This window comes from Bacillus rossius, chromosome 12, assembly GCF_032445375.1.
Source record: "Bacillus rossius redtenbacheri isolate Brsri chromosome 12, Brsri_v3, whole genome shotgun sequence".
NCBI classification, from domain to species: Eukaryota; Metazoa; Arthropoda; class Insecta; order Phasmatodea; family Bacillidae; genus Bacillus; species Bacillus rossius.
This window is the reverse complement of record NC_086339.1, coordinates 38,426,208-38,487,155: the sequence shown is the minus strand read 5'-3', so window position 1 is coordinate 38,487,155 and position 60,948 is coordinate 38,426,208. Positions and strand designations below refer to the sequence as shown.

At 39.2% G+C, this 60,948-nt stretch overlaps 1 protein-coding gene across 1 annotated transcript; it reads right to left on the bottom strand.

Moving 5' to 3' along the window:
- Positions 1–1,297: 1,297 nt before the first annotated feature.
- LOC134537960 (uncharacterized) lies at positions 1,298–43,311 on the bottom strand. The gene is made up of 5 exons (XM_063378979.1): positions 43,289–43,311; positions 42,306–42,506; positions 14,757–14,900; positions 1,878–1,953; positions 1,298–1,568 (listed from the first exon to the last, which is right to left on the bottom strand). Exons 1-5 carry the CDS (start codon positions 43,309–43,311, stop codon positions 1,545–1,547), a joined length of 468 nt encoding a protein of 155 aa, XP_063235049.1. The 3' UTR covers positions 1,298–1,544.
- Between the last annotated feature and the right edge of the window lie 17,637 nt (positions 43,312–60,948).

Here is a 60,948-nt window from a genome sequence, read left to right as displayed (position 1 = left end):
CATGCAACGTACAACTGATGTACCCGTACTTTGCTACGGCAGTCTACAGGCAGATCACTCTTGCGCCGCTCATTATACATGCCCCTCCTTGTGGGTACATCACTGCCGCGCTATGCCCGTTGCCATGGAGACGCAGAAGGCATGAACAATACAAAATCCTGTTCTCATGCAGACAAAGTACCCACTGTTTCCTGGTTTTAACCACCCATGGGATCTAATTTTCGGAAAATGTCATCCTGCGTAACATAAGGAACATTACTGTGAAGTTTCAAGTCTGTAAAATATATATCTATACTTGAAAAAAAGGGCAATTTTTGATATTTAAAGTACCCGCAAAATTTCAACGGTGATGAGGACTGCACTTACAATGAAATAGTCGTTGCCATAGAGACGAATGAAGCAACAATCGTTGCCATGGTGATTTCCTACCAAAAACTGGAAATTTTGATATATTACGCCCCCGAAACTCCCCTTGGGATCGGATTTCCGCAGAATCCTTTCTTAGCGGATGCCTACGTCATAAATTCTACCTGCATGCCAAATTTCAGCCCGATCCGTCCAGTGGTTTGGGCTGTGCGTTGATAGATCACTATGTCAGTCAGTCACCTTTGAGTTATATATATTCAGATATGATTTGTTTAATGTAAGTATGAAGTTCTCTTTCCATGAAAATTGATTGTATTAGGTGACGAAAAACAAAATTAAGTTAAAATTAATTACTATTATTACTATTCTTATTACTTTCTCTAGGTACTCCCGTTTTCCCCGTTCTGTCATTTCGTCAACGCTTCATATTCATCATTTTTCCACAATAGGCTATCAAGAACTTACTTGTTAATAGCCGCCCAACTCACACACACCCTAAATGCCCAAATATTTTACTCCACTATACACTACGTAACAGTAACGTAGTAAAGATATATTTCCATTGTTTATTAAATACTTAAAATATCTGTTTTTTCCTGGCGTAGTCTGTGGGTCATGTGGTTGTTCTTTGCTGACTTTACGAATCCTGACTATGGACCGACCGTTCACTCACACCCGTGTACTTCGCTGCTCTCGCCATCTGTCTCTGTAAAGGCTCGAGCAGACATTTATTTTTCGCTTCTTCATCACAAAACTGCATCATGGTTTTTATTATTTCCCGCTCTCCGCTATGTATCACTTTACCGCGCCTCTGTGAGCTGCCACCTTCGCCTTCCATTTTCGGGTATACACTGAAGGGCGATATTTTCCTAACAGCCACTACACGGCTCTCGGCTACGTGTCGCCTGCTTCCCCCCTCCACTTTCTCCGGTCCCGCTGTCCCCGCACCCCCGCGCTGAGAGACGCCAATATAACTGCCGGCTACTATCATTCTAAATGTTTATACATAATTTCACAATTCCTGTTGTATTTGATCGAAATCACTGGAAAGAATTCTATGTAATTTCCAACATAACAAAAATTGCAGCACTGTAGCATCCTTTAAAAATTCCTTTCCAGAGAATTAGGAGTGGGGCACTCAATGTTCCTTCTCCCTCCCAAGCATTCCAGTCATCACCTCAACTCACTCCATCTGGTACCGCCTGTAACAAAAAAATAAAGTGGATGCAAATTATTCAACTGTCTTAGGCCATGTTTAAAAATTATGCACAGCAATGCAAGCATCAACCAACTTCCAACTATTTGTATTCCAACTTTTTTTTCTCCTTTCCTGTTTGAAGTAAAGTGTTCCAAAAACTTTCAAAGATGCAGATATTGTGTGCACGTTATGTGCACATTATTTGTATTTATACACATCACATTTTTCACCTGTTTAAGTTTTGCATAGTAAAAAGGAAACCCTTTTAAATCAAATATTTGCAACGAACGTGATGCATTGTTGCAACACTTGCCTGGTTTATAAAGCCAGCCTTGCTGTTGCAATTCGTAACCCTGCCTGTTGACGTGTCCAGTTCCGCTAACAGGAACCTGCGAACACAAGTTGGTCAATGCGAATGTGCTATAAAAACAAAAGCATAGCTAAACAATTTCAAAGGAATAACTTAGTGTTTGTATTTCACTGCCAACCTCAACATCTGAATTAAACCACATGACTTGCCAGTGACGCAGCATGGTAGGTGCAAGGTAAACTAGCCCTTAAGCTTCTAGCAGGAAGCCCTAGATTCAAACCAGTCCATTCCAAGGCCAGGACAGTTACGAAGTTCGCAGCTCACGCATGCTGCTTCGTAGCACATACTATAGAATTAAAGCACATGGAAAATATGTTTATATTGACTTCCATATGCTATAGAAAATGGTATGTAATTGCCAAGCTACATAAAAAAAAAAACCTTCAAAATAGCGAGAATGGCAGATTGGGTTAGGTTTGCTAAATTACAAATACAATAAAATAATAAGGGCAATTGGTTACGTTATGTTACTACATCTTGAATTGGTAATTCCTAACCAACCAATGAAACTATTTTACAACATTTTAAATATTGCTAACCTAACCGACTGTTCTCACAATATCACAAATTTCAAATATTTACACCAAAATGTTAAAATAGTAAACTATTAACATTAAAAAAAATTTTATTGTTCACTTTCAGAAACGTGGCATTCATCCAGAATTAGCTAAGTTTAATCCAATCAGCATTAATAAAAAAAATACATGCTCACATGTGCACACGCAATTAAAACTAATACACATGTGCGCATGTGTGTCATATTTCCAGAGCTGCCAACCTCCAATCACACCCATCAGTAATGACAATTATATGAAAAAAGTACGCGTAAATCATGCACGAGAAATTTTTCCTGGGGAATTATGACACACAAGATAAAAAGACAATAATATGCAAAAAAAATGAAAAATATAGGCCTATGTAGGTATATGAATACAATGCAAATTAATGAATAATAAAAAAAACTATTTGAACTATACAATATCTGAATATGTAAGAAATGTCAATAATTTTACTGGAAATATTTATTCTTCAATTCAAAGTATTCAAAGTTAAACTTTTGAACTACTGTCTTTTTATTTGCTTCTTTTATCCTGGTTGGATAAGAACTGTCTTGTGTCTTGTAAACAAACAACAGAAGACAAACACAAGAACTTGTAAACAATAACCATGCGTTCGTTACTTTCGTTTCTTCCGATGTAGTCAACATGGCTATAAAATGTTCTGCATGTTTCTTTGTTTCTATATGCCGCCTACAGTCATCCCTTCCGTTCTGTCACACGCTTCATTTCTACAACCGGCACTGACGAACACAACACTATCGAAAAACATAAAAAATGTCACGTCTGTAGACACGACAAAAACACTGATGAAAAAAATGGCTTTCAAGAAATAAATTAAAACAACACAGGTTAGCCAAAGTACCGTACAAAAATTATCGTGATGTAAGTAGCCGAAAAACGAAAAGTCCGAGAATATGTACTAGCTGTAACGTACAACCTTTGAATATATAAACTGTATAGAAGTCGCCAGCCCAGGTTAAAATTTCTAATACGGTTTTGAGGTAGTTGGTTAATTCACCGCCGCAATCGCCACCATCTCTAGGGCATCGACTTGTGGTGGTCCCTAGCGGACAAGTGTCGAACTCTTCAAACACCCCTTCTCCCTCCCGTTGTACGACCTTGAACTGCAGTGAATGATGGGTGGGGGGGGGGGGGTGCGGGGAATGACAACGGGCGACAGAGCTGCGCTCTAACGTGTAAATAACAACTAAGACGATACAGGGCGTTACGGCAGCGCACTGCAGCGGTGAAGTTCCCAAGCTGCTCATCATACGCTTCTGAAAAACGTAGAGTAAATCCTATCCACTCGTGACTTCTATACAGTATATATATTCAAAGGTACAACGGACGTAATACCATCCCATTATTATTTCAAAACACGAGAATTATGTAATCTACTTATTTCGACAGTACATGCGCATTGCGCACCCGCTCACTTACTTGATCCGTTATTTGCGCAACCACGCTATGTATTCGAACTGCGTTCACAAAACACGCGCAGCAGAAACGGAATTTTCTCCGTTACCATGCAGCACAAAGCCTTGTTTCCGTAATAAACCAGAGATGTTCCGTAATTCCGTAATCCGGTGTTAAATACATAATAATTACGGAAAATCTGTAATGGTCGGCAGCTCTGCATATTTCCATGGTTGCTTCAAGCGTAGAAAGCTGGCTGCCAAGAGTTAAGAAAAAGCTTACACGTGGTCATGAAAAACAAAATAGTCTGGAAAAAACTTTTCTTTTAATCTGGTAGTCAGTATTTTATTAGGTATGTTATATAACTAAAAACATTTATTAGAGACGATTTCCACACAACTCACCCATAGAGTAAGTAAAGGGAGAGGCGCCACTCCCATAGTAATGATCGTTTGCTTAAATTTGTAAACAAAACCCTTGCGATCATACCATTTCTTTGCAACTTGACAACGAAAAAATTACAGCCAGATACAACCTGAGAAAGGTTTAGCGCGCGATAGTTGGCACCTTTGTAGTTGCCATATTTTATATTTTTTCGATAAAGGCTACTGATTACTGATATTGTAAAACTGCTTTATGTTAGTCCTTATAATTGGACGTTAAACTATTTCCAAAATACAAAAAAAAAAAAAATTAGGTTCAAGGAGGATTCGAAACCGACGCCTTTATCCGCACGACCATCAATTCATCTTGAAAATAGTTCTACAAATGTACTTACTTGAGTATTATTTTTCTTCACTAGTAAAGTTCAAATTATACAGCCAGATTAAAACTGATGATCGTTTAGTAATTAATTTTATTTCTGTTTATTATATTTATTTTCCATTCCGTTATATATTTTTAATTTTCAACTTCAAAAACAGTAGCAGGTAATATGGAGAACGACAGGCCAACGTGCTCTAATTTTCGTTTTCGGCAATATGCTACGCAGCATCTAGTTTTCAATGACATTTTAAAAATATATACTTTAACTTTCAAATCCCATTATTACCACGAGACAATACAATATAATATGTAATTATAACAACTGGATATGTAATAAACTAAAGAGATCAAAACTTGTAATATTTTTTCTTCTTCGATGTTGGTGAAACATGGTATGATCCAATTTTTAAGGATTCAGTTTGTCCTATCTACTGTCACCCCCCTGAACTCACCCATGAAATATTTTCTCACTGCTCTCCCCTCTTTCCCATACACCCACACTAGTGGCTCAGCCCCTTTTTCCTCTCTTCATCAATTTTTATTCAATTCTATGTTGTGACTGGCTGTTGGCCAAACCCTTCGACCAATGACTCCACCATTTATTTCCCTTCTCCCTCAATCTTCAAATCACACTTTTTTTTTTTCCCCCTATCACAACCAACCCCTGGATGACATCACCAGTGGCGTAGCCAGGATTTGTGTATGGGGGGTGTTAAGAAGCATGCCCCCCCCCCCCCCCCCGCTCCTTAATAAAGCGGGTGGTCCGGGGGTCCTCCCCCGGGAAAATTTGGATTTTAAGGTGTAAAATAGTGCAATTTTAGCAGTTTTCGGATCTTAAATTTAAATATTGTATTGGTAAATTTTTTATTAATTTTTGATATGACATTTGTTTGAGTGATGAATAAGAAATTTAATTAAAGATTTTGAGCTAAAGGGGGGGGGGGGGGCGTTGAACCCATAACCCCCCCCCCCCCCCCTGGCTGCGCCCCTGGACATCACAGATAGTTCTGAAGTTTGCAGCAACCATTCCTTCAGCATCCTTGCTTCTCCGTGATTTCCCGAGACCCGTGAGCTCCGGTCCACGACTCCCTGGTCTCCGCGCGTCACAGAGAACTCCACGCCGCGGCAACTCCACCAGCGCTGGGCTTGAGCAGCTCATCTCGGGAAGGGTCGCGAGCGGTCTACTATCCCTGTCAACATATCCATCAAAGTATGTACTAAGAGTCGTAACAGGGAAAAACTTATTAAAAAGCTACAACTCTATAGGTATAGGACACGTGTCAATGAATTCTTACTTTTTTCGAAGGTTCACATTTTTCTTCAGCAACTGATGTATTTCTTGACAATGGAATATCACTTGCGTTGCCTGTTAACAAGTTTCTGATTTCAAATGGGTGTTGGGTTGTTGTAGAAAACACCAAAACAACGGATTCTTGAAAAAAAGTTTTCAAGGCAGTCTTGATTCAACCGAGACGTCAGTATGTAGGTTGCATTTTTTTTCTTCATGTCCTGGAACAGTCCAATGAGCGACTTAATAGATATTCGCCTGCACCTTCTCGTTCTGGTGCCAGCGCCTGCTCTAGCTGGTGCCTGCGCTTGCTCCTGCAGGTGCCTGCGCCTGCTCTTGCACCTGTTCCTACAGGTGCCTGCGCCTATTGCTGCTTCGGCAGGTGCCTATGTCTGCTTCATCTTCGGGAAGGACCTGCGCCAGCTCCGGCAAGGATCTGTGCCTGCGCCAGCTCCGGCAGGTGCCTGCACCTGAACTTGTTCCGGCAGGTGCCTGCACCTGAGCCTAATCCCGCAGGTATTTGCGCCTGAGCCTGCTCCGGCAGTTGCCTGCATCTGAGCCTGCTCCGGCAGGTCTCTGCGCCTGATACTACAGCTGCCTGCGCTTTCAACTGCTCCAACAGGTAATGCGCATGCTCCTGTAGGTGCCTGCGCCTGCGCATGCTCCTGTAGGTGCCTGCGCCTGCGCATGCTTCTGCATGTGCCTGCAGGTGCTAGCGTCTGCGCCTTCCCCTGCCTGCACCTGCCCCGGGAGGTGATTGCGCCTGCCCCTGCTCGTGCCTGCGCCTGTGCCTGCTCCTGCACGTGCGTCTGCGCCTGCTCCTGCGCCTGCGCCTGCCTAAGTTTGGAATGAGAAAATAAATAAAATTTGGCTTTCCTGTACACTATCAAATCCATTATTATTATTATTGTATAACTGTCTAAATATTGACTAAAACTATTGTTAAAATACATTTTTGTTTACCTATATATTACTGCAAGGAGTGAAAATAAAATTGTTTGAAGGTAAAAAAAATTATTACTTTTTAAAAATAGATATTCTATCCTATCCGTTAAAATTTATTGTATGAACCCTAAACTTCACCTATAACTTTGGCTGAAACAAATTTTGATGAAACGAATTATTACCGTTAAAACATGGGTTGAAATTAAAACAATGAAAACTTTCTTATCATATTGGTTTGAATTTATTTTAAACCAACTTATTATTTTATAAACCTTGGTGCGAAGTAACGTTTTATAGTGCAAGAGATGACAAATAGTGTTTGGACGTAAAAAAATTAAATAATTAACTTAGTTGTTTATGAAATGAAATTCGTTCTAATTTATTCAAGTCTATGTTGTGAACTATTCAATGCTAGATGCATTGTTTAAAAATATTAGTAATATTTTTGCTGCTTGGAAAATATGCAAATATTTAATCCATCATTTTGTAACATTAGATAACATAAATATGTTATATACATTCAGTTCTTAAAATGTTCCATATATTTATATAAATCCTGAATATATTTCCAGGATAAATAGGTACTTCGATTATCTACCTGCGCCTGTAAACGGTGGCAAAAATAATTTTTATTTTATTTAACCGACTGCAGTTCTTATGTAGGTGAGGATTGCAACATATTCATATATATATAATGCATATTGTCTATATATGTAATTTATATAATCTTATTTACAGTGATTGGAATAAGTAGAGTTATAGGTAAACTCTAATATGTAAACTATACCTGTTCCGATCACTGCATAAAACATTAACCTTTAAATTGCTCGTGTAAATAAATACACATATAACAAAATTGTTTTATAAATATAAAAAACCCACATCCCTCGTATCTCGGACACGGCTCTAACGATTTGGAATAAAATATATATTTAATCAACGTTTTTCTTTTAAAGTATATCAAAATATGTGTCGTCCCGGAAAACCCATGATTTTACAACAAAAAAGTAAGACGCCGAGGGAAGTTCGGTCGCCCAGGTATTTATATAATAATGTTCAGTTAGCTCAACAAGGTTACGGTTTGTTTGCAGGATGTATTTAGAAACTGATTTTAGATAACAGATTTATGTACAAACATATACTTAGTGTTATATTAGCTTTTTTTTAAATGTTTCAAGTTAATTTTTTAGACATGTCATAGAAGTATAACTTCTAGCGTGTGCAGAAACTTAATAGTATTAACTATTAAATGGATTTGAAAGAAGATAGGCAGTATTTTAATAACATGCCCGGTTGAAAGCATGGCTGTGTAGGACTGCAACATTTAGTTCGAAAATTCCTGAAACATATCGCCACGTTCGTAATATTTTTTTAGAGAACCAACAAAATATTGAGTATCTTTGACGACATGTTCGTCGCAACACAATTCTTGAGGCTAAAAAATTATACATATTTTTTAAGTTGCTTTTATCTCTTTTTGTGCAGTTTATCAATAAATTGAACAATTATATTATTTATCACGCTTGGCGTTATTTTTTTAGAATTCCTTGTTAAATTTGTGGTCAGTGTTCCGTATTATAAGTTTATTTGCAACATGAGAACACATTAATTTGCTCGTTACCGAGGTTATAGGCCTACATATCGCCGCCTGAGTATTGGAGTGTTCTATGTCCACTTTTTAGGTTTTTTATGATATGGACACGAAATTAATATTAGTATTCATTTGTACTATATCCACACATGTCTGCGCACATAAAAATGTTTGTTCTTAATTTAAGACCAATATTAATTTGTTCTATGTCATGATATTCATAGTTGTTTGAACTTTCAAATGCTTATATCTCAGTTCCGACTTCAATGGACATAGAAACTCCAATTCTCAGGCGACGATATGTATACACATCACTGTTGAGTAATGAAGGACCCGCTCACAATATCCCCCCCCCCCCCTCTTTTTTAATCGCGTCACGAACGCAATGATGTTTTAACTAACATTTGCGCATTTTTTAGGTTTTTTTTTTCTTAATACGTTTGTGTAATTTTTCAGATACGCTCAAGTTGGTACAATGATTTTTAAGAAGAAACATTAAATTTTCCTCAAAATGGTTCAGCAAAACAAATTTGTTTAGTTGGATAGCTGTCTTAAATTTAGTGTGAATGTAATGGCAAGAAACATTTTATTTCTAGTTGGTTGTTTCGGTTTCTCATTCGTTTGAAAACCTTTTATTCAAAATAATGTGATGATTTTTGTACATCGCGTCTTTCGTATAGAATCTGTCACGCTATTGTGATCCTACATCTATATATGCCTCTTGAACCGTATGCGTGCTTCGAACAAGGTAGAACTGATAACTGGTTGCAAATACAAAAACCAAAAATAAAGTGGCTATCGTGCTAAAGTTTACTATTACATATGTGGAAAACGTAACGAAAATTAACCAAATTTATTATTACTAACCGCCAATTTAAAACACACATCCTTTTACGAGACGTTAAATCAAGGAACTACATACTTTTATTGACATGTTACCAACCTAGCTGTGTGTGAACCAGAGTGTAATCGTGTTATTTTATCCCCAGTTTGTCGCCAGTGATTTATTTCAACAGGGTGATTTCAGAAGTGTTCAGATGTCTCGATGGGGTGTATTTGTTTGAACCTGAATTTTTTCCGTATAAAGTCGGTTCGCTGTCAAAAGAAAGCTTTACATTATTATTCTGGCCCGTGTGTGCCCTTTCACTTAACGTGTAAAACTAGCATTATCCACGGGCCTATTGGTTCCTTGCGTACCACGTGTTAAAAAGTCGAAAATTTGCACTTGTAGAAAAAAGAAATAACTTTGTTTTAAATTTTTTTTGAATTTAAAATGATGTAAAAGTATTTTTAATCTACATATTCAGTGGATACCTATTTTAATAATTTGCTATCTATAAACCGAGTTGCATCTATGCTTGGTTAGTTAAACTAACATGTGCAGTTATTATGCATAATAGGGGATCTTTAATGCATTTACATCATAAGAAAATCTTTTAGCCTATAATATATACTCACTATTAACAATGTAACCAGCTATGCTGTTTACAGAAGAAATATATAACAATTTTTTTAATAGAAAAAATGGTCTCAGACTTTTTGACCTTTTTGGTATAAAAAAAAATAATTACAACGGAATATTTACCACTGCGTGGTTTATAAAATTTCAAGATTAAAGGCTATTGTACACGTTTAGGAGGAACGATAAACAAGGGTACAGTGCGGCTTTAAATTATGTTTATAAGCTAATGAGTGGCTCAAATGTGCCTCAAGGCTTCCCTTTTGCTTAAATAGTTTATTTTATACTTAGTTTTGCCTTGCATGAACTTGACTTAATGTTTTATTTTTAATACCTGTAGGCCTACATTCAACACTTAACTTATATACTCAAAAGAAAAATTTCATTTATGACTTTCGCGGCAATGTAGCGAGCGTGCAACAGAACTTCTTGGCTTGATGTTTTATAAGTGTTAACCGTTTAATGTACTTTCTGCGAGATCCCGTAAGGGGGGGGGGGGGGCAGGCTAAACAACCCCCCTCCCCCGGAATTATAAACCCTCTCACTGCGGAGGCAATCGTAACTGTGAAACGGGGACGATAAACGTAATAATAACAACGCCAAAACTATATTTTAAGACCCTGTCTTACACGCCATGTTGATTTTTTTTAATTTAAGGCTTTTTTTTATAAACTGTGAACCCGATACCTCCCTCACATTTGTTCTCTCACACATAATTCCAACTGATATTCACTTAGTTTAATATAATGGGTGTAAAAAATAAGCGCGCAAGTCTTCGTAATAAACATCTCTTGCTCGATATTTTACACCCACGATATTACATATTTATATTTGTGGCAGAAAGAGCTCATGCAAAGGAGACATTGGGTTAAAATTTTTTTTTTAGAAATAGCCCTTAAAGAAGGAAGACGAAAAATAAACGAAAAAAAAAGTCAACATGGTTTGTAAGACAGAGACTAAGGAAATTCTTCAAATACTATAAATATCTCCGCCTATTGCAAGCATACAGTGAGATGACGCCTCGTGTCTGTGAACACTCTGCCCAAACCCTTGCGCCTCCTACACAGCGAATCCCTAAGACGCGCTGCAGAATATAGGCACGGTGTTAAGCTTCTATAACAAACGCGTCGTGGAATTTAAAGGAAAAAAAAAAAGTTTCCTCTCGATGCGAAAGCCGCACACTGTTAGAAAGTACAATAAATTCAAGGACTTTTCGACGAATAATTAAACTGAAATGAACGAAGAGTTTTTCGTAAGTTCAAATCACTGACTTTCGACCTCCGAGTTGTACGATTCGTTCAAAATATACACATTTTTTTTTTGACGTGACAACGTCTAATAAATCGATGAACGCCGGCTACACGCACGAAAAAGTGTCCCGTTACGCACATTGTTCCGTTACGCACATTGTTCCGTTACGCACATTGTTCCGTTACGCTCATTGTACGCTTGCGCCGCATCTATCTCTCTTCCACTCGACTGTTTATAAAGTGAAGTGAAAAGTTAATGTGGTTTTCATTGCTTACTACAACAACAATTTCGGCAATAAAGGTTAATTATTCATGCATTTTAAAAATCTGATCACTAGTATAATTTCAAGTATTTATTCTTTTATTATTAAAATAAAAATAAATATTATTCAATTTTATTCATAAAGTATGCAATCATTTCATCAGTGTTTTGTTATGACGTCGTCACATTAAACTATCGTCCGTAAACCGACTTTACAGACAACCAATTTTTTTTTTGCAGTAGACTCGACCAGTTTTTTAATGTTTTGATAATATTACAAGAACATTTTTTTTTTTGGAATAATGTTCAAAGTGAGTGAACTCAATGTCGGTAAACTTAAAAGAAGATAGCCGTGAATTTACGAAGAATCCTGGATGATGTGAAACCAGCATTCTTGGTGAATTGAAGGTGGGCATTTTCAACAGTGTACTTGAAGGCGCCTGTGACGCGAGCGGCCGATCAAAGCGCAGAATGAGAGTGAGAGTGAGAGTGAGAGAGAGAGAGTGAGAGAGAGTAAGGACGCGGCATAAAGAAGCTCGGGCGAGCGACTCGCAGTCGCCACTTTCCTAGAAGCTGCGAGAAGCTGCGAGAAGAGAAGAGGTTGCTTCGCGCGTCCGGATAAGAACCTTGTTCTTCTGGGTCTCGGAAGCGACCCTTTGTGGCCTGACCTCGGGTGTCGAAGGCCTCTCGTCAAGAGAGGAGGCGGTACACGTGCCGACGACCACGCTTCTCAAGGGCTGGCGGGGGAGGGGGAACACCACGACGGGAAGCCTAAGATGTACATCAAGTTCTGTCCCTGCCCGAACACGCCCGAATATTCACCTTCGGCCAACCTCGGGTTTATTTATATATATATTTATATTTCTCTGTTTATTTTAATGTAGCTATACTAACCTAACTAACAGTCAATAGTGTTTTAAAGTGTTTTATTGTAGCTAACCTAACCGACCACTTCTAATATTTGAATTCATTTTTCCTGCGCAAAAATATAACAAATCCCGAGATTGGCCGAAGGTGAATATTCGGGAATATTCGGGCCGGGACAGAACTTGATGGGCATCTTAAGCTGGAATCACAATGCCCCGACGGCCCCGACACGACAGGCCCGACAAACTGTCGTGCAGCATCTCAGCACGACAGATTTAAAAGCGCAGGGTCACAATACCACGACAAAAATAACCCGACGATTTTCAATTTGGCCTTCGGCAAATCGTGCCAAGCTAAATACTTCAATTAAAATGCATTATAGAAAGCGCTAAAAACAAAGTAGGCTCTTTTATTTATTATTGACAGTTGAAGTGCAAAAAAAAAAACATTTAGTCGTCTGCGATACGAAGTAAGGTTAATTTGATTTGTAAAACAGAGAGTAGTTTATTATAGTTACAAGGAAACAAGATAAAGATATGTCAGTGAGGGACAGAAAAATACTCCTGATGTTAGCTGTGCGAAGAATTAAAAAGAAACGAAAAATTAAAAGATGGATTCTAAAATAACGTCTTTAACCATAAACACGATGATATCTGTTAATGTTTATACAAACAGACTAAGGCAAGCTACAAATTTTTCAATTCACCCACACTTGAACCAAAATTTCACTTTTCAGCAAAAAGATTTACCAAGTAGGTAAATATTTTTGAAATTTAGTTCTGTGCTGTTTCCTTTCCGTTGCCGTTTTCTTTTCTGTCGGGCAGCCCGACACGACGGAATTAGAAATAGAATCTATTCCTTGCGGGCCGTCGGGGTGCGTATATTGTCGGGCTGACGTCACGGTGAGCTTGTATTTCATTGGCTATTGAACTTGTCGGGCCTGTCGTGTCGGGGCCGTCGGGGCATTGTGATTCCAGCTTTAGGCTTCTCCAACTGTAGCTGGGCGTTCGCCACTCTGTCACTACATGTGTGGTCGAGCTGTGAACAACACGGACTGTGGTTGTTTCTGCAGTGAAGAAGTTGAACCCGCCCAGCGCAGGAGGAGGATATGAGGCGTTAAAGGGGGGGCTCTAATGTCGACATGAGTCAGGAGTGGCAGTCGCAGTTGCCGAAACAAAAATATGAGCAGAATGAAACCAAACATAAATTATTTAAGGCATCTAAAATGAAAGACTTAAAGAATCGAAGGCCAAAATCTAATGCTGTGGGGCAAAATGACTACGAATCACAACACCAGCATGTATTGAACTTGGGTATAAATGCAAACTATGACTAGAAATTACAATGTGCTGCAAAACGACAAAAAGATAATACCTATTTATAAAAAATTCCCCATTTGCTAGATCGATTTAAACAGTGCTTATTATACCTTAAAGCGCTTGGCGCAAGCTACGAAATAGAATCATTATTTTATAAAAAAAAATAAAAAACAATGAGTACCGATAGAAAATATAAAGATAAAATACCATGAAAATGTCTCATATCAGTCCTACACGCCAAAGTTTTGCGTGAGTAAGTCTTACATATACAAGCAAATAGGCCTAATAAAACATACAATTACAAAATTACAAAAACACTAAAATTGAAAGTTTCTCATTGGAGCCGAAAACTCGTTGACTACAAATGAGTTTATAGTGACGGGCGGCAATAATGATTGATAGCTGCCTGATTTACTCTTAGAACAAACATGGCTTTTTCTTACGAGGTCAAGTCCAAAAGCATTCACTGTCAATGTGCAGTGAAAATAATGGTTACATACATACTGTTCACACGCATACATTTCACAAGAGAAACACGAGCGAACGCCTCAAAAAACGTGTAAACAGTCTGTCGCAGAATGCACATACAGCGCGACGAAACTTCTTTACCAAACTCAAAGTCAATTTCATGAGTTCTCCTTTACGCCAGCGGTTACTAATTCGAAAAAAAAAATATACTTCCACAGGGGCAAACTAAATTATCGCTATGGCTTTCGAAATTATAAAGGGTGGCAGTAGCACTAAACGCATGCCAATGTGCAAAGAGATTTATGTCCAACCATACTTTAGGCAGGCAAAAATTTTACGAATGCCAAAATCAGCTTGATGGGTTCCAAGACGATTAAAATAGCAGTAGAAACAAAAGCCATTTAAAAAATGCCCACAGTAATACTCAAAATGGCAGTAATCGAAAATGCCACACCTGCTAAAGTTTTAACGCACTGTGATACAGCACCTTTTTTGCGACGAGCTAGGAAAAGCGAGCTGGCAAACGAAATTGTTAGGTTCACCGAAGTATGTGTGGCATTTTAAATATAGTCAGGACACACGCCCAACACAGCCCGATGCCTGGCCGCAAAGTGCACTAGGTGACTGCTTACTTGTAAGAACGTAGCGGCTCAGGTGCTCCTCCAATGGGCAGGTCCTGCTTCTTCGCTGCAGAGACAAAGTCGTGGACACGACCACAGCTCGACCAGACTCGCCTGAGTCCCGCGTATAATGACACATGACAAAATGTCAGCTCACTGTAAACAAAAATTCAGGAAACTTAAAATCTTAACAGTCATAAACGAGTATATACCAAAAATACTCTTATTCATACATAAGGAGAAAAGATATTTAAAAAAAAAAACCTGATATTAATTTATACAACACAAGAAACTCCAATAAATTGAGGATAACAGTCCATAATACCAGTCAGTATGAAAAGGGCACAAATTACATAGGCATAAAAATTTACAACTTATTGTCACAAAATCACAAATATAACCGATTTATTTATATTCAAAATAACAATCAAACAACTTCCTACTCTCTGATAGAATTCTTTGACCTAATAACAGATAAGAAATCTAAATCCGGTAAGTTTTATTTAAATAGCCTACATTAAAAAACGAGAGTAGTATATGAATGGGGCTCCGAGCGCAGGCTTCAGGATGTGGAGCCGGGAGCCGGTGTCCGCCATCTTGGATTGTGACGTCACGGTGGCCATCTTGGACGAGCGTAACGGGACACAGCGTAACGGGACAAGTAGATCACGGCGGCCATCTTGGATCCGCCATTTTGGATGACGTCATTGTGTTCTCGAAAATTACGGCATTTTGTTTTCCGCCATTTTGAATTATGACGTCACCGTTGCAGTTTCCGTTACGGCCGCCATCTTTAAAATCTTTATTTATTATCCGATTTTCATGAAATTTTTTTTAAAATTTATAAAAAAAATTAAATAATAAAATTTTAACAAAGTTTTTATAAAAAACAAACATTTACGACACAGAGCTCGGAGTCCTCGGTTCGACCCGATGAGGGTAAAAAAAAAAATAAAAATGGCGACCGATTCTTCCCCCTAGGTGAATGCTAGCAGACTGACCCCCACCACTTATATCAATGCACATATACCATCAGGTAGTTTGACGTCATGTCCGCCATCTTGAAATTTGGACGCCATCTTGAAAATCCGCAATTTTTATGTTAGAAAATCGGGATAAATTACAAAATTCATCAAAAAATTAACTTATACGAATTCTGATTGATTATATCGATCACCGTCCTCGGTTCGAACCCGGTGAGTGCAAAAAAACTAAAAATGGCGACAGGCTCCTTCCTCAATGGTGGATGCAGGCAGACTGACTCCTACCACTTTTTCAAAGCATATATATATCGTCAGCTGGTATGACGACACGACCACCATCTTCTCTTCGTCCGCTGGAGATCACCATCTTGTTTTCGTCCGCTAGAGTGTGCTGATACCATGTTAGTACAATAATCTGATCACCACACCTTTGACCTTGACCTTGAACTTTGACCTTAACCTTGAAATTTGACCTTGAGCTTTAACTTTACCTTGACCTTGAACTTAAACCTTGAGCTTGAACTTTGACCTTGAGCTTGAACTTTGACCTTGACCTTGCATTTTACCTTGACCTTGAAATTTGACCTTAAAATTTGATCTTGACCTTGAAATTTGACCTTGTCCTTGAAATTTGACCTTGTCCTTGAAATTTGACCTTGTCCTTGAAATTTGACTTTGTCCTTGAAATTTGACTTTGTCCTTGAAATTTGACTTTGTCCTTGTCGACCATCATGGATCCGACATTTTATGTTCAGTACATGCTACCAGGAGCCACCACCTGCCGGAGTACGCCATCCTATGTGTGTGTACTTGTATTATAGAGTACATTTCCATGTGGATAATTTTATTCTAACCCGCTACAGTGCAGTAATCATTTATTATGGTGCCCCCCGCCATCTTGAAATTCGGCCGCCATCTTGAAATCATGTAATAATGTAGCTATAAAAGCGGGAAAAAATCCAAAATTCATTAAATAAATCACTCATTAATTTACATATTGATTCGATCGATTCCCGTCCTCGGTTCGATACCCGATCGATGCAATAATGTTTAATTTTATGAAAAAATAATAATTTCAATAAACCATGTTAAACTTTCGTAAAGAGACTTTAAATCCTCTACTACCATCATCCTATCAGACATCAAGACCACCATCTTGAAATCATGTAATAATGTAGCTAGAAAAGCGGGAAAAAATCCAAAATTCATTAAATAAATTTGTAATCCATATAATGATTGATTGGATCGACTACGGTCCTTGGTTCGATCCCTGGCCGATACAAAACAACTTTAATTTAAAAAATACTAAAAAAGTGTTAGGTTCGAGAAAATAAAAACACCACAAAATCTTTTAAAAAAATTTTATTACATAAATTCAATACACTACTACCAGTACAAAAAAAACACTGACAAATTACCAAAGCCTTTTGGATTCCTCGTTTCAAACAGTCTTCTTATTGTACGGACTAAGCCTTTTACATGACTTTAAATGTCTATCCGATCCGTTCATTACCGCAGCCAGAGACGGACTGAAGTCTATATCACCAGGGTCTCACTTATATAGACTCATCAGTCGGTACAACACAAGAGTCAAAACAAGAACCATGTTCATTATGCTCACACTTAACTTTCTCGGAGAAATTTTTTATAATGAAGATGTAAGCTATCAAGACGTGAAATTAGTTTTTTGCACTTATTGCACTGAAATTGTATTCTTTTAACATTATTAGAACAACTGCTTCTTTCATGTCTGCGAGCATTTGAGGTGATAGTAAATGATGCGTCACAGTATTTGCACTGACGCAATGTACGCTCTTCATTTGTTGAAGAATCCATTGCTGACGATGAAACTTCGGATGATGGTGGCATCACATCTGTTGAAATCTCCTCCAATGTTGACGCCGTCGTTGCCAACGGGACCTGCACCTTCTCCATCGTAGCTGTCGTCAAGGTTCCCGTAGACGATGGTACAACCTCCGAGTTCGACGTTAAAGACGGTAAAGATGCCATCGAGGTCTCAAGAACAGCTAATTGACACGACTTATGCACCAGAAGAAACAAACTAGGTGATCCTTACACCGCCGACGTCAGTAACAAACTGAGCATCCTGCTGTCTTGGACTCGCTTATATACATGCCCCGTATGGAATAATACGCTAGTCAATTCAAGAACCATTTACAATAATACTAGAGTCAAATATACAAATTAAAAAAAGAGGATCATTTGATCGAAAAAAAATTCGATCTCTCCAATATACGCCAGGCTCCAAGAGCTACAATTCACGTCATCAGATCCATCTACATTTTGCTCCTATGCTTCAATTGACCATTAGCTGCAAGTGCTCCAACAGCTCCATCAGCTCCAACACGCAATGTACGCAATGTACGCGCAATACATGCAATTTACACGCAATAAATGTAATGATTACACAGTACACACAGGAAACGGAACGTACACACAGTACACACAGGAAACTAAACGTACACACAGTACACACAGGAAACTAAACGTACACACAGTACACACAGGAAACTAAACGTACACACAGTACACACAGGAAACGTAACGTACACACAGTACACACAGGAAACGTAACGTACACACAGTACACACAGGAAACGTAACGTACACACAGTACACACAGGAAACGTAACGTACACACAGTACACACAGGAAATGTAACGTACACACAGTACACACAGGAAACGTAACGTACACACAGTACACACAGGAAACGTAACGTACACACAGTACACACAGGAAACGTAACGTACACACAGTACACACAGGAAACGGAACGTACACACAGTACACACAGGAAACGGAACGTACACACAGTACACACAGGAAACATAATGATCACACATACAGTAGCGGAAACACACACAGGCTTAGTTGGAAATCAGAATACAAGAAATAAAAACATTAAATTTTTACTTTCAATATTTTATTACTTCTCAACATTACGCAAATACAAGTAAAAGAAGCCATTATTGTATGTAGCCTGCTTTCCTCAGTTCTTTTAGTATGAAGGATATTTCTTTGATGCACGGATAGTTTCCTGCACAAAGCGAGCCATGTAGAAGTCTTAGCCGGTCAACCAATATGTTTGGATCTTTCCATGATGTGTAATCAATCTCTTCTACCACCATCTTACTTGCTTGTTTATTATACATACTTTTAATATCACAATCGTCCCAGTGATCATAATAAGCATTATCAGATTTATTTATTATAACACGACGTTTCCATCGTTTCGGTCTCAGGACATCTCCACATTCTTCGATCTTGTCAGCTCTCGGTGCTTCATCACAGTCTATGCCTTTGTCAGCAGCCTCAGAGTCACTGTAACAATCACTGTAGAAGACAACCTCTTCACCCAGGTTACTGTATGAATTCGTTATCGATGATGTCGAAGTGTCTTCATCGTCTTCATGCTTCCTTTTTAGGAGTCCATCATTTTTACAAAGAATGGAGGATCTACTGAATATAGGCTTGAATGTATTCTCACTTTTCACGGTGTTGATACTTCCATTAGTTTCAGTCTTCCCGAAGCCATTAGCATCCTTCAATTTATGTTCTTCCTCACGATCGGGTGAGCTAATACCATCACGCTCAGGACAAGGAAAATTATTGTCATAATGCAGATCACTCTTCTTTAGTCTAGTGGATTTATCGGTGTCCTCTATGCCGTAAGTAGTCTTGACTTTACATGTTCTACCATGTCTTTTTAACCTGTCAATTCGTGTTAACAACCTGCTACAACGATTACAGCTTAACATGTTGCGTAGTGGGTTTCTAGCACAATCATTCTTCTCATGACGTCTAGCATTCCTTCTCATGACAAAATCCTTGCCACAGTGTCTACAGCGGCTTCCTTCCGATTCAGCTATAGATAACAAACCACGATCCATGGTAGCTTCTGTGACTAATATTAGATACAAACTGTCAGTTTTCTCCAATTGGAACCATTTCTTAAATAGAGTTTTTGAAATATTTCATCAGCGAGAGTTAAGTTATCTAATGCAAAGCAAATTGATGCAAGTAGTTCCGGCTGTCGTCAACAGATGGCGCCACGTGTTGCTTGCAGGTAAATAATATATATTTCATTAATGTGGGATGCGGAACGCTCACTATCGATCGCAAAAGGAGGTTGGCTTCGATAGTATCCAAGGAGAAAAAAGTTCTTCCTTCCTGCTAGTGCTTCTCAGATTTCTCACGGTCCGCCATCTTGGATTACGACGTCACGGCGGCCATCTTGGATGGGTGTGACCTTGACCTTTGACCGAAACCGCAGGAATGATCGCAAGCACACTGATTAATTATCAAAATATTGATAAGAATAATCAGGAGCACACGGAGAAAACCGCCACAAGTTTTCTTTGATATCATTAAAATACAAAAAAAAATTAATAAAAAATAAAAAATAAAAACGAAAAAAATTCAAACATTCTGGCTTGTACTAGAACTCTATCTTTGCTCAACAATGAGAAGTTCACAAGCTAGCAGAATGATTGAATTTTTTTCGTTTTTATTTTTTTTTATAAATTTTTTTTTGTATTTTTTTAATGATATCAAAGAAAACTTGTGGCGGTTTTCTCCGTGTGCTCCTGATTATTCTTGCCAATATTATGATGGTTTTCTCCGTGTGCTCCTGATTATTCTTATCAATATTTTGATAATTAATCCGTGTGCTTGCGATCATTCCTGCGGTTTCTGTCAAAGGTCAAGGTCACACCCATCCAAGATGGCCGCCGTGACGTCGTAATCCAAGATGGCGGACCGTGAGAAATCTGAGAAGCACTAGCAGGAAGGACGAACTTTTTTCTCCTTGGATACTATCGAAGCCAACCTCCCTTTGCGATCGATAGTGAGCGTTCCGCATCCCACATTAATGAAATATATATTATTTACCTGCAAGCAACACGTGGCGCCATCTGTTGACGACAGCTGGAACTACTTGCATCAATTTGCTTTGCATTAGATAACTTAACTCTCGCTGATGAAATATTTCAAAAACTCTATTTAAGAAATGGTTCCAATTGGAGAAAACTGACAGTTTGTATCTAATATTAGTCACAGAAGCTACCATGGATCGTGGTTTGTTATCTATAGCTGAATCGGAAGTAAGCCGCTGTAGACAATGTGGCAAGGATTTTTTCATGAGAAGGAATGCTAGACGTCATGAGAAGAATGATTGTGCTAGAAACCCACTACGCAACATGTGAAGCTGTAATTGTTGTAGCAGGTTGTTAACACGAATTGACAGGTTAAAAAGACATGGTAGAACATGTAAAGTCAAGACTACTTACGGCATAGAGAACACCGATAAATCCACTAGACTAAAGAAGAGTGATCTGCATTATGACAATAATTTTCCTTGTCCTGAGCGTGATGGTATTAGCTTACCTGATCGTGAGGAAGAACATAAATTGAAAGATGCTAATGGCTTTGGGAAGACAAACTAATGGAAGTATCAACACCGTGAAAAGTGAGAATACCTTCAAGCCTATATTCAGTAGATCCTCCATTCTTTGTAAAAATGATGGACTCCTAAAAAGGAAGCATGAAGACGATGAAGACACTTCGACATCATCGATAGCGAATTCATACGGTAATCTGGGTGAAGAGAATGTCTTCTACAGTGATTGTTACAGTGACTCTGAGGCTGTTGACAAAGGCATAGACTGTGATGAAGCACCTAGAGCTGACAAGATCGAAGAATGTGGAGATGTCCTGAGACCGAAACGATGGAAACGTCGTGTTATAATAAATAAATCTGATAATGCTTATTATGATCACTGGGACGATTGTGATATTAAAAGTATTTATAATAAACAATTAAGTAAGATGGTGGTAGAAAAGATTGATTACACATCATGGAAAGATCCAAACATATTGGTTGACCGGCTAAGACTTCTAAATGGCTCGCTTTGTGCAGGAAACTATCCGTGCATCAAAGAAATATCCTTCATACTCAAAGAACTGAGGAAAGCTGGCTACATACAATAATGGCTTCTTTAACTTGTATTTGTGTAATGTTGAGAAGTAATAAAATATTGAAAGTAAAAATTTAATGTTTTTATTTCTTGTATTCTGATTTCCAACTAAGCCTGTGTGTGTTTCCGCTACTGTATGTGTGATCATTATGTTTCCTGTGTGTACTGTGTGTACGTTCCGTTTCCTGTGTGTACGTTCCGTTTCCTGTGTGTACTGTGTGTACGTTCCGTTTCCTGTGTGTACTGTGTGTACGTTCCGTTTCCTGTGTGTACTGTGTGTACGTTCCGTTTTCTGTGTGTACTGTGTGTACGTTCCGTTTTCTGTGTGTACTGTGTGTACGTTCCGTTTTCTGTGTGTACTGTGTGTACGTTCCGTTTCCTGTGTGTACTGTGTGTACGTTCCGTTTCCTGTGTGTACTGTGTGTACGTTCCGTTTCCTGTGTGTACTGTGTGTACGTTCCGTTTCCTGTGTGTACTGTGTGTACGTTCCGTTTCCTGTGTGTACTGTGTGTACGTTCCGTTTCCTGTGTGTACTGTGTGTACGTTCAGTTTCCTGTGTGTACTGTGTGTACGTTCAGTTTCCTGTGTGTACTGTGTGTACGTTCCGTTTCCTGTGTGTACTGTGTGTACGTTCCGTTTCCTGTGTGTACTGTGTGTACGTTCCGTTTCCTGTGTGTACTGTGTGTCCGTTTAGTTTCCTGTGTGTACTGTGTGTACGTTTAGTTTTCTGTGTGTACTGTGTGTACATTCCGTTTCCTGTGTGTACTGTGTGTACGTTCCGTTTCCTGTGTGTACTGTGTAATCATTACATTTATTGCGTGTAAATTGCATGTATTGCGCGTTCATTGCGTACATTACGTGTTGGAGCTGATGGAGCTGTTGGAGCACTTGCAGCTAATGGTCAATTGAAGCATAGGAGCAAAATGTAGATGGATCTGATGACGTGAATTGTAGCTCTTGGAGCCTGGCGTATATTGGAGAGATCGAATTTTTTTTCGATCAAATGATCCTCTTTTTTAAATTGTAGATTTGACTCTAGTATTATTGTAAATGGTTCTTGATTTGACTAGCGTATTATTCCATACGGTGCATGTATATAAGCGAGTCCTAGACAGCAGGACGCTCAGTTTGTTACTGACGTCGGCGGTGTAAGGATACCTAGTTTGTTTCTTCTGGTGCATAAGTCGTGTCAATTAGCTGTTCTTGAGACCTCGATGGCATCTTTACCGTCTTTAACGTCGAACTCGGAGGTTGTACCATCGTCTACGGGAACCTTGACGACAGCTACGATGGAGAAGGTGCAGATCCCGTTGGCAACGACGGCGTCAACATTGGAGGAGATTTCAACAGATGTGATACCACCATCATCCGAAGTTTCATCGTCAGCAATGGATTCTTCAACTAATGAAGAGCGTACATTGCGTCAGTGCAAATACTGTGACGCATCATTTACTATCACCTCAAATTCTCGCAGACATGAAAGAAGCAGTTGTTCTAATAATGTTAAAAGAATACAATTTCAGTGCAATAAGTGCAAAAACTAATTTCACGTCTTGATAGCTTACATCTTCATTATAAAAAATGCTCCGAGAAAGTTAAGTGTGAGCATAATGAACATGGTTCTTGTTTTGACTCGTGTTGTACCGACTAATGAGTCTATATAAGTGAGACCCTGGTGATATGGACTTCAGTCTGTCTCTGGCTGCGGTAATGAACGGATCGGATAGACATTTAAAGTCATGTAAAAGGCTTAGTCCGTACAATAAGAAGACTGTTTGAAACGAGGAATCCAAAAGGCTTTGGTAATTTGTCAGTGTTTTTTTTTGTACTGGTAGTAGTGTATTGAATTTATGTAATACAATTTTTTTAAAAGATTTTGTGGTGTTTTTATTTTCTCGAACCTAACACTTTTTTAGTATTTTTTAAATTAAAGATGTTTTGTATCGGCCAGGGATCGAACCAAGGACCGTAGTCGATCCAATCAATCATTATATGGATTAAAAATTTATTTAATGAATTTTGGATTTTTTTCCCGCTTTTCTAGCTACATTATTACATGATTTCAAGATGGTGGTCTTGATGTCTGATAGTATGATGGTAGTAGAGGATTTAAAGTCTCTTTACGAAAGTTTAACATGGTTTATTGAAATTATTATTTTTTCATAAAATTAAACATTATTGCATCGATCGGGTATCGAACCGAGGACGGGAATCGATCGAATCAATATGTAAATTAATGAGTGATTTATTTAATAAATTTTGGATTTTTTCCCGCTTTTCTAGCTACATTATTACATGATTTCAAGATGGCGGCCGAATTTCAAGATGGCGGGGGGCACCATAATAAATGATTACTGCACTGTAGCGGGTTAGAATAAAATTATCCACATGGAAATGTACACTATAATACAAGTACACACACACAGGATGGCGTACTCCGGCAGGTGGTGGCTCCTGGTAGCATGTACTGAACATAAAATGTCGGATCCATGATGGTCGACTAGGACAAAGTCAAATTTCAAGGACAAAGTCAAATTTCAAGGACAAAGTCAAATTTCAAGGTCAAGGTCAAATTTCAAGGTCAAATTTCAAGGTCAAGGTCAAATTTCAAGGTCAAATTTCAAGGTCAATGTTCAAGGTCAAATTTCAAGGTCAATGTTCAAGGTCAATGTTCAAGGTCAATGTTCAAGGTCAATGTTCAAGGTCAATGTTCAAGGTCAATGTTCAAGGTCAAGGTTCAAGGTCAAGGTTCAAGGTCAAGGTTCAAGGTCAAGGTTCAAGGTCAATGTTCAAGTTCAAGGTAAAATTTCAAGGTCAAGGTCAAAGTTCAAGGTCAAGGTCAAAGTTCAGGGTCAAGGCCAAAGTTCAAGCTCAAGGTCAAAGTTCAAGGTCAAGGTCAAATTTAAAGGCAAGGTCAAATTTGAAGGGCAAGGTCAAATTTGAAGGTCAAGTTCAAATTTCAAGGTCAAGGTAAAAGTTCAAGGTCAAGGTAAAGTTCAAGCTCAAGGTCAAATTTCAAGGTTAAGGTCAAAGTTCAAGGTCAAGGTCAAAGGTGTGGTGATCAGATTATTGTACTAACATGGTATCAGCACACTCTAGCGGACGAAAACAAGATGGTGATCTCCAGCGGACGAAGAAAAGATGGTGGACGTGTCGTCATACCAGCTGACGATATATATGCTTTGAAAAAGTGGTAGGAGTCAGTCTGCCTGCATCCACCATTGAGGAAGGAGCCTGTCGCCATTTTTAGTTTTTTTTTGCACTCACCGGGTTCGAACCGAGGACGGTGATCGATATAATCAATCAGAATTCGTATAAGTTAATTTTTTGATGAATTTTGTAATTTATCCCGATTTTCTAACATAAAAATTGCGGATTTTTAAGATGGCGTCCAAATTTAAAGATGGCGGACATGACGTCATACTACCTAATGGTATATGGGCATTGACATAAGTGGTGGGGGTCAGTCTGCTAGCACCCACCTAGGGGGAAGGATTGGTTGCCATTTGTTTTTTTTTTACCCTCACCGGGTTCGAACTAAGGACTCCGAGCTCTGTGTCGTAAACGTTTGTTTTTTATAAAAACTTTGTTAATTTTTATTATTTAATTTTTTTTATAAATTTTTAAATTTTTTTCATTGAAATCGGATAATAAATAAAGATTTTAAAGATGGCGGCCGTAACGGAAACTGCAACGGTGACGTCATAATTCAAAATGGCGGAAAACAAAATGCCGGAATTTTCGAGAACACAATGACGTCATCCAAAATGGCGGATCCAAGATGGCCGCCGTGACATCACAATCCAAGATGGCGGACACCGGCTCCCGGCTCCACAGCCTGAAGCCTGCGCTCGGAGCCCCATTCATATACTACTAACGAGGAGAAAAATATTGAGTTTTGTAAACTAACTATTCACTCTGAGCTTTAGACTTCAGTTTATACAATTTCTTATGTACCCATGTTTTTTTTTATCTCTCTTTCTTACTTTTAAAATGTAAAAATACTCTGTAATATCTATTTTTGTGGTTGTACAGTTTGTTTGTATATATGTATATATTTGTATTAATTGACTTGTTCTGTGAGTCCTTACCTCCATAGGAGATCCACAGAACAAAAATTGAATAAAAATAAATAAATAAATAAATAAGGAGCGCTCCTAGCGCCGCGCCGGTGGCGCCGTGCAGTGGCGTGGAATCTAAACACACACCGAGGCCGATAGTTTCGGTGCGCTGACAGCTGAGTCACGAATTTACCGGTATACTCATACACGAGGAAAAAGATCCCGCTCCAAACCAAATTAATTTAGGAAATCAAAAGAATTATAAATACGTAAGTATTTAAAAAAAAATGTGATGACAGAAAAACTAAACTTAATAAAACTTAAAACAGCAGCACGAGAGACACTGAGGCGTGCAGCACGCCTTAATTTCACTCCTTCAAAAAAAATTTGTTAAACCCTTCTAAAGCTAGAAAAGAGAATGAGCATTGTACAAAGTACTATAGCAGGCGCTCACGGACATACTTCGGAAAAAGGCAAGAGAGAAAGCACACAGCGTGAATCAAAGACCAGAAGAAAAAAAAAAAACCAAGAGTAAGACAAAGCAAAGACCACGAAAGACCAATAAAAACTTTGTACTGCTGCCACAAATACTTCTAAAGTCACACCAGGCAACCAAACAAAACTCGAAAGTTACGCCTGACAGTTAAAAACTTTTATACTAAAATTTGGCGTAATCCAGAGTGGGAAAAGATGGCAACGAATCTGATTAAATCAAACCCAGACTTAGTACTTTAGCTAAATCATTATTATTTATGTTCATTTTAATGTCTGTGTATTGTAATGTTTATAAATGTAGCAAAGCGACCACTTGCGAAATTAAATGGCCGTGACACCAGAATGAAACGGAAAATTCGCAAACAAATATTTGAAGCAACCAAAATAAACGTCGGGCTACGCAATGCTGCAACGGGACCGGAAATGCCGAATTATACGTCTTAAGTAGTCACGAACAGGAAAAATAGTCAGTGAATTTTAAAATGAGTAACTCTACGTCAACCAGGTAATAATAAGTCATTAATGCTGGAGTTCTGGTAACATAAATAATTCACCAACGAGCGAAACGGAAACAAAAAAAAAATATTAAAAAATAAGTGGTCAGATCACTTGACTTCTCCCATGGTAATCCGGGTTCGATACCCAGAGGAGTTCACTTCCATTTTTTTCTTTCTCACACGTGGAAAACGTGGTGGACGTTTTCTCCGCATCCATCGTGTCACTCTCACAGGGTCACGGCAGAAGCACTCACGCGACCATTCTCGGCCAGTGGCTCTCTGAAATAACTGATTATGCTACCGCCGTGTCCAGGATTGGACGCGAGAGCTTTAATTTTTCACTAGAAGCTATTCCCTTTAGCGGAAAACAAAAAATAACCACGAGATGTGTAACATCAAACCCCGGAAAATCCACGTGTTCTCATGTTGCAAATACACTTTATAATACGAAACTCTGGCACGAAGTTAAATGCGGAGTTCTTAAAAATAATGCCGAGTGTGATAAATATACTCAAGTTGTGTTTTTAACTGCATTTCTAGACGGGAATCACACGTAATTTCTGCACCCGCCGCTAGAATTCGTTTGCCGGAGCAGCTACGTCGACTATCGAATCATTCGATTCGCAGAGCGAAATTTGAAACTATACAATGAAACGGTTACGATAAAAGAAAAAAAAACTAAAAAAAAAGACTTAAACAAAAATTAAATCTCGGATTTGGACCTGATTTTACACATGGAATTTCATGAAAATACTAGCCATGTTGTTAAAATTCCTTAAACAGTTGCTACTGTAAAGTTTCCCTTTGGCTTTGTGAACTCTGATTCACGCCATCCTCCACAGATGGCAGCGCCGTGGTCACATGTCCTCTGGTGCCGTGTACCGAGGGGAAGCCTTCTTTTCACAGACGAGAGAGCCAAACGCCCGATCGTGCATCTTTTTTTTTTTTTGTTCATTGTAACTCATGATAACTAATGGTCAATTAGGTTAGGTTAGCTACATTATAAATAATACTTTAAAACATTGTGGACGGTTGATTTGGTCAGGATAGCTACATTAAATATACTGTGAAATCATGTAAACAGTTTCCTAGCGCTGGATAGCTACATATATTAAAAAAAGTTATTTGCTAAGCAACCATAAAATGATTTTACAGTATTTTTTAATGTAGCTATACTTAGGTACCTAATATAACCAACCATCCACAATGTTTCAAAGTATTTATAATGTAGCTAACCCATCCTAATCGACCGCAAAATTTAATGCCACACCGGGGGAGGGGAGGGGGGGGGGGAAAGCAAGCATGAACTTCGGGGAACTTCAGGTGTAGCTCTCTCGTCTGTGAAATGAAGGCTTCCCGTACCGAGAGCTGGCATGTCGCGCGCGAGGACAGAAGTGGGTCAGCTCGCAGACGCAAACTTGGGAACGCGCTGCTACTTTGAATATATATACTGTATAGAAGTCGCGAGTGGATAGGATTTACTCTACGTCTTTCAGAAGCGTACGATGAGCTGCTTGGGAACTTCACCGCTGCAGTGCGCTGCCGTAACGCCCTGTATCGTCTTAGTTGTTATTTACACGTTAGAGCGCAGCACTGTCGCCCGCTGTCATTCCCCCGCACCCCCCACCTATCATTCACTGCAGCTCAAGTTCGTTCAACAGGAGGGGGAAGGGGTGTTTGAAGAGTTCGACACTTGTCCGCCAGGGACCACCACAAGTCGATGCCCTGGAGATGGTGGCGATTGCGGCGGTGAATTAACCAACTACCTCAAACCGTATTAGAAATTTTAACCTGTTCTGGCGACTTCTATACAGTATATATATTCAAAGGCTGCTATGAACGTTTTTTTTTCCTTAACCTAAGTTAAAACTAAGTGTGTAAGGAAGGGGTCTAGGTAGGGAAGACTAAGTGCGTCTCAGGGCAAGCCCTATACGCTCTAAACATGCGGGTTTTTAACCATGCAGAAAAGGTCACGTGCATCATGTGCTAGGAGGGGATTGGCCAGCCATGGCAGACGTTTTCGCCATGACTAACTCCCCTCACTCTTAATTACAGACTAAAACTAGATAAGTTGGGCCCAGGTAAAACCTCCATAGACAGAGGGAAAACCCTGGGCACATACATGCGGGATGCAAAGGTCATGCATTATTACAAGCAGGTGGATTACAGGAATCGAAGGATGGTCCTGGAAGAAGAGTGGGGCGTGGTAGAAGTTCTACTATGCAAGGGGTGGGGCACTTGGACTTTTAGTCCGCATTGGTTTGGTCAGGTCTGGTCATTTTGGGGGCGGCTTATGCCGTTTCCCGTCGTGCTGCCAGTTAGCAGTCGTTGTGGCTGTGTAATATGATCGTGTAAGTGGGGCGGTCGCGAACTGTGGCGTCGGACTAGACTCCAGAGTGGTGACATAGCTTCAGGTCGACCTGTCGCCAGTAAAAGGCTGTCGGTCAGTTAGAGAAATTACCACCATCTGTCATTGAAAAGTCCTAGCTGCAGTACTACGCTGTGTGCGGCACCGAGGAAGGTGAGGGAGGTAGAAAAGGAGGGAGGGAGGGAGGGAGGGAGGGAGGGAGGGAGGGAGGGAGGGAGGTAGAGAAGGAGGGAGGGAGGGAGGGAGGTAGAGAAGGAGGGAGGGAGGGAGGGAGGGAGGGAGGGAGTGATTCAGCGCGAAGGCCGAGGTTCCTCCGGTCAGACCGACGACGGCTTCAACCCTTTACTTCTTCTTCTTCTTCCCCCCCCCTCCTCCAGCGCGACTCGACCACCAGCCCGCTTCCACCGAAACTTGCCTGTTCCGCGGCGGCGAGCGACAAAGGCAGACCGCTCATTAACTAATGAGTACGGAAAGGCACACGGATGATCCAGGCGAGCGCGCGGTTCACTGAGCCCCGGTCGCTTCCCGAACATCATCGAAATTCGCTGCTCGCTCGTGCAAATTCGCGGTTTGAATTTTTTGGTCGATTTTTTTTTTTGGGAGAGTTCATATATTTTTCTCACGTTTTTAGATTATTATTTTAAACGTCATTGACCTAACATAACCAAACCTCTCGTTTAATTTACAATTCTCTAGACTAGTAGAAGCGTACATACCTGGAGAAATGCTTTCGGTGGAGGGGGAAGAACTATTTTTTTTTTTTGGTAATTTTAATACTTTAATAACGATTTCACACATTAAAAAGGCAACTTATATAACTTATCCAACCTTTCATATTACTTACCATCAGCTAGACATGTAAAAATTTATGCTTCCCGAATAAAAAAATAAATACAGAAATTTTACAATGACTTATTTGTATTATTTATGTAGAACATCTAACTAAAACTATCTTTTACTTTGACAACAGAAAAAAAATGGGTGCGTGTACTTATGCGCATCTGTTATAATTTATACTTACTTGGCGTAATTAAAACTAACATTAATTTTGCATGCAAATAATTAATAGAAATAATTAAAGGAAAGGAGTGACATTATATAACGGTTAGTAAAAATAAATTTAAAAAATGGAAAAATATATCCAGTGTTAAATACTAATATAACGTGTATAAAATTAAATATTTCATTTAGTAAAATAATCCAAATAACTTTTAATAAATAACGAAAAACAATAAACATACTGAACGTTAGTTACAATTTTTTAATTTAATTTTATATTAAACCTTAATAAAATAATTTATAATGCAATTAAATAATACATATGAAAACGTAGCCTAACAAACACTCCCATGAAAACGACCAGGAGACTACTAAACCTTCAACAGACACTCCCTGTCAGAGACAATGGAAGCTACAAGCAAACTGACATATAGACATAAGGGAAAATTATCTAAATGATATACCTAAATACAAGGAAAATACCTTTTAAAAAGTTTACAAACACAATTTATATCACTATTTTGGAATAAAATATAATATTTTAATAACATGGACTAGTTTACAATACTAATCACTAAAGTATATGATTTAAACGCAAACGTATAATTTTTATTAATTCTGAGAAAGTTTAGTTTCATGCTGCGTGGGCATCAGAAAAATTCAAGCTCATTATTATTTCGTATATCTTCAAATAATACATATTCCGAGCCGCGCGGAAGCGTGTTGTTCGGGCGCTAGACTCGGGGTCAGTGAACAGTGGGTGGACGCGCGGACCTGCGGGTGTCGAATGTCGACAGGGGAGTGGTGCTTCCTAGGCAAGGGGGGAGGGAGGGGGGACGCCCTGAGGATCACGTGCGATCACTGACCGCAGACTCACAGGGGATAAAAAAAATTTAACGTTACAAAATTTCCTTTATGAAAATCAGTTGCTAAGAAATCTTGGTAATTATTCCGTATCACGTGTCCAAAGTGTATTTACCTTGATCCTGTTGGCATGATCACATGATTATATGGATCTTGTGGTACGTGATTTTTTCTGTCGAAAGATCCTGAAAATAACAAAAAAACTATACAAACCAATTATGCATATCAGGTCTTACGGAAATTTTGGTATGTATTAAACGATCATAATTCATCATCATGTCACAAGTTTTCTTCGTACTAAATTAAAACCGCAAGCGTCATGTACTAAATGATCAATGTAAACAGATTCATGCCGTTAGGTTCAAGGTATTAACTTGGATACGTGATATGGAACTTTTACCGATATATTTTTGGAAAAGTGAAAGAAAAAAAAAAAGGCTGTAAATTCTACAGCATGTTAATTGGGGGAAAATACAGAGAAAATGCTGCATTTATACGAAGGTGTCTGTATAGTTCACTCGGTAACTGGAAGAGAGGAAAATGTAATTAGAAGTGAGCTGTCCATCCCACCGCTAGTGCGTGGCTCTGCAGACAGTAGGGTCGCTCTCAGGCTGCTCTCTCCCACCTGGGAGCGACCCTATTGACGAAATACGTTTGCCATGAAAATATATGGCATAAAACTTTATCTACACCTGGTACAAACACATTAAAAAAAATGTAATCACACAAACAGGAGAATATCACATCACTTGGTAACAACACCACCTTCCAAGTCTATGAAACTTAACTTATAGTTAGCTACACGCTGAGCTTAAATGGCGAAAATCACAACGTATTGCGTTAAAACTGTTTGGATCGTATTTAACATAGAGTGCCAACTATTGGCATTAGGCGCAAATTCCCCAAGTCCATTGAGCGTGGTATGAGCGCTTACAGAAGTTCTGTATCTGTACAAAAAAAATTGTAATACTACTGTCACTTTTCTTGTAACCATACAGATGACACAGGTTTACAAAACAAATATTTTGTGAACTATACAAATATTTATACTTTTACAAAAAACCTCTTGTAACATTTACAATTTTTTTTTGTGTAGTTTATTAGCGCCTACAGCTTAAAAATGTAAACTTGTAGAATCTATTTACTACACCGGGTTTCTTTTTTCATCATTGTTGTTTTTTCCCACGTAAAAGAGTAACATTCTTAATAATTGGTTTTAAAAGCATTATTTAATTTTATTATTCAAAAGATTACTAAAAATACGATGCTCATGTTAAAATAATCGTAAACTTCTTTACATATGAGGGCCTTAAAACACAAGTAGTGTAACTTAATTTTTTTTTAGTTAGGGATAAGATCTTGTTCAGAAAAATATATTTCTGTTAACTGCACAAACGGTTTAAGTTGTAGTTCAGCTACCAACCGCACAGGTAGCAGCAAATGTTTTTGCAGCCAATGACTCCAGTGTATAACGATTATAATAAAACATTAAATATCTCCAAACAAAGATAATGTGAGGTACACCACTTGTGCTTTAAGGGGCTCATATTTCTGCATCTGGCAGTTTTTGGAATACTTAGAATAAGGTGGAAACAAAATCCGAAACGCAATCAGTAAAATTTTGGCCAATTCTTGCGTTGCGTACGTAAAATATAAATTTATGATCAGGTATTTGATAACGTCTGTGTCTTGCGCTTTTTGTGTTCTTGTGTTCCTTGCTTAGTTTAAAACCCTGGCCTAGAGGTCTTCTTTCCCCATGGATCGGTTCGTCAGTTACAGTAATGGAAAATTAAACTTTAAAAACTTTTTTTCCCTCCCCAAATATCATGGGGATCACAACAAAATCAAAGTTGTTGGGCTAATTCAACCGCAAATTATACCCGAAAAAAAAATTTGTTAAATTTCTTCCCAGAAAGCACGTTTCCAAAGTTGCACGAAACGCGGATTTTTCGGACTTGTAGCTGACGATTAATGAATGTTAAGACTAACCTAATAGTGTTGGTAAAATCGTATGATTGTAATAATCGGTAGTCAAATCGATTCACGAGAGAAAATGAAATTTGTATGGCGCTTCAAATAAAAATACGAGAACTTATTATTGATGTGTAAACGAGATCTCGGTATACGGCAATTGGTGGGTGTAATTTTCGTGAGAATGGATATCACGTGGATGAACGGAAATGTGTCACAAAGATGGTGGACCCACGTGTAGCAACATAAACCCATATATAGTTACTTTCGTAAACATTATGGGACATACCAAACATATTGGTGTGCTGTAGCCCCGGGTCTATAGCTCAAGCACCGCGGGTCTACAAAAAACCTTCCACACTCCACTGTTACAGGAAAGCCAAAAAGTCAACGTCACCCTTCCCTGTTGCGTGGGTGTAGGATCCAGTTACCATCAACAAGTAATAAGGTGGCATGGGAGACTATGGGGCTCAACATCTAACCAAAGACGATACGTGCTCGGCCGCAAATCTGCAAGGCCTAGCCGCCACTTCCCGAAGTGCCCACTTCGGCGTCCAGACCAGCACTCCCCAAGTCGCGCAAGCCGCACACTCGCTCGTCGGCTCCTCACTCGGCAATCCTCGACTCCACCAAAAAAACCCGAAGGTGTCAAGTCACACTGGTGCCAACTTCACAAACTGTCAGTACATTAAATTACGTCCAGACCGCGCCAACACGGGAAAGTTCGAAATAAAAAAAAATATATTACCTGCTACTAGAAATAAATAAATCTAAATTAATTAATCATAACAAATAAATACCGTTAACAAAACATAGGTAACCGGGTGACGCCGTTACCACCCCAGTGGTAACAACCTCCCCCCTTAAAAAAAATCGCACGCCAGAGGTTTGGGTTTTCTTAGGAATCTACCACAAAAACTTCACTCACAAGCAACAGCAAAAGAGAAGCTCAAGAAGAAAAAGAAAACAGCTCAGGAAAAACTCGCAAGACACTTAAGTAACCACAAAAAAGCACAACAGTTAAAAGATCAATAAACATTCCTCCACAATACCCAAACGTCTATTGTGCAACTATACAAACTATTCAATAAAAAAATATTTAATCAAACCAAATAATACACGGTACTGAACAACTTCACCAAAAATTTTACACAACAAAAAAATTAATCATCTGTAATATCATCTGTATGATCATCTATCTTTACCTCTGTATTTTTACAAAAAAAAATTTAAATGACTCAAATGAGCCTTCCTAGTCTTAAATTGATTCTCACAGTCTTCCAAAAGAACTGTCACTGGTCCTAAAAATTTCACAATGCGGTACGGACCCGCGTAAGCATTTTCTAACTTAGCGCTCTTATATTTAATTTTCTGACTTGAAACAAATTGTCTACATACCACCAACTCTCCTACCACATAATTGTTTTCTTTTCTGCCTTTATTGTATTGTACACTACTTTTCACCCTTGACTTTTCAAGATTCTCAGCAGCCAGTACCCAACTTTTTTCTAATAAACGTGGACTCGAAGTAGCCAAACATTCCGGAGAAATGCCCCACACATTCAATAGAGGGTGGCCCAGGCTACGGCCTAGAAAAAGTTCGGCGGGAGAAAATTTGGTAGAGTCGTGCTTAACCATGTTAAATGCTAAACTTAAAAAATTCAAATGTTCGTCCCATTTTCGTTGATCTTTCTGATGGAAAATGGTCAGCGCTACTTTAATATTCTTGTTCAAGCGCTCTACTAAATTCGGACAAGTATAGTAAGGACTAGTCGTTGTGTGCTTGATACCCCAAGCAAAGCACATGGCGTTAAATTTCGCACTAACGAAGTAACTAGCAATATCGGATATTATTTGCTCCGGACCCCCAAATACACTCCACACTATTTTCCAAAGTTTTAATAACTTGATTACTCTTCATATCCCGCACACCTAACAAGAAACAAAATTTCGTGAAACCATCAATAACGACCAACAAACAATTATTCCCTTTCACTGAACGGGGTAAGGGACCAAAAACGTCAATAAAAACTCGTGCCCATGGCCTGAAAATCGGTTCCACGGAATACAACCCTACTTTATTAGTCTGTGGTGGTTTAGCTAGCTGACATGCACTACACTCCCGTACATAACTCTCGATATCCCCTCTCATTTTAGGCCAAAAAAAATATGAGATATCTTTTCCCAGGTCTTATCTATGCCCCCATGAGCACCCAAGACGGAATCATGAAAATAATTCAAAACCATGCCTCTCACTTGTTTGGGTACAAAGATGTTTTTCTTACTATCCTTAATTTGATATAAAACTCCCTTTATACAATCGAAAACTTTCCTTCGCATATCGTCAGCATCACTCATGATTTTTTGTATTTCCTCATCCTTACGTTGCCACTCCTTAATGTCACAAAAAGCTTCCGGATAATTTCTTAAAACATTACAGAACTCAATATCTGCCTCATTTTCTCCCCGCCCCAACTCACTTTTTTCCCCATTTTCCTCCGTAGGTTCCTGTTCCAATTCTTCTTGGTGGATTTCTTGAGTGTCATACATGCGGGAAAGCGCATCTACTACCGCGTTACCACCCTTGACATGTTTTATGTCAAATCTGAATTTTGTCAACCTCATGATCCATCTACCTATCTTACCTAATTGGCGCGGGTGTGAAAAGAGCCATGTTAAGGCCTGGTTATCAGTCCATAATTCAAATTTATCAAATTCTATAAAGGTTTCAAATATCTCTAAAGCAAAAATACACCCCAACGCCTCCTTCTCGTAAACGCTGTACTGTTGTTCCGCAGTGGTAAGGGTCCGACTCGCGAACATAATGGGTTGTAGCCCTTTCTCGCCCTCCTGTAATAAAACTGATCCTAATGCTAGACTACTAGCATTGCATTGAACTATGAATTTCTTCTTAAAATCGGGGAAGGCTAACACCGGGGTGTGACAAATAGCATACTTTAATTGCTTAAAAGCATTTTCCTTTTCTTTTGAGGTAATTTAGAGGCGCGCATAGAAACGCGTAATTTGTAATAAAACGACTGAAGTACCCTAACATTCCTAAGAATCGCATTACCCCCTTTACATTCTTCGGTACAGGGAAATTCAAAATCTGCGCAATCTTTTCTGGGTCCATTACCAACTTACAATTTCCCACCAAATATCCTAAAAACTTTATCTGACTCTTCGCCCAAATACCTTCTTAGGATTTACCGTCAAACCCGCCTCACGTAATTTCGATAACACTAAGCTCACATGTTCGACATGTTCTTCAAAGATATTAGAATAAATACAAATGTCATCTAGGAAACTGATGGTAAATTTAAATTGACACTCTTGCAACAGATGACTCAATATACGGGAAAGGCATTGGGCTCCAAAATTAACACTAAAAGGAACGCGTTTCCACTCGTACTGTCCCCAAGGAGTTACAAACCCAGTGCACGCCCTGCTTTCTTTATCCAGCACGCACTGGTGAAAAGCCGCGTTCAGATCCAACACGGTAAAGTACCTTGCCCCCCCTAAATACTGTAACACAACCTCAATTTTCGGTAACGGGAAGGGATCTATCGTAATTCGTTGATTTAAAATCCTTTAGTCAAAAACCAAACGAAATTCCCCTGGAGTTTTCTTTTTTACTAAAAAGGCAGGAGACGCAAATAAAGATTTAGATTTAACAATATCTTCTTCCTCCAAATTCCGTATTATTTCTCTAAAGGCTTTTATTTTAGGTGGCGCGCATTGATATGGAGCACACTTTATGGGACTATAGTCCGTCAGTTCTATATGGTATGGCATTATGGTGCATTTCCCCACCTTTTCTGTTATTACGTCGTCAAAATCTGAAATAATGTTTTCAAATCATTTTAATTTTCTCGGCCTCCAAATACCCCTTACACCCTCTATACCTCCACAAATTGTTTTTCCCTTGGTATTCTTTTCAAGTTTAATCCGGCACGTGTCATTAAACAAAAATTTCAACTTGCACCATCTACAATCAATAACCGCGCGCGTATCGTACAAAAAATCCATTCCTAACACCACTTCCTGGATCAGGTCCGGAATTACCCAAAAATCTCTAGTCCACGAAAATTTGTTTATTTTAAAATGCAATTTAACTTTCACTTTAACGGGTATTTTCTTCCCGTCAACTAAACAAATCTGCATTTCCTCCCCCACTCTTATTAAGTGGCAGAGTTCCCTCCTTTCCTTTACCAATTTACTCACGAAACTACTACTCGCGCCCGTATCCACTAAAGCGCTCACCTTTTCATCATACATTAACACATTAACGCAGAGGTTTTTCCCCTCGCGAATAACCGCCAGGCGATGTTTATCTCCAAAACAGTATTTTTTTTCTCTCTTCCTAAACTTACAGGCACTGCTATCATGCCCCCGTTTATTACAAAAACGGCAAATACAGTGCTCCTTCTTCCTAATCTGACACGCATACTTCTTATGCCCTATGCCCCGGCAATAATAACAAAAAATTTTCCCGCCTCGCGCAGGATTTAATTGCCTCGCCACACATTTAGCTTTCACATGCCCACGGTCACTGCAAACGTAACACAACCTATCACATTACTACCGTCTTTATTTTCTGGTTTATTTCTGGTTTCTTCCCTATGCTTCCGCTCATCTTTCCTTTCTCTCACCCTCTCATCCTCAGTTGAATTCCTTACGATTTTCTTTTCAATTTTCCTTGAAGGTTTATTTTTCTCACCTCCACACCTAGCGGCTACGTGTCCTAACAACCCGCAATTAAAACACGTCACGCCTTTTACTCCACGAAATTGCCTTACTCCGCAATTTTTCATTACGTGCCCCGCTTTTCCACAACGGTAACATACGATGTTCCCCGCAAAATTTACTTTTAACTCCCGTTTTTCCTCCATACTGGAGAATTCCTGACGGGCACACCACAAATTATCAATTTCTATAGCCCCACCGCATAATATCTGCCCCGTCTTTAGGCTTATCAATGAAACTGCATTCGCATCGCAGAAACGGTAGCATATTTTCAATGACAAGATAAATTAATCCTTCACTAGGCAAAGTTATACGCAGGCCCTTACTCGCGTCCGAAATACTTTTGACGTACTCCACCATACTTTTCCCCGACCTTTGAAAACTGTACACTTGCTCCCTCTTTAATTTATCTTTAATTCTGCGTGGGCACAAAGCATCCCACAAACATTCTTTGGTTTTCCACCAACTTAAATTGTCGTCTAGGCATTTCCCTAAAATACTCCTTGCTACTCCGTCACACTTTCCTATCACGCAACGTAACACATCACTATCATTTTCAAATAATTTTTGTAACAACTGGTTGTTTATTTATTATTATTATATGATTTTGACTTGACTTAGTACTGCTACCAAATTATAATGAAATAAATATTGATATTATAAAATTATTTGTTTATGCAAGTAAAATGCTTGACTGGAAACGTGTCAGGGTAAACCAGCTTCACAACAGAATACACCTCATCAATTATAATTACGTAAGTCCAGAGGAACTTAGTTTAGTAAATGACAACAACATACGTATCTTCATCTATTAGTGGTGATATATTTAGCTAGAAAATACATTTAAAGCTAAACAAAAAAAAAACAATGACTCATCGGACAAAAGTCATAAAATTCTCATTAAAATGGAATATTTGTTATCAATAGTAAACCTAGGGTGCACCCAAATTACAGGCTAATAATGTTAAAAATTACTTTATATTAGTTATTTAGTTTTTCTAATAAATTTAAATATCATGTTATATCCATAATTAGGATTTTACTAATTGAGTCTATAACTTTACATGTAGATTAAAAACTTCTTCAGGAACAAAACAAAACATATTACAAAAATACTTCATTTAAGTAATTAAAGTCCTTTTTTGGAAACATTAGGTAATTAAAATCTTTTGCCCAACATTAGGCGACGAAAGTCTTTTTCTTTTGTAAGCGTTAGGTGACGAAACGTTTAGACGACAAACAATAATAATAATTCATTAAAAAAATAACGGACTTAGCTGAAGATGATAAATATCCGTGACATGTTCAAGACGAAAACTTGTACAGCAGCCGGCGCAGAACCATGCTTCCCGGGCCGACAGGACGTAGATTCAATACATAATGTTTGAAGGTAGGTTAAAGAATAACCCAAACGTAAAGAACTTGAAGAGGATCCAAAACGTTAACCTCCTGCAACATAAGGTTGCAGAGAAACAAAAAATTAATTCAAAAAAGGCAACAACAAAAAATACTCTCACTCTCTCTCATGCTTTCTCGTGACTTACCGAAATCGGAGGCTGAAGAAATTTACACTGACTTTACGTCATCTTTTAAAACCAAATAAAAACACCACTTCTACGTGAGATGTCTACCAAAAAAAAACTATGGTGCGAAAAAGTACATTAATCAACCACCATCACTGACTGGAGCCATCTTGGCGAATGCCGAGAACAACGGACGAAACGGGTAAGTAATTATAAAACAATGGAGCATCGGAAGCTTACCGAACTGCCACCAGGTTGCGTGGACGGTACTAAAAAAAAAGCTCTAGGAAAAAAAATGGTCTAGAGTACAGATTTTTTTATATGAAATCACGTGAAGAAGCGAGGAGAAACTGCAAGCAACTGCTGACAATCACGTGGGCAGCACGCCGGGACACGGCGGACAGGCGGGCGTTACTAAAAACTCTTAGGCTAGCACAGAACACCCGGCGAACAAATGGAAGGTTTTGACTGAAGCCAAACGAAAAATAGAATTGGGTGCTTAATGGAATATAATACAAAAATTTAAAGTAAATATCATTAATAAAATTAAATTAAAAAAAACTAAATTTAGTTTAAAATGTAATTAAACACAAGTAAACATTATAAGACTCAATATAAAATAATTATTAGGTAGAGAAAACAAAAATATTTTTACTATTTTATGAGTGCCGAAACATGAAACGGCACATTTTAAATCCTGAATTTTATCTACTTCTAGACAAAATTGAAAAATTTCAGCAGCTCGCCCTCCACGTAAAAAGGGTACGCGGTAAATATTTACTTGGGCGGTATTTCCAAAAACAAATGTTAAAAATCCGAAAATACATTTATTTTATGCTCTTCAACTTCCTCTTTTCATTAAAATCGGCGGAGATTAGAAATTCCAAATACTTTAGGAGATATCGAATTTTTAAATTTCTTCATATGTAGTTGAGCGGTATTTGCGAAAAAAAATGTTAAAAATCCGAAAATACCTTTATTATATGCTCTTCAAATTCCTCTTTTCATTAAAAGCGGCGGAGATAAGAAATTCCAAATATTTTAGGAGATGTCGAATTTTTAAATTTCAATACAAAACCAGCGCATTCCTGTGGCGTGCGTGCACATGCACCATTGTTTCTTGTTTACGTACGAGTATCTATTTTTTTATTGGATAATGATGTCACGTGATTGTTCGTGTTAGGCCAGAATTCAAATGAACTAATACGTGATTATTTAGTTCAATTATTAACGGTGTTTAATTACCGCCTCCAACTTAGGTGAGTTTTTAACGTTTCTAATTTTAAAGTCTTATTTGTTATTTTGATATTGTTGCGCAAGTAATAAGTAACAAAAAAATTTACGTGAGTTGTTACTGTACATCCTTTGTTACGGGTTTGTTAGGTAAGGTCAGTTACATTATAAATAATTTAAAACTAAAGAATAATTAAAATTAATTCACATTATTTTTAATATCACCTTAGTTTGAAAGTATTTATAATGTAACTGACCTGACCTAATCGACCATTTTAGTTTACTGTTCACCCTCTGTCCGGGTTTGTTTGGTCAGGTCAGTTACATTATAAATATTTTAAAACTAAACAGCCATTAAAATTAATTCACAAAATAATTTTTAATGTCGGCTTAGTTTGAAAGTATTTTAGTAATGTAACTGACCTGACCTAATCAACCATTTTATTAATTACGCATTCACGATTCACGTATTCACGAACACACGGCAAAATAACAAAAATGGCGCCGCTCGAATGGTTCCACAGGTCTTGTATTGCAAAATTAAAAAAAATTCTATATCTCCTAAAGTATTTGGAATTTCTTATCTCCGCCGCTTTTAATGAAAAGAGGAAGTTGAAGAGCATATGATAAAGGTATTTTCGGATTTTTAACATTTATTTTCGCAAATACCGCTCAACTATATATGATGAAATTTAAAAATTCGATATCTCCTAAAGTATTTGGAATTTCTTACCTCCGCCACTTTTAATGAAAAGAGGAAGTTGAAGAGCATAAAATAAAAGTATTTTCGGATTTTTAACATTTTTTTCCGGAAATACCGCCCAAGTAAATATTTACCGGGTACGCTATTTACGTTAGCGTAAGCAAATTTACTTTCTACATGCAACAACAAACTTTGTTTCTGGACAGCTGACGTAATTTCTAGCGGACTGCTGTTTGACCTTGACTCGCCTTTCACATGCTCAGACAATTTACGTCTTAAAGAATCGATGTTGTCATCCTCGTCAAATGAAATATCAGCCGCTTGAAGGTTAACTATAAGCCCTTGCTTGTTCAATTTATAAATCCAGCTTACAGCCATGATGACGCACAACCAGCGAAACAGACACGTCCCCATTTGACTCCCGTACCTAGCAGAGTGGCGCAGCTATTTTTTTGTAGCCCCGGGCCTATAGCTCAAGCACCGGGGGTCTACAAAAAACCTTCCACACTCCACTGTTACAGGAAAGCCAAAAAGTTAACGTCGCCCTTCCCTGTTGCGTGGGTGTAGGATCCAGTTACCATCAACAAGTAATAAGTTGGCATGGGAGACTATGGGGCTCAACATCTAACCAAAAAAACTCGTGTTTAATAAAAATAAAATTTACTTAAAGAAATATATATATATCACTCGCATACCTAATTTGCGTAAATACCTTGAGCACCTTTTCCGTTACGAGCTCTATCAATGAACAAGCATATCACCATCCTCATACTCCTATACATGCAACTAGTAATAATATTATAATACATTAAAAAATATATATATATTAAGAAACTAACAGTCCACTAATGAGTCCAACTGAGCAACGTAACATAACCGCAGCGCGCTACTTGATTATACTTATGGTACCATTTATTAACTCTCATCTGTCCCACGAAAAAGTTATTATTATTATCTTGAAGTAAATAAAAATTAAATCAAAGTTAATCAGAGACGTCAGTTTCTTCGCCGTGACTGAGTGCACACGAGTATCGTAGTACTAGGTCCGATTCAACTCTCAATATGTCTCGTAGCCGGGGAAACTCTCATGTTGGTGAATAATGCAGTTGTTTGCCTTACTTTGTGTTGCGCTGTGCTGTCATGCCGCTACCTCGGCGCTCGCCCGGGCCCGGGAACTCGCCGACGCTGCTCGCGTCGCGCGATGCCTCTCGCCATACCCTGGGACCTCCACTAGCCCCGATGACGATACTTGCTCGGCCGCAAATCTGCAAGGCCTCGCCGCCACTTCCCGAAGTGCCCACTTCGGCGTCCAGACCAGCACTGTCCTCAGTCGCGCAAGCCGCACACTCCCTCGTCGGCTCCTCACTCGGCAATAATCGACTCCACCGAAAAACCCCGAAGGTGTCAAGTCACACTGGTGCCAACTTCACAAACTGTCAGTACGTTAAATTACGTGCAGACCGCACCAACACGGGAAAGTTCGAAATAAAAAAAATATATTACCTGCTACTAGAAATAAATAAATCTAAATTAATTAATCATAACAAATAAATACCGTTAACAAAACATAGGTAACCGGGTGACGCCGTTACCACCCCAGTGGTAACAGTGCCAAATAAAACTTTACGATGGTGAAACTACCCTGTAATATATTTGGCAAATTTAAATTTTCAGAGTAAATAGTAATCACAAGTTTTAAAATACCTAAGAAAGCTGGCATTGCAATTATTATGATACATATTCTGCTTCTAAATTCCCAAGAGGCTTACTAGTACATCGGTAGGGGGCGCGCTTGGTAACCTCAAGTGAAGTCCGTTCTGAGCTGGGAGCGCATTTGAAGTGATGTATTTTCTCGCTAATGTGTTGTTACTTTCTTTGAATGGTTCTTGCAGCAGGCTCAGATGAAGCAACCCCCAGCAGTGAATGCTGATTGGCTGACGGGGATCTCATCATCGCCAGTAGCGGACCCAGGGGCCGAGTACCCGAACTCGGCGTCGAACCCGAGGGCCCGCGAGGTGTCCCAGGACGCGGAATGCGACCCCTAACCTCCTGTTTTGTACCTATAAATTTTTTTGTTTTGACATTTTGTGTGAGCAACTGACTTTGAACTTTTGCTGCGAAGCATTGGTGACTAAAATGACCGAGTAGATTAAATTAAACTTTAATTTCGTGGGAGGTTAATTTTTTTAAACTTTAAAATCGTTTTGCTGTCCAGCCCTCAGTTTAATTGAGAAAAAAAAAGGGTCATGGGGGAGGGGTGATTTAGTATTCAACTGAGCAGCTGGCAGCAACTGCTCAGGTTTCTTTGGTGTTTATTTGTTTCTAGGATTTTCTTTGGTATTTATTTATTGTTGCTTGTGGGCAAATGATGGACCATTTTACTGTGTTCAGCTGGGTGTTGTCTTGTGGCGAGATTCCTAAGACCGTGGTTAAGTTGTTACGAGTATATAAACCACAACTAATCAGAGGGCTGATCGTCTGTCATTGGCCACGCAATCAGAGGTTGTGGAGGTGTATATCAGTCTGTGCCTGAGGACGGGAACACACTTCGCACCAGGCAGTGGTGCAGAGAGGACAGCCTCTCTAAGGCCTAGCTTCGCTGTTCATATCAGTGTTTGTCAGCCACCACTGCTTCAGGTATTAGGCGACCCGGCGGGTCGGATAGCCCGCGAATCGGAACCGCGACAGGGACAGGGATCATGGCGAGTACGAGTACAACAACACACGAACAGGCCATGGAAACCCAACAGGCTAACGCCAAACGCGAACGCGCTGACGATGAGATCGACTTCCAACAGGTCTCGGGTAAAAAGGCCTTGAGGGGAAACCGGAGCACATCACTCGGTAGGCGTCGGGAGACGGTACTGGCGAACAGTGAGGACGCGCGGATTTCGAGGCGCGGCTCCGCACAACAACACACAGCAGCGACATCCGCAATCCCGCTGCAGAACAGCTACGGCGTGCTGGCAAATTTGCCTGCCGACACACAACCACAGACAAGTGCACAACCACAGACCACAACCGCGGCCGGCACACGGTACAGGGGTGTACCGATAATGGTCAGGGAAGTTGCGAAGCTCAAGGAGATCGCAACTTTCCTGAACACACACAGAATCGCGTTCAGGAACACGATCACGCGCAGGAGAGAGCTGCGACTGACATTTGAGAACAGAGAGGGCTACTCTCAAGCTCTCTCATACCTGAAAGGCCACAACATCTACCACCACACGTTTGCGCATCCCGACGAGCGCAACACAAAGGTCGTTATTAAGGGATTGTACCCGGAGGTCGTCGAGGCCGACATTGCCGCGGAACTGACGGAGAAGGGATTCGTAGTTCATGACGTGCGTAATTTCGAAGTCACCCGGTCAGACGCCACAGGGCAGCAACAACGATTTAGGTCGGGAACTTTCTGCGCGACAGTCGCGGCCTCAGACGTCAACATTCTCGCCGTTCGTACACTTCACTATACGACAGTGACTATTCAAAAATACCAGGCCCGCCCACAAGACATCGCCCAGTGCAAGCGCTGTGGTGAATTTGATCACACCCACACTCGCTGCAGTAAGCCACCGCGATGCGTCAGGTGTGGCGAAAATCACACCCGAAAGGACTGCCCGAAAGCTGACGACGCAGATAAATTCTGCTTTAACTGTAAAGTGCGGGGACACACTGCAGCATGGAAGCAGTGTCCAGTATTTTTGAAAATGGTCACGAGTAGGTCACAGCGACAATCCGTGCAGACACAGGCGCAGACAAAACAACAACCGCCAGCCACGCACAGCCAGGTGGAGTTCCCCCCCACCCGCCCCGCTCACGCACAGCCGCGCGCCCAGCTGGTCAACAAGCCACAGACACAGCCGCAAACAACAACCACCGAGCTGACACGATCGGAGCGTAAATATTCGCAAGCCGTGAAGGAACCACGCACCACACACACTCCAGCGCAGAACAGAGTAGAAGGTAACACCGTCGGTGATCTATTCGAGCTGGCAGAGATTCTGAAACTCTGCAATTTCTCACAGCTCATTGCTACACTCTCGCCACACTACGCCGCCATCCGAGCTGAAACAGACGCATCGAAGCGACAGATGATCTTACTATCCGCAATCCTGAATCTCGCTACACCTTAAAATGGCACAGAACCCGGGGAAGCTTTTACAGGTCCTAATTTTCAATGCACACGGCCTCCAAAATAAAATATATGAACTGGAACAGTTACTTTTTGTATACGGAATCGATGTCGCTTTCATCTCTGAAACTTTTCTAAAACCACACATGCGAGCGTACATATGCGGCTACACAATATACAGAACAGACCGCCCCGCACTCCACGGCGGCGGTACAGCCATACTAATAAAACACGGAATTCACCACCACCCGATAACAATAAATGGACTACAACACATTGAGGCCACCAGCATAAACGTCCGTAATAATAATTCGCATGTTTGCATGTCCGCGGTATACAAGACGCCACAAGACCCACTCACACCACAGGACCTCAATAAATTAATGGAAGTCGAAGATCAATTTTTTATAGCAGGAGACTTAAACAGCAAACACACTGACTGGGGCTGCACCCAAACAAACGCCAACGGGAACATTCTACACGGCCACGCGGTTGCAGGAAACTACATCATTATTGCGCCTGACTCCCCGACATGCTATCCAGTAAATGGTGGCACCCCAGAAATTTTAGACATAGCCCTAACCAACATTCCAAACGCTCAGATAAATACAGAAACCTTAGATGAACTAAACTCCGATCATTTACCGGTGCTAACACAAATAACTTTTAATGCTACATCCAACATACAACTCTTTAATAATAAACTAAAGATTACAGATTGGGACGGGTTTAAGATAGAACTTATAGACACCCTAAATCAGCCCCCCGAAATAAATTCACCCGAGGAAATAAATCCACACGTAAAACTTTTCACGGACACAGTAAAAAATGCCATTAAAAAACACTCTCGCTTTGAAACAAAAAGGCAGTTCACTCGAACACACTACCCCGATCTGGATTATTACATTTCTCTTAGGCGGCAAGCCAGAAACAGAGCACAAAGGCTCCGCACAACAGAAGCCAGAAACGAATACAACAGACTGAATAATCTCGTACAGCGCAAATTAAAACAGGAAAAAATAAATCAATTCGGAAACTTAATAAACGAAGTAGCCACAAAACCGCAGGAAATGTGGAAACTATCTCGCAGGCTCCGCGGCAACAAAAAATTTATTTCAACCCCAGCTATTATAACAGCCACCGGGGCTAAATACATCGCAGAAGACAAGGCCAACGCAGTCGCAGACCTACTGGAGAAACAATTCTCCCCGAACACAGACGTAAATGACAGAAACTTCACTTTAACAACAACACAGGCGGTAAATAACTTTTTACAAACAGGCACGCAGTCTGTTCCTGAACCCATAACGTTAAGGGAACTTTTAAAACTAATTAAAGCCAGTCCGAACAACAAATCAGGCGGCACGGACGCAATAAATTACGAAACACTTAAAAAACTCCCTCTCGAGGCACTCGAATATTTACTGGCGATATTCAACGCAATACTAACACACAAAACTTACCCCGATTCCTGGAAACTTGCAAAAATAATCACAATTCCTAAACCAGGGAAAAACCCAGCCATCCCAGAAAACAGGCGACCTATAAGTCTTCTAAACAGTATGAGTAAAATTTTTGAAAAAGCCTTACTCTCGCGCCTTCAAACACACGCAGAGGAACACGACGTGATTCCAGACATTCAGTTTGGTTTCAGGAAAGGTCACTCAACAATCCACCCCTTAATTAAAATCGTTGAAGATGCTACCGACGGATTTAATAACCCATCTAAAGCCTACACAGTAATGACAATGCTCGACGCAGAAAAAGCATTCGACAAAGTCTGGATTCCGGGTCTTATTCAAAAATTAATAAACTTCAATTTTCCAGACACATATATATACCTGGTGGCCCACTATCTATGGCGTCGTAACTTTTATGTTGCTCTGGACGGGGCTAAATCGACTACTCGCGAACTTACAGCTGGAGTGCCACAAGGCTCCCCACTCTCTCCTTTCTTCTATAATATTTACACAGCCGACATACCGCATGCAAACGCCTACGTACAGATGTATGCGGATGATACAGCCATAATTAAACAATCTGGTAACCTAAGATATGCCATGGTATGCGTCCAAAGGCAGCTAACTGCACTTGAGCAATACTACACTCGGTGGCGAATTAAAATTAATGCAGCTAAATCAACCACGCTTGTAATTTCAAAACGTAGAGGCAGACCAGACAGGGAACTAGAAATTTTTCACCAACCTATTCCTAATGTTTCACAGGCAAAATATCTAGGACTCACGCTAGACAGGACATTACTATGGAGCAAACACATTACTCGAGCAACAAACATTGCAACAGGATCCTTAAGAAGCCTGTACCCAATGTTAAAAGCACCTAATTTACCACGCAGGAAAAAACTCCAACTTTACACTCAAATTGTACGCCCGCAGTTGCTATATGGTTGCGAGGTCTGGGGCTATGCTGCAAATCACCATATAAATCGGCTACAAGTTAAACAGAATAATTTCCTAAGGGCCATTTTAGACTGTAACAGATTTACGAGTAACGAAACTATTCACAACGCACTTAAAATTCCGTACATCCGCGAAATAATATCAAAGAATAATAATAAAATGTACCTAAATTTACCACAGCACGAAAACGCACTGATAAATTCAATAGCGATTTACGACCCGTCCGAGCAACGAAAACATAAAAAACCTCGATTAAATTAAAACAATAATTATTACAAAACGAAAGCGACATGGATTCAGTTTTTAAAAAAAGTCTTCAATAAATTTTAAATTACATAAAATAGCTCTCCGAACACCTCGTGCGGGGGCTTTCGGGGCCCCGGCCAATCACAGGCCTAGAAGCTCTCTGATTGGTCGGGGCGCTGGGGGCCCCCAAACAAAACTGTTTTTTCTCCCGACACCAAGGCAGTCGCATTCCAGCTCCGGGCGTGTTCACACCGCGCAGAGCCTACAGTTTAAAGTTTAAAGTTTACACGGCCTATACAATTCAAAATGGTCCGAAGCACGCAGGTGTAGGTTTTGGCTCCCGGGAGATTCACTGCCTGTGTTGTTAGGGCTGACTCCCTATGCCTGAAGGGCGAGACCCGCCTGGCAGGCTTCACCTCCAGTGCCGGCCGCGTTTCGGAAAGGCATGGGATTTTGAATTGTGAAACAATTATAATTTCTATATATAATAACAACAATAAAAATAAATAAATACAAGCTACAAAATAACTTCAGCATCATTAACTCCACTTCTTTCGATTCAAAATGGTCCAAAGCACGCAGGTATGTGCGGCCCCCTCGGGTTCACTGCCTGTGATGTTAGGGCTGACTCCTTATGTCTGAAGGGCGCGGTCCGCCTGGTAGGTTTCACCTCCAATGCCGGCCGCGTTTCGGAAAGGCGGGGGATTTTGAATCATAACAATAAAATACACTTCTAGCTCACCACTTAATAATAGCAAATTAAATTTCTTACATTCTCTGCATTTTTCTCTCTCCTAGCTAATTCAAAATGGTCCGAAGCACGCAGGTGTAGGTTTTGGCTCCCGGGAGATTCACTGCCTGTGTTGTTAGGGCTGACTCCCTATGTCTGAAGGGCGAGACCCGCCTGGCAGGCTTCACCTCCAGTGCCGGCCGCGTTTCGGAAAGGCATGGGATTTTGAATTAAAAAAGCTAGTTCCGTAAATCCATCATCACCTAATTAATTTTCCCTTCCCCGGGGTACGTAACATTTTACAGTCACACCACTACAACACACGCGACAATCCACACACATGTCGTAGCACCTTGTCAAGGCAGAATCATGCAGGTGAACTGGCAGAGGGAGCTGCCCCAGCCCTCGCTGGGGATCCGGGCCGAGAGGCATGCATGTCTGTCAGGGCAGGGCTCTGGGGGCTTGTACAGTAGCTTTAAGTCTAGATTTAAAAAAAAAAAATAAAAAAATAAAAAAAAATTATAAAATAATAAAATAAAATAAAAAATATATATAAAAATTAAAAAAAAAAAAAAATTAAATAAATAAAAAAAAAAAATACTGGACGAGGGCATCTCTCTGCTCGAACAATAATAGAATAGGACGACCTCCATTTATTAATTTCACTTTCTATTTTTCAGGTTTAGAAGACAACAGCCAGGGGGCTAGCTACAGCAATACTGGTTTAGCCTAACTTTGACCGAACTATATTGGAACGCAATAGTTCGGTCCTTAAGGCGGCCAGGTGTTTACTAATCTATGTAATTTCTTTTACCGTATCACCAACACGACCACACGATGATATGCCTGTGTGAAGTGACGGCCTGAACTACCTTGTTACATGCAATAATGGGCTAACTACCCTAGCATGTTTCTGTGTTCCCAGGGGTTCGTAGGAGCGGCTTGCACAGCTTTACACTACACGCCACACCCGAATTTAACTAGGTCACTTGAAATTACAGCACACCGACAAGCCTCTATTGCACACCAACACGACACTACATCACGCCAGCTAGCCGATCTAGCTGGTGGGGAGCTTCTCTCCCCCGCCGAATTAGGTAGACGTAATTTATATAGCATTACACAACCTACCAGCGCACACACAGGCCCGTGTGCCAAACTTATCCCTCAAGACACGCGCCCCGCCCGTTGATCCAAGTGATTCTACAAAAGTGTGGGGTGCACCTGATTTACAATGCACTAAGCGAGTTATAGAAACTTCGGTTTCTGGTCTCGCACACACTAACTGCCCCGGATGGCAATATGATGGATCGGCGGCGGACGGGAACAATTCTCAGTTCCCGAAACATGTCACCGGTTGTGTCTTAAGAAGCCTAATTGTTCGTCTCCTTTGTCTTCGCTGCGGTAATAGAATATTTGTTTAACTTCATCGTTGGGTTTCGCACGTGCATTGCTGCATTGTCGTTGTGCTGTCCATATTATCTGCTTTGAATAATCTCCTTTGTCTGTTATTGAGATTTCGTATGACATACGGTGTAACGAGCATTGACGTATGTCAACAAAAACATATCAAATGACACATTACAGTTGGAGATTTAGGAAATATGTACCACGTGGAAAATGTTTCTAAATCCAAATATTAACTTTGTTGAAAAAAAAAAACGGTATCCAATGTTTTCCTCAATATGCTGGACTCGCACAAAAATTTACCTTACAAATTGCTATAGAAAGAACTGCCATGTTGAATCCGTTGTGAGGACGAAACGCACCTGAATTTCCGTCGAGAGGAAATTTCTAGTGACAGGCCTCACCGTGGGTACGCGACGAGTAATCGATACGTGAAGTATACGAAGTACGCCACCGGGGATTAGATGCGTATCGATTTAATTGAAAATCGCGAGTACGCGATGTTGGAATGTTACTGCGAGCGCTGGCGCGCGCAGATATTTATCTTAATAGGCTTATTTGCTTTATCTTTCAATTTCATCACGGATTTGGGGGATACCATTCGTGGTTATTATTTTTAATGCTGTGTTTAGCACTGGAGTCCGGCATTGATATGGAAAGCCATCATGAAATTTCAATTCCAATTTGAAAGAATTACCCCCCCTTTCCCTTGATATATAATCTGCATCACTGAATTGCGAAACTTATTCTACTCGTCAAATTCATAAGAGTTACAATTTTTTTTACACACTCTTATTATATTTGCGTTTTCTGTTCCCAGTATTAAAGTATAGCAAACACAGCTTTAAAGCAAACACATTTTTAGAAACAGTATATGAAATTAATCTTCAGAGCTATATCAAAGAATGCATATTTATGTACGTGCTAGTTTATTTGAAGGCTCACGATTAATAAACGTGGCTTATTTTTAAACATTTGTCAATTACGCAAGATGAAAAATTATTGGTTGATTTCCAAAAACTCTGATAACTTATAAAGTATAGGAAATAATTAAATCTACACGGGTTTTAAAAAATAAACTATAGCGAGTTTCGGGTTATTTAAAACAAGTAGTCACACAGTATGTGTGCTGAATAACGGTTTTCACTGGACTTGTAATACCATGTGGATAAATTTAAATCTCTTGTCACTGATTTCACCTGCCCTTTGAATACCAACAGTTTTCAACAAATTAAACACCGATTTCAAAACATTTTTTCGCCTGACTTTCAAACGTTGATTATTTTAAAAACAAATCCTTACAATATTATATTTGAATGATTTGTGCAATGGGAGTGCATGACTTGATGTAGGCCTACATCAAGTCAAATCCTTACAAAACAAACATTCCTTCATCCACACAGGAGAAAAGTTGTTCTTCGTACAAAATAATTTTTCTTTGTAAACTAGTTGCCAAAATATTTTATTTCATCGCAAAACAAGTACAAAAAAGTTTACATTCTCAAATACATTTCTGTGGAGCTTACAAAGTTTGTCGTGAGCATAGAATATACAGTAGGATACTTCCTTTTCAATTTAATTATTAGTTATGTATATGTATTCCGCAGCAGCTAACTGAAAATTTACATTGCTATACTTAAGTGTTACAAAGCTATATTTTTGCAAACTAACCCGGCTCGTACTCACATCACAGCACGGGTTTCATTCCCCCTACCCAGGGCCGGTGCTAGGCGAAAACCTTAACTCCACTCCCCCCATCCCCGGGCTGACACCCCAAAAATATTTTCCTTGCCTCAAAATACATCACGTAAGCCTAAGATTTTGTCAACAATCAAATGTAAAGCAGGCTTGTGTAATTTTTTTTACTTTTTTACTTATTACAAATCATAAACAGGTCACCGTGGACTTAAAATAATTACTTATATCAATATAAACATTAAAAACTGTTACAGAAATCCATTTTCATCTAGTTCCAATAAAGGTTAAACATATTATATGAGCTGTTATGTGTCGTGCTGCGCCGCCCCCAGCTACTTGGCGCCCTGGGCGGTTGCCTAGTTCGCCTGTATGGTCGCGCCGGCCCTGCCCCTACCGCCCGCCAATGCGATTAGATTTCCAGCAGTAAGTCAACTGGCTCTCACCACCAACACCTAAGTGTGTGTGATGTACGTATGTATATATAGAATGAGTCTAAATTCTACTGACGTACTTTGGCCGCTGTTTCATCACGACAAAATAAGTTGAAAACATCGATACGTCTTTTGGTATTGTTTCCCGAGGCTGGTCTACGTCTATGATGTCGAAAGCAAAGAATATTTTTTATTTTAAATAGTTTATACATTATTTAAGATGAAACACTGAACATCTAGATTATATTTAGTTAATTGCAGCTCTACAACTACCGTCATATTTTTCGCTGTCGCAAGATTATTTCATTACAATAATAATTGGGGGAAACACAATTAATTTTTAACATATTTCGTGACGTGTTTGTTGTACCTCCAATTATTACAATGATAAAATTTAAGACCGCGAAAAAAAGTCGCGATCATTATAGAACTTTAGTTTTATCTTCTGGGCTTAGTAATGAGTTTTTAAGTGTACGTAAGTATTTATGTATTTGTATACAGAGGCTGCTGCAGTTTCATCAACACAAAATAAGTTGAAAACATATAAATACTTATCGTCATAAGTGCTTATGTCTGTAAATGGGAATTTGTGATAAGATATTTGACGTATGTTGATTAGTGGTCAGTATTTTCTGAAAAACTCGCATTTGTTCCACAACGAAATACTAAAGTTGGGTTTAATAAACAGATTAAACTAAATAAAGGTGGTATATGTGGCAGTTTAAGTAATTTTGGTTCTGTTTAACCCGGCGAAGGGAAAAATGTGGTGGAAGGAGAAATCCCAAACACATCTATACGCATAAACATAAATATGTAGGCGTACTTCTTACATTGTAATTTAATTAACGAATTTCGTACCTTAAATTTGATGTTAATCTGATTTACTGTTAATTGAGTAATTTTGAAAGCTCTCATTAAGTTTTTACCTGATTATGTATTATTACGACAGGTGCCAAAATTAATACGCTGAATAACTTGCATCCTTGTATTGATTACACGATGCTGTGTGTTATCCTTACTTGAATAAAATATCTCAGTACCCTTAATAACACAAAACAGAAATAAACTCATGATAGTGGCAAAAAATTCCAAAATTACACGTGCACTTAGAAAAAATTTAAAACAATAAATAGGAATAAACTCTTTAGTAAGAAAATTTGACAGGTGATACACCACTATGTTTAACACACATTTTACCAAAAATTGAAAATAAAATGTAATTTTTTTTCGATAGGTATATTTATAAACATCTCCATTTACCGTAAGGAAAACATGGTAGGCTAAATTATATTTTTAAGATTTAAAGGTTTTACTCGCATCAATAAATATTTTTTGGTTGGCTAGTAGTACAATTTGAGCACACGAGGAATCTGGGAACTTTATTATAGTTGTGACTTCGTTGAGTGTTAGGGTGGTAGGAGAGCATACTTAATATTTTTAGTATCGCAGATGTTACGAAAGCGATATCCCTGAAATGAACCTTGCATAGCGCGTAGGCCGACACCTCAGTTTATGTTCAGAATTTCTACGTTATATATTTTTTCCTACCATGATTCGCTTTTTAACGACAAACTGCCTCGCTATTTTCTTTTTCTTTTTTTGTGAAACTGTAGACAACGATATTTTATTACATCCACAAAGCCGAGAGGTTCTCATAGTCTGTGTACCGTGTCGTTTAAACGTATTTTCACCACCCCGCTGTCTCCTCAAGATGCAGCCATAAACCTCTTTAACGTCTTCTCTTTCAAAAGCTGTGCTTCGAAGACACATTCTTTATGCAAGGTCTAGCCTTTCCAAACTAGCGTAGCCTGTCATCGATTTAGGGGCATTAGAATATAAGTAGTACTACATATTCTCTTAATTGTGTATAAAGGCAAATAAATAAACTCGGCGTGTCCGCCAGTGATTTTATAATTAATACATATTATGTATTTTTCCTGTTAAAAAATTAAAAATGTAATTGAAAAATATTTTTAAAAATATTCTTGTCCGTCTGCTCGAAATACCACTGAGGCTATTAACTTTAAATTAGAGCAAGTTCAAGATAGTAAGCCCATGAATAATAAAATATTGATTTATTGCAATATTTTAAACCATTATAATTATTCACGTCTCGAAATTTTGGCATGTGCTTGAAAAGTGGGTAAATTATTTATAAGAGTACTTATCACGCTCGGAATCTTTTAAAAGAATTCTCCTTTAAAATCGTTTTCATATTTTCGTATTATAATTGTTTTTGCAACATGAACCACACGAGAACACACGAGGTTAGATGTTTACACATCACCGGCGAGAACCGAAAGACTCGCTCACAGTTTATTTTTGACGTGACAACGTCTAATAAATAGATGAACGGCGGCTGCACGCACGAAAAAGGATGACTCATTGTCCCGTTACGCACATTGTCCCGTTACGATTTGTCCCGTTGCGCTCATTGTACGCTTGCGCCGCATCTATCTCTCTTCCACTCGATTGGAACAACCATCGATCTGACTTTTTCGAGGCACATTAAACTTGAAACACTCCCATTCGTTTCCTACTTTTCCTATCATCGTCCTATCCTTAACAGAATAACACAGATTGGAAGAAGTTAAATAACAAGCATGTATAAAAGTTATAGTTAAAATAATCTCTTCGTTAAAGCAATAAACATATTTTGAATTAATGAGTGCAATTAAAAGTAAATTTATCAATTAAATTGTAGATTTAATTTCACTCCTTCTTTGTATCCACATAAAATAGTGATAATTCAATAAAAATGATTCAATTTTATTCATAAAATTATGCAATCATTTCATCAATGTTTTGTTATGACGTTGTCACGTAAAACTATCGTCCGTAAACCGACTTTACAGACAACCAGTTTTTTTTTGTTTACTACTGGAGTGAACCCGTCGTCACTCAACACTGACTCGTTTTCCGGCAGGGGCACATCAGATGCACTCCTGCGGCACCTCGCTCACTGCTTCAGCCGTCTCGTCGTACTTGTGGTACACCCTGGAGCGCATAAAAGACACTCCCTCTGACCACGCACCCGGGACGAAGTTAGCCGGGGTTTGTGGCCAGGTTGCAGGGGCGCTGCACCCCGTGTGGTTGCACGCCTGCATATCCTATGTACATCACCTGACCCGAGTACAAGTACCAGTGGCGTATCCAAGGGAGGGGGGGGGGGGGGCACCATGGCCAAGAGCCCCCCCCCTCCCCGGAAAAACCAGTTGTCTGCTACATCAATATTGCCGACAAAAATGATTGTTTCTGAAACCAATAAAATATTTTAATATAATTAATGAATTTCTTGTAGAATCATAAAATCTGGTGGTTGGATGTTATGTGTAGTGTGAGTAGATTAAATACAAATTTAGTAATTTTAAGACATTTTTTTTTCTCTGGCTATTCTGAAATCCTAGAGTGCCCCCTCCGAGGTGAACCTCTGGCTCCGCCACTGACAAGTACACAGGCTGTACTCCTCCTCACACGTGACAAGCTTCAGCCGCGGCTCGCAGCTCTTGCTTCGCCGACGGGAGGTTCACATACGCGCCAGGGGCAACGGTCTTTACAGCCGAGAATGTTCTCCGTCCCCCTCGTCGCAGGCGTGCGGAAAGTCTGCCTGCCAGGCGCGAGGCGGTCGAATGAACGAGAAAGTTCTGGTTAACTCGCGCGCAAGCATCGCTAGGTCCTCTATCCCACAGGCGAATACAAACCGAGTGCCGCGGGTTAGCCTCCAGTTAGGGATACGTCAAAAACATGATATAAACGTCTTACTGAACTAGCGTGATGGGTTACTGAATAATGCCATGATTACATATGTTTCATGTTAAATCTTAAGTGTTGAATCACCTAAATAAGTGTAAGGTTTTTTTTTAGGAATATTTAGAGATTGGTTTCTGTTGTTTTAGTCAAAAACAAATAGACATACATATACATACTTAGTGTTTTATATGCATTTTAAAAGGCTTTTCAGAAAAAATTATTCATAAAAAATTGGAATTGATAACCACAACGATAAGATAACCATGGCTATTGAAGTAGAGCTAGTATACGCACGGACGTATTTCTTGAACCAAACAGTGAACATACAATGTGAACAAAAATTGAACATTTCCAGTTCTAACGACTATGCACGAAATATCAATGACAAAATCCAAGTAAACGATCCCATGCTTTTTATTTTTTGGAGGGAGTTCAATTAAGTGTTTTTTAAATTAATTTAGTTTATACCCTTGTGTATTAAAATGGGCTTAAAATTAGTTCACATGTCTTTATAAATACGTTAATTTTCTTTTGTAATGCTACTTACGAATAATTTTCTGTTCGTTTACACTGAACTTGTAAAACATATTTCACCGTTAAGTACTATTAATATATCATACCAGCTACACTGTTAGAAATTACAGTAGAATTACGGACTTTTCAACTAAGAATGAACCTCAAATAAACGAAGAGTTTGTAACGTGTGTACCTACGTACACACTCAGAATCGACAGTGCCCCTAACAGTCTGTGGATGCCGCCCGCGCAACACAAGAGCGCGGGGGCTTTGAACGCTGTGGCTGATGGTCGGGCTTCTTCGAAAGCGGTCGGGCGTCATCGGTTGCGCGTCGATCCGCTGGAAAAGGAAGTCGGCCATAGTTGCCCCAAACGTACGAGACTATTCTGTTCCAGCCTGGGAAGGAGACCAGCGAGTATAAAAGGGCCATGCTTCGAGTCAACAGAAGGCAGAACAACTGGGACTTCACCGAGCCAGGCCGCCGCGCTGCCCGGACACCGCTCGCCGCCCTACGCTGTCAACATCGTGGAATTGCTGCCGCCTAGAGACCCCGACATGGCGTAAACATTGATAGAGACAAGAAAAGGAAGATAGTGTTGTTTTGGAAGCATAAAACTCTGAATTCAAGTCTCAAGTTAGAAGTCAAGTTAGAATTCTGAGTGTGTACGACGACGGTACAAGTTCATTGTAATTTCAGATGGATAAATCTTCGTAGAAACTACGCTGAACATCATCTTCCTTGTAAACGGGGAAAAACTCACACGTGGAAAAAATAAATGCATTTTTTCTTGAAACTTGATCAGTTTTTGAAAGAACTATTTTTGTGGCTTCGTGTTCAAAGTAAGTGAACTTAGCACCCGCAAAAATTTACGAAGATTATGGTAAATTTACAAACCACTTGTAACCACATTAACTCGTTCATTTAATATGACAGTTTTAAACAGTTTGATAAACACGTCCTTGCTGATTAGACGCTAGCATGTTCGGCGGCTGTTTACATGGAACATGTTCACCACAAGTCGACGTGTACGAGAGATATTGTACACACTGTTGAACAAGAAAGACTCTAGCATGTACTCGAGCCTTAAGGGTACAAACTGGTAAGCGAATGTTTGTGTTTGTGAAGCGAAAACTATTAGTACGACGCTTGCTAACGCAAACAACACGACATCACCTCTAAGTGTAAAGTTGTGAACTAACGCTCATTCCGTCGAGCGTTTATAGACGCCACGGGAATTTATGTGGAAAATTCAGATTTTAAAGGCGTAGATATTGTCTTGAATTTATAATCCAAGCTACTATAGTGATTTCAGGTACTGGAAATTTCATTACCAAAAAAGTACTTAACGTCCATTTTAGACAATTTCACTCACAAAATGTTCACGTCGGAGAAACAGATACGCGAAAAAAAAATTGGTCAACAATTTTTTCAGTACTCGCCAGTGATGTGCAAACATCTAACTTCGGTAACGAGCAAATTCATACGTTCTTATGATGTAAATAAAGTTAAAATTAGAAACTAATAAGAATTCTTTAAAACAATGCCAAGCGTGAATAATATGCGGAAAGTATTCATTTATGGGGGAAAAAAACAGAAAAAAAATGTTCCTCCCTTTGAAAACCTAACTATTATTATGCTTTACAGGATGGCACTATTGGTATCTCGGAGCTAGCCCAACGGGAAGCCTAAGATGCACATAAAGTTCTGCCATTCCCGATTACACCCGAACAATTCACCTTCGGCCAACTTCGTGTTTATTTATATACTATATTAATATTTCTCTGTTTATTTTAATGTAGCTATACTAACCTAACTAACCGTCCATAGTGTTTTAAAGTGTTTTAATTTAGCTAACCTAACCGACCACTTTTAATATTTGAATTCATTTTTCCAGCGAAAAAATAAAACAAACCCCGAAGTTGGCCGAAGGTGAATTGTTCGGGTGTAATCGGGAATGGCAGAACTTTATGTGCATCTTAGGTCTTCCCTAGCCGAACAATATGAGAAGCGAATGCGTCGCATGTAAATGCCTCAGCACTGAACCTGTGACATTTCCACCTAGACCGGAATTATCTTTTCCTGCGTTTAGGAGGTTATATATATATTTTTTTAACGCGTTGAAGGTAACCTTTTAGTATGCAACAAAAAAAGCACAGAAATAAGCGGCATTGCACAATGGAAATTTAACAGGTTGAAAGTACAATGCACACACATACAAAAACTGCTGTAGCCACGAGGCGAATTAGTCAAGATGGCAGACTCACGTGTGGCAACATGCACCCGTATATATTAACTTTCGCGAACATCGGGGGATGTACTAAGAGTATTGGTGTGCCAAAGGAAACTTTGTGGTAGAGAAACTATATTGGAATAATTCTTTTAAACTTGAATAGTCATAACAAGGTAATAATCGCAACTTAAAAAATACCATTAATTTATTAGCCAGGAAAATTGTGTTGGAACAAACATAGAGTCAAAGTAGTGTAACATTTTGTTGGTTCTGTAAAGCATTACGAACGAAGCGCTAACTTTTAAGTGTTTAAATTTAAAAGTTGTAGTCCATTAGAAACATTAAAACAAAATTCACCTAAAACATTTAAAAAATATATTATAACACTAAGTATAATTTTATTTTGCTTAAACGACGGAAATCAGTCTCTTAATACTTCCTATAAACAAGCCTAAACCTTATTTAACATTTATTATTTAACAGTAAAAATTTCGTCATGAAATTATTTTATTCAACATGGTGTCGGATATATGTAGGCTAACAATTAGCCGTGTCTCTACAGTATGACGAACACTGCGCTCTCTACATTTTAATGTAAACTAATGGTTGTCAAAATTGTAATGCCAGCGTTTTAACGTATTTTTTTATTTGTCATTATTTGTATGACTATAAATTATAACTTAATCTATTAATGGATATTTGTACTATAATGCAGTTAAATTTGGCACAACAATACACTTAGTAAATACCCCGATGTTCACGTAAGTAAATATATACGGATGAATCACGAGGTTTCGCCATCTTTTCGAGATTTCCGAGACTTCCACAGATGGCATCACCGTTTTTACACATTTCCGTTCCAATCGACTTCTGTTCGATTCACGAAATTACTTCCATCGAATGCCTTATACCAAGACCTAAGATGTTTACTCATCAATAATCGATCTGAACACAAAAACTGTCTTAAATGTTTTCCATGAACGACACTCGCCACGTGTCTCGAGCAGGTTTATAAACGGCTCTGCGGTTAAGACAATGCGCTCGCGTTACGGAGGACGCGGGTTCGAATCCCGGCCACGTCATCTCGATGTCGATTGTGCCGTGGTTTCCCTACATCACTCAAGCCAAGCGCTTGGAATGACTCCTCCTTTAACGTCCCTGGCACGTGTCGTTGTGTGTTACCGTCTCTTATCACCTCGTTGCACCCGAGACGTTTAGCCGGGTTAATCAAGCAACGCAACACGCAACACGCAACACGCAAACCAACGTAATCAACGCAAGAAAATCACGGTATTTTTATTCCACGGAATTCACAAGATGTTACCAACCCCACAACTTGAAATCGTAAAACAGTAGATAACGAATTTTTTTCCAAGCGTTTTATTTTGTTACTACTTTTTTTATCATGAAATCATACGGAATTAACTGTCAATAATTTGATTTAAAAGTTTTACTTTCATTAAATGTGCGAAAGTTTAACAAATAATGACGGCATGTATATAAGTAATTGAAAAAAAAACGAGGCCTTCTAGGCACGTAACCTCTTCGTCTTTAAAATTTTCGAAACAGTCCACTCCAAATATGGAAGGCGTAAACGCAAGCCGAAACGCAAGAGGTGGAAAGTTGTGCGAAGCTTGCATTGCGTTTTTTTGCGTAGTTTGTAAACGAGCGTTTGAAAACCTCGTTACTGAACTTTTTGCTTCTTTGAGTTTCTTGCGTGATTGCGTCTCTTGCGTAGATTACAAACCCAGCCTTATGCCCAAATAGTTTGTGGTTCAAGTAGGAAGTCCACTTCACCAACTTTATATCCTTGATCATGGGATTCACACTCACGTCTGGCCGGATGGCCCAGTGGCCAAAGTAAAAATTGGTTGTCTGTAAAGTCGGTTTACGGACGATAGTTTAACGTGACAACGTCATAACAAAACATTGATGAAATGATTGCATTATTTTATGAATAAAATTGAATCATTTTTATTGAATTATCAATATTTTGTATGGATACAAAGGAGGAGTGAAATGAAATCTACAATTTAATTGATAAATTTACTTTTATTTGCACTCATTAATTCCAATATGTTTATTACTTTAACGAAGAGATTATTTTAACAATAACTTTTATACATGTTTACTATTTAACTTCTTCCAATCTGTGTTATTCTGTTAAGTATAGTACGATGATAGGAAAAGTAGGAAACGAA

Coding starts and splice junctions, on each gene's coding strand:
- LOC134537960 (XM_063378979.1), bottom strand. CDS start 43,311: ATGCTTCGCAGCAAAAGTTCAAA. Junction 42,507..43,288: donor CTTCGCAGCAAAAGTTCAAA/GTCAGTTGCTCA, acceptor GACTGAGGACAG/TGCTGGTCTGGACGCCGAAG. Junction 1,569..1,877: donor AGGCTGGCTTTATAAACCAG/GCAAGTGTTGCA, acceptor TTTTTGTTACAG/GCGGTACCAGATGGAGTGAG.